Source organism: Plectropomus leopardus, chromosome 21 (genome assembly GCF_026936395.1).
Source record: "Plectropomus leopardus strain MGB_pleo_1.0 chromosome 21, ASM2693639v1, whole genome shotgun sequence".
Classification (NCBI taxonomy): Eukaryota; Metazoa; Chordata; class Actinopteri; order Perciformes; family Serranidae; genus Plectropomus; species Plectropomus leopardus.
In genome coordinates, this window is record NC_142196.1 from 1,189,363 (window position 1) to 1,261,451 (window position 72,089).

At 39.9% G+C, this 72,089-nt stretch overlaps 2 protein-coding genes and 1 pseudogene across 2 annotated transcripts; 2 read left to right on the top strand and 1 right to left on the bottom strand.

Annotated features, from left to right (window-relative positions):
* Positions 1 to 18,641: 18,641 nt before the first annotated feature.
* dtx3la (deltex E3 ubiquitin ligase 3L a) lies at positions 18,642 to 25,968 on the bottom strand. The gene is made up of 5 exons (XM_042510726.2): positions 25,814 to 25,968; positions 23,262 to 23,344; positions 23,012 to 23,163; positions 21,051 to 21,262; positions 18,642 to 19,149 (listed from the first exon to the last, which is right to left on the bottom strand). Exons 2-5 carry the CDS (start codon positions 23,341 to 23,343, stop codon positions 19,080 to 19,082), a joined length of 516 nt encoding a protein of 171 aa, XP_042366660.1. The 5' UTR covers position 23,344; positions 25,814 to 25,968; the 3' UTR covers positions 18,642 to 19,079.
* A 5,989-nt stretch (positions 25,969 to 31,957) lies between these two features.
* On the top strand, positions 31,958 to 34,624 carry LOC148185974 (uncharacterized). Its single transcript, XM_088072194.1, has 4 exons — positions 31,958 to 32,516; positions 32,748 to 32,900; positions 33,090 to 33,179; positions 34,036 to 34,624. Exons 1-4 carry the CDS (start codon positions 32,154 to 32,156, stop codon positions 34,342 to 34,344), a joined length of 915 nt encoding a protein of 304 aa, XP_087928320.1. The 5' UTR covers positions 31,958 to 32,153; the 3' UTR covers positions 34,345 to 34,624.
* Positions 34,625 to 41,589: 6,965 nt separating this feature from the next.
* On the top strand, positions 41,590 to 44,386 carry LOC148185975 (uncharacterized; annotated as a pseudogene).
* The last annotated feature ends 27,703 nt before the right edge of the window (positions 44,387 to 72,089 follow it).

Genomic DNA, 72,089 nt, shown 5'->3' on the forward strand with positions numbered 1-72,089 from the left:
GTGGGTCAATTTCCGCTTGTTTTATGCTATGGTAAGGTGTTGCCTCTCGCTAACATACCCATTTTGGGCTGTTTAGACTCAGGCAGTACGTCCTCAGTTATGTTGCAGGAGTTTTAAAAAGAGCCAGGTCCCTCAGGAAACCAGTAGAAATGTTTATATTGTAACATGACTTTCTGTTGAATCTCTTTTTCAGGGCCTTCTAGCATGATCCAGCCCCATCAACTCTCTCTACAAAGTCTGAAATGTCTTTTTTTGTCATTTTACAATCTGGAACAAAATGGAATTGAAATAACAGCAAAGTTAAATTTTAACTTGATTAGTGTACTTCATTTGATAATTAAGACATAGAAAATTGTTAAACTGCAGTGTCACCTTAAAACAGCATCATGCCATTATGGAGTCTCACAATTAGAGTTAGTGGTGGACGGTTTTGTGTATTTAGGTTTACATACTGTTCAGATGCGTAATTGTGACCATCATTTTCTTCCTGTCTTTGAAAAGTGTTACTTTTAAAAAGATCAATTGCACTGTATGGTAAAGTATAAAATTTCACTCACTTTGTGAGTCCTTTTCTGCAGAGCAGACTGTATGCATAAACACACACATCCATTTACAGAATGAATACAAAATTATTCTATGACTCTTAAAAAGCAAGAAGGTAAAATTAGTAGATGAATCACAATTTAAAAGTCTGGAAGATAACAAGCTGCTAGCAACCCAGCAACACAACAAATGGTGGTAACATTGTTACATTTCGAGTTTTGGCTGGACCCAAAGAAGCTGAGAGCCGGAGCCGGATTAGCCACACAAACAAAGCTATGAGGTGGAGCGGACACAAATGCCATGGAGGGGAAGCAAGGATCTTGAGTCCGGGAATGAGCCAGCAGGAACAGGTGGAGGTAGTGGAGTGGTGGAGATGACGATGAAGGAACAGCAGGGAGCACACAGGGAGGTATCTGGAGAAGCAGAGAAGCAATGGTGGGTCCAAGGCAAAAGAGTCACAAGGGGCAAAAAACACTAGAGTCAAAAACACTAAGCAAAAACACTAGGAATGCTGAGCGCTGTGGCTGGTGATTACCACTAGTGAGCGAAACAATCTGGCACTGGAGTAGTGGGAATCCCGGGTACATGAAGCAGCTGTGATTACAGTGAAATGCAGAACAGGTGTGCTCACATACACTTAGGCTACGTTCACATAGCGGGTTTTAATGCTCAATTCGGATTATTTGCTCAGATCCAATTTTTTTGTTTCGCTGTTCACATTATGTTTTAAATATGGCCTATATCATACTCCAGTGTGAACTGCTCACAGCCCTGAACTGACTTGCATACGCAGAAGACATAACAAAGAATAACAAAGATGTCATATGCAGCATCCTACAAACGGTCTCAAAGTTATTAAAACTTTTCTAAATTAGACAAATTTAAAACACCGGCGACTATGCCATGTTCTGTGGCCGTGCTCTGTCATTTCTCTCAAGATACTTTCAAACACGGACCGGTAATGGACGGTACAAACAATCTAGTTTGGCTAGGACAGAAGTGTCATTCCAAATGCTTATTAAGTCCAAAACCTTCCCGCCCTTCCACTGACTGCTCCCATCGCAGCTCTTTGCCATGTTTATGACGATTGTCACTCTAGAGTGATGTTAAAATCGCATGAAATGCGAACTGGCTGTTCAGACTGAGGACGCATTGGAAAACATTGGACCTGTATCCGATTTAGGACCACATATGAAAGAGGCCCAGGTCAGATTTGAAAAAATTGGATTCCATGTGATCTGTGCTGTTCACACTGTTATAAAAAAATCAGATCTGAGTCACATACAAGCGAAAAAAATTGGAATTGGGCCACTTATGCCTGCAGTCTGAACGTAGCCATAGAGAGCAGGGGACAAGGGGAGGGGAAAACACAGCATGCAGGAGCAATTAGGCAAAAACAAATAACTACGAAACGTCACGGCCAGGGCCGTGCAAAATATATACATTCTGTCAGAATAGAAACCAAGACACTGAAAACAGGCATTTATCTGTAATATAAATCATATAATATTATACAAATGTAGAACTGAAGTAAACACCAGACACGCATTTGTCCACAGCGGTGGACAAGCGCTTCTGCTCCTCAGCTGTTGTCTACTCACATTTGGAGCTGTTTTTTCATCATGGGTAAGTAAATAACCTCATAAAATTATAACGCCATGTTTTCTTGACAACTGTGCATGTTTGTCCACTTCTTAGTAATGAGAATTTATCCGTGAATGAATATCGTAGGCTATAGTACACATAAACACACACACACACACACACACACACAATGAGTGTATGTTACCACCGTTGTTTCTTTGTTTGACTTCCTGCCCGGCTTGACGCGATCGCTCACGGCTCGCACCAGCCACGGAGGTGCGCTTCTTGTGTGAACGACACAATCGGTTAACCCTCCTATTATCCTCAAATATTACTAACACATTTTACCCTTGGGGTCAATCTGACCCCAGGGATAATTGCCTCCAGAAAATGATTTACAGAAAATTGTCGACCAAGTTTTTGTGTCAGGCACTTTGTTTATTTGTTGAATACATAAATAACCCCTTGATAATGAAACCTTGACCTGTCCTCCACCATCAGGCCAAACTTTTCTATTAGAAATAATTTATCTTCAAAAGTTTTCATCCAAATCTTCTCAAATTTACTGACAGCATTAATGACCACAAGAGTATGAACCCTATTTACCCTGTTTTGGTGATGATATAATCTTTCCTGCAGCGCCACCAGAGTTAATGTATCTTGAATATCTTTTATCCAAATCTTTTCTAATTTGGGGTGCACATTCATGACTCTCACAGAATGAACCATATTGATTAATGTTGGTAACCCCCTTTCCTCTCATAAACATATTTATTTATTTATTTTTATCTCCTTTTTTGTAACATATTTGTGGTTAGTCACTACTCTCATTCTCATCAGATGAGAATGCCTCAAAATCAGGGTCCTCCTCAACACAATCCTCTGTCTCAAACACATTCTCCTATGTCACTTTCACTGTCAAAGAGCTATTCCAAAACATCAACAGTAAACCTTTTCCCAGAGAACATTTTCAAGAGAGACAGAGAGAGAGAGACGGAGAGCCTGCAGATTGCAGTATACACAGAGCACAGTGAGGAATGATTTGGATAGAGGGCTGCCGTCCAAGCTTTTATATGTTTGCGCCTCCCTTATTTTGCATGAACTGAAAATTCTCCTGGCTTTGTAATAATGCACTGTTGCCTCACAGCAAGAGGGTCCCTGGTTCAAATCTCGGTTGGAACGGGGTTCAGTTCGTGGGCAGGGGCCCTTCTGTGCGGAGTTTGCATGTTCTCCCCGTGTCTGCGTGGGTTCTCTCCGGGGTCTCCGGCTTCCTCCCACAGTCCAAAGACATGCAGCTCAGGTTGATTGGTGACTCTAAATTGCCCTTAGGTGTGACTGTGAGTGTGTATGGTTTTCTGTCTATATGTGTCGGCCCTGCGATGATCTGGCGAACTGTCCAGGGTGTACCCCGCCATCCGCCCGATGACAGCTGGGATTGGCTCCAGCCCCCCCCCCCCTTACGAGGACAAGCGGTTACAGAAAATGACTGACTGACACACTGAAAGTTCTTCTTGGGCTCCCCTTCACTCACTGTTAATTGGATGATAACCTCATAACTGGGCTAGATTAGGAAACCCACCTAAGAACATTGGATGTGGTTCTGCGAATGCCAGATAAGTACAGCCTGCATGACAAACAGAAGAAGTGTCTCTTTTTCTAGGGGTCATTTATTTTCTAGGAATCTATCACCTATGCTTCACTCAGGAAGGTAGAGCAAAACTATACCCAGATTGAGAGGGAGGCACTGGCGATAGTCTTACGAGTATGCACGGGTAAATCCATGGTAACAAGTTTGCACTGCTCACTGAATGAAAAATGAAATGAAACATTGGCCACTCCTGTCAGGACATGACACATTTCACTGAGTGCTGCAAGGCAATATCACACGCTAATGTAGATGTGTTTTCTCTGATAACACTTCCTCACAGCATTAGGAGCAGGACACTTTGGATTTGTTTGATGCATCCCAGCTGGACACACTAACAATCAACAGCACTAAGATCAGATGTGAAACCATGTCTGACCCCAGTTTGTCTCGTGTCCTTGTGATGGTCACTACTGGTTGGTTCCCAACTATGAAAGATTGGGGATGAGCCTCTGCCCTCCCAGTTTCAAGTTCTGAGTTTCTCAAAGCACACCCAGGTGTAGTGAGGATGAGAAGTTTGGCTCTGAGTTATGTCTGGTGGCCAGGTATTGACTCCTAGATTGAGCCTCAAGACAAGTCCTGACACTCCTGCACTCCAGTCCTGAGACTTTGAATTGACTAAGCTGTCTAAGGAGATATGTTCCAACATATCTTTTGTGTGGACATTATCAGATTCTCAGTGATGTGGACCCTAGGTACCTGAAATTGCTCACCTTCACCACAAGTGTTTGGTTGATTTTCTAGGGTGTGTAGTTCCTCTGCTGCTCCCTCCAAAAATCCAGTTGGAGCTGTTCTTGACCACACTCTTGTGTATGTCTAGGAAGCAGGAGGCTGGGTTTCCAATGTGGGGGGAAACCCTGTTGAAATTCAATTAATTTGGACTTAATGAGGACAGATAGATTAATCAAAAGATAGAATTAAGTTAGATCAATAGATTTACAGATAAATGTTTAATAATAGTTTTGGAAGCCTAAACTTGTGTTTCAAGTGTTTGACAGACCACTGGTCCTCTAGATTTTTTAGCTTGGGGGACACAGGTCCTTGCTGTGTAGCTTTGAGCTCTGATCTGCTTGCTACTAACTTTGTATCCACCTGAGGGTTGGTTCTCCACCTCGGCCTTGAACTTACGCCTCAGGGTCTGTGTGTGGTGTCTGGGTCTTGGTATAGATGGATGGGTGGTCATGCTCTGCCTCTAAACACCACTCCCCCGCCCTCCCATTCAGTGATTAATGGTCTTTTAGTTGACAAATCACCCCTGAGGCTCCGAGAGGGTGGAAGCTGGACAGACAATGGCTGCTAGACAGTCAATGCCACCAAGGTTTCTCTCTAGCCCCTTAGAGTCAGAGCTGTGGCAAGTTGTTTTGCTTTCATTCATTTTAAATATCTGACAGTTTTTTTATTGGGGGCTTATTTTTATACACATTACTACAACAAAAAAAAGACAATTGAAAAGTCACAAAAACATGCATGTGTTACCTCATTGTGACAAAGCACCACATAAACTGGAGAAGAATCACAGTTTGGAGAATAAATAATGTTTTAAAGCCAATATTGTGGTATAATCTTTGATGTTACTACACCTTTGACTATATCTTTTTATTTTGCCATTACTGACATTTGTATTTCTATGTTTTCAATTATGGAGTAAAACTTTTACACAGTGAATAACAGAACCGCATATTCTGTTTAAACACTTCACTGCAAGCTTACGCTGGAATAATTCAGATCAAAAGCTCCATGGTATGGCTTATTACATCAACTCCAAATATTTGTGATTTTTCCTGGGCAACATATATTCATGCCACATATAGCGGTTTAAATTTGGGGTTCATTAAATAATTACCAATTAATTTAAATCATTATTAATTAATAAATCAATACTAAAATACATAACTATAACTTATAATGCACAATTACAACTCAGAAACATTAAACATTAAGTTTACATTAAAAATTAGAGTTTAAAAACCTTGAAACACCACCCATTAAGATAGCAAGGTTGACGGCCCATTTTGCTTTATTAACTGATCTAGTCTCATAATTTGGGAAGGTTGCTACTAAGTCCTTTTTCCAGGTGTACAGGGACTCGGCATTATACACACACACATCACAAGATCAAGTGTCTTTATAAACGAAAGGTTTATTAAACTACTCACTACACAGCAAAACTACTTCTAAAAGACTACAAATGAATGACTTTACAAATAAGCAGAAACAAATGATGAAACAATGAAGACAGTAAAGACACCAAGTAAATAAATGACTGAATGAACAACAAACTAATAAATGAAGCCACAATACAAAGTGAAAAAAGTTCTAAAAGTTCTCTTTTTCAAGGTGGATTAACAGCAGCTCACAGCAGCTCAGGGCTGCAGCACAAGCAGGCGTGTCCCCCACCACCTCCCTTGAGGGGGGGCGGGGGGGGGGGTGCAAAAGCTCAGAAAGCCAAAAGCCAAAAAGCCCCAAAGAAAACAGCCAAGGTTCTTCAACTTTACAGGGGTTATAACTAACTGGCAAAAGGGTGTGGTGCTTGACCATCAAAGCAGGAAAAATACACTCCTATCTTTAATCACTTCTACTGTTTTAACTGTCTAGATCTAATTTCTTCTTAAAGTGTCGATAAGGTTCATACAAGCCTTCAAATCTTCAATATTTAAAACCATGACACTCTCCTCTGCTGACCAATACCAAACACTTATGAGAAAACCAAATAATTCTCTGGCAGATCATTAACTATGTAAAACAGTAGTAACCACGTTTAACAAACATAACGAATATGTAAGTAGGTGTAATACCACAGTGTCAAAATACTTTGATATAACTAAAGGTTACTGAAGATCCTATTTGAGTAAAGGTATACAAGTACTAGCATCAAAATATACCAAAGTATGAAAGTACTTAATATGACCAAAGGTCTATCAACAAAACCTATAATTAGAAAATCACAGTTCACATGTTAACAGAACAATATAGCATCTGCACACAACAGTGAAAAGGAAGGATAATTAAGATACAGATAAAGGAGATGTAGAAGAAGAAGTCTGTATTAAGAGTTTCTCCATTCAGTGTCTAGCACGCTGCTGGCAGATGGTTTCGAAAGCTCACACCCCTCCACACACACACAAACACACACAGGCACAGCATGTGAGTTTGGCCTCAAATTCGGCAAGTAAGAAAAGTTTCAGTTCTGCAGGTATGAGGTCACCACATAACATTTCAAAGGGCATTTTACTTTGAATACGAAAATCAGTCAGTGTTTTCCTCTCTTACTGTCTGGAGATGTGCAGATGTGTGTAACAAAAGCATCTTCTTATCAAGAGTTTTCCTCATCATCCACTACACACAGTTTAACGTTTTATCAAATTGTACAACTTTCAGCTACAAGAAGATATACTGATTGACTCAAGGGGGAGGGTAGGCCTTTAAGGAAATGATCACATGAACAAATGTGTGCTCAAGATCAGTTCCCCCTCAATAACTTAGAAGTTAATTCCTCACTTACCTTCACTGTAATTCAACAATGCAGGCAGTTTCAGTTTTATGAGCTCTGAAAATTGTCCCTGAAAATTCTGCTGCCACCCTGTTCAATAAAGGTAAAAAACAAACAAACAAACAAACATTTCATGTATTACACTGTGGCAGCATTCATGTAACAGCTAGCGAAATCACTTTAATAAAATATAAGAACGCAAAAAATAAGTCAATTGTCATGTGGGTAAATACAGACTTTCTCTGAAGCACAGAGTTGGAAATGAACCACTGTCTTTTTTCAATAAATTTAACATGATTACATTTAGGGGACACAGTATACATAAAGTAAATAAAGTGATATAAAAATAGTTTCATGTTAAAACTTGAAACAGAACAACTTAGGATGGGACGTCCAAAACATTTGATCCACTTGTGGGTGGCTGTGACTCAGGAAATACAGCAAGTCCACTAATTAGAAGGTCAGTGGTTTGAGCCGCAGCTTTTAGTCAACATGTTAAAGTATCGCTAAGCAAGATATTGAACCCCACATTGCTTTGATGGCTGTTCAATTGATGTGTGAGTGCATTTGAGTGTTTCAAAAACCTAAGTAGCAGGTGGCACCTTCTTTTTAAAGCCTCTGCCAACAATGTGTGAATGTGTGTGTGAATGGGTGAATGTGACTTGCAGTGTGAAAGTGCTTTAACTGTTTGAAATCTGGAATGATATCAGTGTTCTTGTGCTGCATTTAGATGCCTTTCACTTGCATTTAAACCTTTGAAACCTAAACAAATGGGTTTTATTTCTTTTGAAAACATGGTTAAAAAGAAAATGAGCAACTTGGCAAGAGATATCCCAAAAACTGCAAGAAATGTACCTGTTTTAAAAGCGAGAGAGAGAGAGAGAGAGAGAGAGAGAGAGAACTGTATTCTTGTTGTTATTGATGTTGATATAACATTCTGTCATTTTATTAAGTATTATTTCAACAAGATTTACTTTATACTCTTCTTTAATGTAACATTTTAATCACAGAAGATTATGGTATTTTACCTTTTATTTTACTTTTCAACTTCAATATTATCGAAGGTGAGATTATCATATACATTGTTTCACTTTGATGAATTTTTAAGAGAATTCTTCAGTTTTTTTTAATAAAAGCTAGATAACCATTTAAAAGATGACCATTTAAAAATACATAGCAACAGAAAAATCATAAATGATATTTGAAAAATCAGTTTTGAAAATGAAATGATCAATGGACACATCAAATATATAAATCAATTGATCTGACCCTTTGACTGCTGAATGTTTGCTGTTGTTGTTTTTTGTTGTTTTGTTGTTTGTTTATTCTTATTCCACTAAAATGCCTTTTAAAAACCCAAAAACTTGAGTACAACATCATCAACAACAACAACAAAAAGTTCATAGGTGGCACAACGGCAATTCTGTTACAAGTGTGGTGGTTGCTGCTTTTGGAGTGCTTGTGTGGCTGTGTTGTGTGCATGCTTGGTGTTTGTTGTCTGTGTCTTCTGTGTTGCAGGGGCTGGGCGTGGCTTCCAGGGTACTGGAGCTCAGAGCACACACCCTCACCTGCGCCTCATCAGTAATCACCTCCTTCACTGCATTTAAGCTTCAGCCTCACCCGACTTCGGTGTGAGATTGTTTCCACTCCTACCTGGTAGATTGACCATCTCTCTCATGAGATTATGTCTTGTTAATTTTTGCGATTCTTGTTATCTCTGGTGTTCATGCTCATTGTGTTTTTTGTGCCTTCCTGCTTCCAGTTTCTACCACCTCCGAGCTCCAGTGCCTCACTGCCCAGTCTAAACCTGGTCTTATCCGGAGGGATGGCATCCATTTCACTCTGGATGGAGCCGCTCTCCTCTCTAGGAATCTGGCCAAGTTTATTAGAGGCCCAAAGCCATGACAAACCAGAGTTGGGACCAGGGTGCAGAGTCACTGTCTTACGAGCTTCTCTGAGCTTCTAGCACAGTCACACACCCATAATGTAAATGTAAATGTTAAAAAAAACAGTGTCTGTCCCCCGACCACTTCATTTGTTTAAATCTAAAATAAACAGAAGGGGAGTTGTACAAGAAAATCTCATCATCAAACAGCATCATAAAAGGAGAATTAAATGTGGCCTCTTGAATGTTAGATCCCTATCAAACAAGGCCCTTTTAGTCACTAATATAGTATTTGATAACCATATTGATTTACTCTGCTTTACTGAGACCTGGCTTTGTCCTGATGAGTACGTTAGCCTGAATGAATCCACTCCTCCTGGTCATATAAATAGTCACGTTGCGCGGGACACTGGCCAAGGAGGGGGAGTCGCTGCTATTTTTGATTCAAGCTTAGCAATTCACATTAAGGCTAAGCTAAACTATATTTCATTTGAAAGCCTTTTTCTTAATCTTTCTCACCCATCCTGGAAAACTCAGCCTATTCTAACTGTTATAGTGTACTGCGCCCCGGCCCATACTCTGAATTTCTATCTGATTTCTCTGAGCTTATATCAAGTTTAGTGCTTAAATCAGACAAAATTATTATTGTAGGAGATTTTAACATTCACATGGATATTAATAATGATAGCCTTAGTTCTGCTTTCTCCACACTTTTGGATTCAATTGGCTTCAGTCAGTGTGTACATAAACCCACTCACCGCTACAACCACACCCTCGATCTAGTCCTAGCATACGGCATCGATATTGAAGATTTATTAATCTTCCCAGAGAATCCCGCTCTGTCAGACCGTTATTTAATAACTTTAAATTTGTTATTACTCAACTACATGCCTCTCAGGAAGAGTTACTATTTTAGATGTCTATCAGTTTCAGCAGTGGTTAAATTTAAGAAACTGATTCCTTCTGCATTGACCTCATTACCATGTCTCACAGTGACTGAAAATACTCTTACTAACTTAAGTTAAATTAACATTCCAAATTGATTGTCTCGTTGATAATGCTACTGGCTCACTGCGATCACCTCTCGATTCTGTTGCACCCTTCAAGAAGAAAATAATGAAACAAAGAAAATTAGCTCCATTGTTTAACCCCCTGATCCACAAATTGACAAAAACATTGCAAAAATTTTAAAAGAAATTGGCATTCAACCAACCTGGAAGAGTCCCGTTTAGTCTGGCTGGATAGTCCTAAAATGTATAAGAAGGCCCTCCACCATGCCAGGGCAAACTATTACTCATCATTAATTGAGGAAAATAAAAATAATCCCAGGTTTCTTTTCAACACTGTAGCCAGGCTGACTCAGAGTCACAGCTCCATAGAGCCTTGTATTCCTGCGGCCCTAAGCAGTGACAACTTTATGAGTTTCTTAAATGATAAAATTATAACTATTTGAGATAAAATCCATCACCTCTTGCCCTTAACTGACCTGACCCCGGAAACAGGTAGTCTGGATATGGCAGCAAGGCCTAAAATTTATTTGGACCGTTTCTCCCCCATTGAACTTTGCCGACTCTCCACTTTCATTTCTGCATCTAAGCCTTCAACATGCCTACTAGACCCCATCCCAACTAGGCTACCTAAGGTAGTTTTGCCCTTAGACATTAGACAACTCTTCATTGGATATAATCAATGCGTCTTTATTAACAGGCTATGTACCACAGTCCTTTAAAGTAACTGTCATTAAACCCCTTCTAAAAAAGCCCACTCTCGATCCTGAGATTTTAGCTAACTATAGACTGATATCTAATCTCCCCTTTATTTGTAAAATCCTTGAGAGAGTGGTAGCTCATCAACTCTTTGACTTTCTCCAAGATAATAGTTTATCCGAGGACTTTCAGTCAGGCTTCAGAGTTCATCATAGTTCAGAGACAGCACTAGAAAAAATTAATAACAAATTATTGATTGCTTCTGATACAGGTCTGGTCTCTGTTTTAATCCTATTAGATCTCAGTGCCGCATTCGACACCATTGACCATCAAATCTTACTGCACAGACTGGAAAACTTAATTGGCCTTAAAGGAATGTCACTAGCCTGGTTTAAATCATACTTATCAGATCGTTCCCAATTTGTTCACATCAATGATTAATCTTCCACGCATACTAAGGTCTGCTTTGGAGTGCCACAGGGTTCTGTGCTTGGACCAATCCTTTTCACTTTATATATGCTTCCTCTAGGCAACATAATTAGAAAACACTCTATAAATTTCCATTGTTATGCTGACGAAACGCAGTTATATCTATCTATGAAACCAGATGAAACTGATCAGCTATCTAGACTTCAAACATGTCTTAAGGACGTAAAAGCCTGGATGAGCAGTAATTTCTTGATGTTGAATTCAGATAAAACTGAAGTTATTGTTCTTGGCCCCAAACACCTCAGAAACTCCTTTTCTAACGATGTAATTTCTCTAGATGGCATTACCTTGGCCTCTAGCACAACTGTTAGGAACCTCAGAGTTTTATTTGATCAAGATTTATCTTTTGCCTCCCATATAAAACAAACTTCATGGAAGGCTTTCTTTCACTTGCGTAATATTGCAAAAATTAGACATATCCTGTCGTAAGCAGATGCTGAAAAATTAGTACATGCATTTGTCACCTCTAGGCTGGATTACTGTAACTCCCTATTATTCGGTTGCCCCAATAAATTCCTTAGGTCTCTCCAACTGGTGCAGAGCGCTGCTGCTCGTGTTCTAACGGTAACCAAGAAAAGGGATCATATTTCTCCTGTTTTAGCTTCTTTGCACTGGCTCCCTGTGAAATCCGGGATTGAATTTAAAATCCTCCTCCTTACTTACAAAGCTCTAAATGGTCAGGCTCCATCCTATCTGTCGCAGCTCATAGTTCCTTACCAACCCTCAAGATCACTGCGCTCTGAAAATGCAGGGTTACTTGTGGTTCCCAAAGTTTCCAAAAGTAGGATAGGAACCAGAGCCTTCAGCTACCACGCTCCTCTCCTATGGAACCATCTTCCAGTTTCAGTTGGGGAGGCAGACACCATTTCCACTTTTAAGGGTAGACTTAAGACCTTCCTCTTTGATAAAGCTTATAATTAGTGCTGGCTCAGGTTGCCTGGACCAGCCCATAGTTAGGCTGACATAGGTTTAATCTGCCGGGGGACTTCCTATGATACGCTGAGCTCCTTTTCCTTCTCTTACTCCCACCATCTGAAAATCATGCATGTCTGTTTGTACACTGTAAAGCCCTCTGAGGCAAACCATGTTTTGTGATAATGGGCTATATAAATAAAATTGACTTGACTTGACTTGACTTGACAATCTGACCAAGAATGGACCCAGCATCAAAAACGCCCTCTCAAGCCAAGGAGCTCTCATCGGTCATCACGACGCAATGTTTCTTGGAGTCAAGGAGTCCCTGCAAAGTTTGAGTGGTCACATCACCCACATTACTGCACAGCTTGACCAACTGACCCTCCACGCTGCAAATCCCACTGAATCCTACTCCGTGAGTAACCCCTATGATAAACCACAGCTTGCCTACGTAATGAATTTACTCTGGGGAAAATCCACCCAGTTGGCTCCTGCACTGTGGGAGAAGGATTCCTCGGCTTTGCTGTCTTTCTCTGAGTTCTCTACCGAGCTCCGCATGGTTTTTGACCACTCCATTGAGGGTAGGGAAGCCACCAGTCGTCTGTTTTCTTTATGCCAGGGGGATAATTCAGCAACAGCTTTTTCCATTGACTTTCGAATTTTGACCGCTGAGAGTGGGTGGGATGAGCCAGCTCTTATGGGGGTTTTTCTGAGGGGATTGTCAGAGGAATTGAAGGACGGGTTGGCTTCCAGTGATGAACCTACATCATTAGAAAATTTGATTCCCCTCGCCATCAAAATTGATAATCGCTGTAGGGAGAGAAACAGGGATAGAGTAGGGAGACCCCATAGGTCAGCCCCTTCCCTTAATGCTCACACTCCCCCCACTGTTCCCCGCCCCTCTCAGTCCTCATTCCAGCTTCCAGCGCCCCCTGTTGCACTGGAGGCGCCTATGCAGCTTGGCAGCACCCGACTTCTCCCTGCAGAGCGCCAATGCCGGTCTCTGAATGATCTTTGTATCTACTGTGGTCTTGCTGGACACTACATGGCTAACTGTTCCTCATTGCCAAAAGACCGAGCTCATCGGTAGAAGAGAGAGCATTGGTGAGACAAACAACCATTCCCCCTAGCTTTCCTTTCCGTATCTCCCTTCCTGCTAGTTTTACACATGGTAACGGCCCCATCCCTATACACGTTCTGATTGACTCTGGGGCCGATGATAATTTTGTTGATTGTACTATGGTTAAGAAATTCGATCTCCCCCTCGAGCCCTGAGCTACCCCTAAGAAGGTCTGTCATGGACCTGCTGTTTCTCCTCCTTACCTGCTGCCAGTACTTTTCCACTCACCCTCCCTCTGCTCTGCTCTACCGAACCACGCCCACTGCTGCAGCCTGCTCTCCCCTCAGCTGCAGCTCATCTCCAATCAGTGCAGTATTTAAGACACTCCAGTTCACTCACTCATTGCCAGATTGTTCCTCTGCACTATGCATGTCTTTCCAGCGTTTCTCTATCAGATCTCCCGTTGCCGACTCTGCCTGTTCCTGACCTGCTCTCCTCGCCTGACTCCCCGTGAACCTACCTGCTCTTCGTCCTCGACCACGTGTTCAGTTTCGGCGTTCCGGAAATCTGACGGCTCTACTGGTAAAGACTCCTTCGCTCGGCTAAGACGCTCCTTCTGCCTGATCCCTGTCGGTGCTGTTACATCCGCGGACGGACTTCCTGGTTACCGAACCCCTGCCTGTCCCAGACCATGCCCCTGCTCGATCCCAGTCGGCGTTCCAGCACGTGGAGACGGCTCGTGGAGCTACGGGGTTTCCTCCTCACCAGCCACTGTGGGTACAAGCTTCGTTTCTTCGCTTCGTGTGATACCCAGAGACTTTGCTAGGGCTTCCTGCCCGAAGAACGAACTCTTTGCCTATAAGCTGAGCATTAACTGTGTTGGTTTTAATAAAAGTTATTACCAACTGAACGAGCGTTTTGGTGTACTGCATCTGGGTCCTACAACCACCCGTTACAAGGTCACTGCCCTTGATGGTACATTAATTGCCTCTGTGACTCACCACACCTCTCCCATTTCCCTCAATATCTCCGGTAATCATCACGAGACCATCCAACTTATCAGGTATTCAGGATTCCCTGAATGCCGGTCCCCTCCTCCTCCCCCTTAGGTGCTGGATTTTTCTTTGTCACCAAGAAAGACTCCTCTCTGCACCCCTGTATTGATTTTCGCTGACTCAACAACATCACGGTAAAAAATAAGTAGCCCCTACCTCTCATAGAACCCTCCTTCGAGCCCCTCTGTCACGCCCAAATCTTCAGCAAACTGGATTTATGGAATGCCTACCATTTCATCCGCATAAAGAGGGAGACGAACGGAATACGGCCTTTAATTCATCATCATCATCATCATCATCATCATCATCATCATTTATATATTTAATCCCTCATTTTCATCAGTGCTGAAGTACATATAACAAACAATAATCAAAACAGAAAAATACAAGGCTTTCAAAATATATATGGGCAGAAATAAAAAACAAACAAGCAGAACATAAAAACACAAACAAATCTAAAAACAATGAGTCGCAATCAAGGAGATCCAGAATTAAACCTTGGAATTCCCTCGGTGTTATCAATGAGGACAGCTTACAATTTTGCTGAAGAGTATTCCAAGTATGAGGCATAGCAGGAAAAGGCTGTTCTTCCTAGCTCAGTGCGAATTTTTGACACTTGCAGGGTGAGCAACAACTGTGAACAGGTACAAAAGCTAGCACCACTTCATGATAACATGGTTGAAAGATATGAGGGGAGCTTTTGCAGAACAGCTTTGTAAATAAATAAAAATAAATGCTGGTCCCTCCTCACAGTAAGAGCAGGCAGGCCAGTTTTTTTTTTTTTTTATAAAGAAGACAGTGGTGTGTCCCATAGGTATCACCAGTGAAGAATCGTAAGGCTGAATGATAAACTGCCCATAAACAACATCACCAAAGTCCAAAGCAGAGAGGAAAACAGCTTCAACAATTATTTTTCTGGTGTATGATGGAAAGCAGGATTTGTTCCTAAAAAGAAAGCATAATTTTGCCCTCAACTGGAATGTCAACGTGGAATGTAAAAGTATGTTTCTCATCACTTAAAATGCCAAGATATGTATAATGTTGCACTCTTTCAATTATGGAATTGTCAGCAGAATGGATATCAATGTGTCCAATGTCAGTATTACTTGTGTTTGTAAACAGGATCCATTTGGTCTTTGTATAGTCCAGAACCAGTTTGGAGATGTGTTTGTAGGAGGTTAAATGACAGTTGCAGATTTAGGGTGGCCTCATGAATGGAATCTGCGCATGAATAAAGAACAGTATCATCTGCATAAAAACAGAATTTGCAATTGTGCAATGAAGAGGAAATATTGTTTATGTAAATGGTGAAAAGGGACGGTCCAAGGAAAGAACCCTGAGGGATAACCCTTGTTATAGGGAGAAAAGAGGACTGGTAATTACATATACTGACGCACTGCAGATAGATAATTCTTAAACCACAGAAAGCTGATATGGTCAAAACCTATAGAAGAGATTGTTTGTAACTGGAGAGTGTGGTCAACTGTGTCAAAGGCCTTCTTGAGATTAATGAATAGAGCTGCACCGTGTTTTTTGTTATCTAAAGCAGAAACTATATTGTTAATTACTAGAGTGGTCGCAGAAGTAGTATATGACTGGGCCTGAAACCAGACTGATATGGGGTTAGTATAGAGTAAATGGATAAAAATAATTTTAGCTGTTTGTTAACAAGTGTTTTTGCTAGACAAGATAGTTTTCATATTGGATGAGAATTGTTCAAATTGGATTTACTTCCACCCATATGGAGTGGAAGAAAATAAGCAGCAGCAGGTTATGGGAATGATATGTGAAATAATGGTAAGATTGAAGACATAAGCTATATATTCAGAAATTAAATGTGCCGATGATTTCAGAGCAGATGGTTTGTCAGTTTGTCATCACCTGTTGATTTCCATGTATCAATACTGTGTAAAGCATTAGCTACCTTTAAACTAGAGACTGGGGATAAAGGATTGAAGTTCCTCCCCACAACTGCTTGGGTTAAGTTCAAATAACTGAGAGGATGTAGCAAAATGGTTGTTAAATGCAGTGCAGATCTTATAGCTGTCAGTTATCTGAGAAGGACCAGTAAAAACATAGGTGGTTAGGGAATTGCAGGAAGTATGAGAGATACATTTGAAAATTTTCCAGAATTTACTTGGGTTAAAAGAGGAATTTGTGAATGTAGATGATAGTAAGTTTTGACTTTTCTGACTGCAGCAGTGCACTTATTCTTTAATTGCCAGAATATCAGTCAGTGACCAGAGTCTTTGGCACACCCAGCCAGGGTCCAAGCTTTGTTTCTGGCATAAAATAATGTAGTGACCTCAGCATTAAACCAAGGAGTAGAGCTAGACTTAGTTCTTGTCTTGGAGAAACAGAACACTCCATGGCTTAAAAAAACAGCTCTTCTGATTTTAGTGTTGAGCGTCAGATTGGATTTAGGAATGCAGCCAGAGTCAGAGGGCTGAAACAGATTAGGGCTGCACCCAACAATTATTTTTTTATCAGTTAATCTATTGATTATTTTTTCAATTAATCGGGTTAATCTATCAATTATTTTTTAAATTGATCTAACTGTTATTGTTTTATTACTCAATAAATATAACAACGGAATTACTGAAAGTAACATTTTGAAACTTGTCATACACTGTAGGGCCAACAAAAAATAGCCCAGTCTTAACTGGTAATCTGTGTTTTACAGTCTGATATAAAGTCTTTCCAAAATAAAATTAATGCAAGAGCTTGTTCCACTCAAGTAAAAGGAATGGAATGCAATCTACATTTAGCAATCCAACAGCAAAATAAATAAAACAATATAAAATTCAAGTCAATTAACACAACAGTAACTCTTTGTTACAGTTACAAACCTCAAATTGAGCAGTCCAACAAAACATCATAATTGTAACTAGTCCATTCTTTCTGCACCAAAATAGACCAGCCTTAAATGGGCCTTAAGGCATACGGCTGCCTGCTGATATAAGTGCTGTATTTTCATATTTATAAGCACATATTCAACTCATATATGAAGTGTAACAGTTGAAATTGTGGAATGTACCTTTAAGACGAATTGCTACGTTGCTAGAGGAATGACGCCATTAGGCAGCGCCTTGTTTTTTCCTTGAGTTAGTTTTGAGCGGCGCTCTCACCAAGAACGGATACCAGCAACCGAGCTCCAGTGTTATTTTTCGCCTCTCAACTCATCCGTAACGTTAGGGTTCGTGTGGACACTATTTTATTCATGTATGATTAAATAGTAGCCGTACAACCGGGCTTTGTAAGGTTGATGTGTGATTATTGTAATAAACGACGAGCATTGTGGAAACCTCAGACAAGTGTGATTGTGCACTTTTGGTCGTCTTCGTTGACTCCAACGCTCTCAAACACATCATTAAGCAAGCAGCACGGACCCAAACCGTTACAGAAGTTTATAGGTAAAACAAACATCTTTGTATTTCCTCATCTCTGTGACAAAGAGAGACTTTAAGCTACGGTATAAAGTGGAGTCAACAAACGTGAGCGTCATGCGTAAAAAAACGGCGAGCCACCATTTCTCTAGATGTGCTGCAGCTGACATGCAGCTCAGACATGCCTGACAAGTGCTGCTCGGGCAAGCAGTGTGCACACTCTAACTTGATACATGAGAGCGGAAACAAAAAACAACATGCCTGGCGTTGCTTACGCTGTCATTATGCGCACTGTGTGAAGCAGTGCGACGCGTCAACGCACATTGCGTGAATCGATGTATTCACCTAATCGATTATGTCGATTACGTCGACGCATCACCCCAGCCCTAAAACACATAGAGCTGTACCACGCTGACTGCTTTGCTCCATGGCTGTCGTCATGGAGATGAGAGACAGTTGACGAAGGTGGGATCCGAGGATGTGTCAATCAAAACGTAATCTGCCACGCCCACACTGTTTTTGAACTTGCTTTTTCTATAGTGGGAAACATTTATTTTCACTCAGATTTTTGTAGATATTGCATATAATATGTGCATATTTCAAGCCACGTTTCCAGTGGCTACCATTAGAGTACCTTCATCAATCTAGGAAACTTCACCTGCATCTGCTGTCTGTGTGGCTCTGTAGAGGACTGTGTGAAACTGTGAAACAATTCACTTTGTCTTCCATTATGGCAGTCCACAGACGCAAGGGAATCGACAGTGAAGTGAAGGGACAGTCGATGGGAGAGAAAGACACAGAGTGAGACAAATAAAAAAGCCTGTAAGTCCTAACAGCTGTTTTTGTGTGCCCCTCCCTGATGATTTTGACAGCGAATCATTCATAAGTTCAAAAAATAGTTTATTTTATGAAAAAACTGCCCCCTCACATGTTTTAACATTTTATACAGCATCCCCTTTCTTGGACTCAGGGTTCTATATAGTTCACACATTCATAGATATGGCCCATTTATATTACTGTATAAATACTACAAAATGGCTCATTCTGAGTTTAAAACATGTTTTTGTACTGATACAATAAAACAATGGCTCCTGCAAGGACATGCCATTTCACAAAACACAGGAAAAACTGGAGTTAATACATGTTATAATGCTAAAAGCAATATTGTAATAATATACAAGTTAACACACTGACAGCAACAGCCATCAGTAACAGTTTCAAAAAAGAGAATCATTTAGTGCACAGACTCTCAGGCCTCTCAAGGATAATCTGTAGTGTGAAGTCTCTGCCTTCACCTGTCCATCCAGCAGTGTGTTGTGTGTTATTCAATGCCTTTCTCTCTCAGCAGCTTTCTCACCGTCTTCAGGTAGTCAGGATCTGGGTAGCCACCGCTTAAAGAGCACAAATTACACACAGACCATGAATTTATTACAGTGAGTGCGATTGGTTCTCAGAATGTGTCTGTCATGCTGCCCTTTGGAAGCACAACAAATATTCATGCCCTGGGCCCACACATTTTAAATACAAATTCAAATACTGGTGAAATTATCAGCAATATCAAATAAAATTGTATTCATTAGATTAACAAAGTGTTATTTCAAAATAGTTTAGCTTTGCCCAGCATGCTAGAGTTAGAATGACCCAACGCATGATGTTCGGCTTGCGTCGGGTATGGCAGTTTGAGATGGTGCTTCAACTCTGTTTTTGTGAAAATATAGAAAAATAAAAAGAATGGAACTAGTGTCTTTGTAGTGCTAGTTCTTGTTCAGTGCTGGGCTTTACTATTAAAATGACAATGCATAAACACAACACAGGCTTTGTCAGGAGGTAAATATCCATGTAGCCTAACTAAAAATAGTGGACATCCAACTAATTTTGTTATTATAAAAGATCAAAACTGTGACAAACATGCAGGGAATTCAGGGCGATGGAAGCCTCTCCATGGTTCACACTGGACATGGAACACCTGAAAAAATGTGCAATTGTTTTGTGGAGCGCCAGCTGCTTCCTTTTGGGACCCATGTTGAGCTATCAGATTGCTCACACTGGAAATGCTGCGATTCCAACCACACAGAGGCTAATGATCATCATTTATAGTTTCATTATCTGGTCTATTTTTTCTGTGAGCAAATCTGGCAGAAAAATGCATTACTCTATAATGAATGATATTATTAGATCTGATATAAATTATCTGATTGTAATAAATTCTAAAATATGCCTGAGTGCTTCAACAATGCTTGTCAGTTGTGTATAAATAGATGAAAGACAGGCAGACATATAGATACGCACACACAGACCTCCAGACAGACACTGCAAAATGTTCTGTGATACTTTGTTGTCACGTGTTGATGCTTTGTCAGCGGATATCCACGTCTACATATTATGCTCTAAGTATCCTTCAGCATTTACTGTTGATGTTCTGGGATGCCGCTACCATGATGTCAACACAAGCACATGGCAACCAATGCTGGGAGGTCAACAAACCACATGCTGGCACAGATGGTTGGGATCAGGAGAAGAAGGCACATAGTAAAGTGTAGAAACATCAGGTTCAGACAGGAAGCCAACACACCTGCATGAAAGTCTGGGGTTTGTTGGATCCATTTACCACCCGTTCTGCCTGCCCTATAGGTGCCTTCACGGTTATTATGTTATGACATTATCGGCAGCATCTTGCTATATATTGCGCACGTGACGGGTTCTGTCTGACTGCATTGCTGACTCAAGTGATGCTGCCCATCTGCATATCCAGCTGCCGTGGCAGGTCCCATCCGGCCATCTATCGGCATAACACCACAACAGGTTCTGTCTGGCTACATTCTCAGCTGACGACATCCAGTGGCGTATCACGTGGATACGAAAGGTGGCTTTTGGTGATGGGATATCATGCAGAAAGCACAGCAAAAGCAGCATTATTGGACAACTTTGGAATAAGAACGGGCTGGACACATGGCATGATAAATGCGGGCTGGACACATGGCATGATAAATGCATTAATTGTAATAATATTTCAAAGTTGCAGATGAAAACAAACTTTAAATTTCAGCCTTTCTCAGTGTCCCTCCCATGTTGAGGCCCTGGGTGCTGCTGGGGACTGGGTGTTTCATTGACACGGACATTCTTTGCAGATCATTTCATTTAAAAAGAGACAGACTTATATTACTCACCTTCAATCTTCCAAAGTAGGCTACTCGTGTATAATTTTTAGAGTTGATATCATATGTTATTGAGTCAGTATTTGGCAGTTTTCAGTAGCTAACATGAGGAAACAGTGGTTGTAATATTAACTCACGCTCTGCTCCCTCCGTCTGTTTGTGTTTTTAGGGGGATGGAGGCTGCAGTAACCATATCTTCTCCATCTTTATTGGTGGAGACAGTGAACAGGAGCTGATGGTTAAAGGCCTTCTCCAGCAGCTTGACAACCTTCCAGCCCTCACGGTTTTCAGGCAGGTAAGCACAGAGCCGCAGCCCTGTGTAAGGCTGGCCAGAATGAGGGTGTTTGTCCTGCAGGAAGAGAGGTTAGCTTTTAGTGGCTCAGTGAACAGCAACGCCTCCTTCGCATTCTGTTTACATACCATTCATTTGCTCTGACTACATGAGGGAAACATAATTGCTGAGTCACAATGTTTCACTCCCACTATAGAGGTACAGCATGGATACTCAACCTGCTTTGCCCCCATACGTGTTTCTAGGGTTTTAGGACATTTCTAGGATTTTAGGTTTTTTTTTTTTTTTTTTTTTAATTTTAGGACATTTCTAGGATTTTACAGTGTATGTAGGATTTATGATGTTTCTACATTTTTCGGACAACTCATAGGATTTTAGAATATGTCTGGGATTTTAAAATATAATAGATTTTAGGACCTTTCCAGGATTTAAGGATGTTTCAGAGATTTTAGAACACTTCAGAGACTTTGGGAGCCTGTCTCCCCCCAAGGGACAGTTTGTTATTTTAAACATTATTTTGTAAAATAAAATAAATAAATAATAATACCGGTATAAAAGATAGAAAATTCCCCTCCGTTAATTATCATCAGCAGAGGATATATTTTGTAGCAGCAATAGTAGTAGCAATGCACAGAATACTGTGAATTTTAAATGAAATTAATATGTGCATGAATGTAAAAACTGATTGTATGTAAAATATTATGAGTAGTTTTAACACTTTCAGGTATTTCAGTCAGATCACCTCCCACAGAGTGAACTCTGTGTTGCTTCAGTGTTCAGCAGTTCCTCCAGTAGATAACCGGACTAACCAGATCATCAGCTTCTCTCGTGGAAGGAATGCTCGCTGTAAAAACCTGCACTCTACTCTGAGCTCCAGTGTCTGTCATCCAAATCAAAATGTACTCATAGTTAATATTTCTGCTCCTGTTGGAGGGGTTCTCACCTTTTACACAAATGCTTTTTAAGGTTGTTTTAAGTGTGTTTGTTTGTTTTGATGGTTCTAAAAATTATGAATTTATGCTTTTGAATACCAATGTTATTAGGACATACAGCACATGGTTTCTCAACATATCCCCTCCAGCAGGGTTTTTTGTGCCAGCCCTACTGTACCCATTATTTTTAGTTTAACCCTTTGAAACATAGGCAAATAGGCTTGATTTCTTTCAAAAACATGGGGAAAAGACCATGAGTAACTTTAGAAGAAATGACCCGGAAATTAGCAAGAAATTGGAAAACAAACAAGTAAAACAAATAAAAAAAGGAAATCACCTGAACAAATGTAAAATAATATAAAAATATTTTTAAATATCTAATTATGGTTGTTTTAAATACAACTCTCTAGATTTTTTTCCCCTATCCTTTATAAAATTATTTTTCAGCATTAACATTTTTTTTTTTGCAATTTGTGGAAGATTTCTTACCAAACAACTTACTGCCTTTTTCAAAATGTTTTTTGAAAGCCATCAAACCAATGTGCTCAGGGTTGTAAGATTGAACTACTTTTGAAAGGTGTCTAAAGGAAGCAAAACAGAAACATACGATATCAATCCAGGTTTAAACGGGATATAAATAAAGTCCCAAATACTTGGAATATTTTTTCTGTCATCCAAACAAGTTGTTGTGTACAAAACGGTTTTCTTTCCCACACTAATAATCTTAACCTCATTTGAGCAGTGATTTCCACTGAATTCCTGGGAATGTGCATATACAAACAAACCGGAAGCAAGTCATCAGCAGATATTAAGAGTGGATCCACTTCAAATTAGACTTTAAATAGATTAACAGTGTGGTTTTCACCAAGCTTACTGTCTGTATTCCATCTGGGAATACGAAGTTTATCTGCACGGTGTTCACATAAGGGAATCCTGGCAGGTCTCTGTGGAGGATCACCCAGGTCATCTTGCCCTCTGGCTGGCAGCCACTCTGTACTCTGTAGAGTCCGTTCACCTCTCCATTAGCTGCACAGACAACAGGACACTTTCACTCACATTCTTCAGATGTGACCATAAGATTATGGAAAGATTGACATAAGAGTGGAGTGCATGTGTGTAAGGACCTTGTTGTACCAGTGATGGAGGACCGTGGCCCCGCAGGTAGCGGTTACAGTGGAGTTTGTCACTGCTCTGAGCAGAGCCCATACTGGGAGACAGTAGACAAACACAGAGAGAGGGAAAAGTATCAAAATCACTGACTGATTACCAAGTACCCAATATCAAATCACTGAACAACCAGCCCACTCTCATTACGAAGTCATCAAATATCACCGTTTTGACAGACATTTTAGCGTAAGATACTGATGCCAAAAGCCACATTTGCGGCAGTACGATACACTGTTGGGTGCTGTCAGTTTGTAACATGGTCGAATGGAACCTTTCATGGTATTATGATACGCCACTGGTTGGCCAGACCAATGGCGTGGCTGTATGATAACGCATCTATCATCTATAAAAACAAATTGAATTGCCTATAGTTTAGAAGTTTTGATTTTAAACCTGACACCTTTTTGTTGCACAATGTGAAGCAGTAATCAGTTAAAGACTGTGGACTTGCTGAGTAACACATTAGACAAAGGGTTTAATTTGGTCACATGGCTGCTGAAGATTCACACCCTGATATGACACTTAGGTCAAAGGTCACAGGACAGAGAGTTGTTAAGAGTGTCATGACTGAAGGTGTGAATTGCTGTGAAACTACACAACATGGCAAAACGGCGAAAAACAGGTTATGGACTCCTTTCCCTGTGTACACAGCTCTGCAGCAGACGAGTATGCCTTTCTGTGTGTGCTGTCTGTGGGCTTTACTTTTGGTGCATCACAAAGGGGTAGTTTTAGTTTTGCAACCTTTCATGGTAAATGCCAATGAAGTTTCCTTAATTTTGTTACTTGCATGTTCTGCCCCTTTTAATTTACATTATTAATTTATCTTATTTCTGTCTTATTGCTGCCTTGTTATCTTCTGCTTTTCTGAAAAGCCATTATAACATTGTTAAGAAAGTGCTATTATTATTATTATTATTATCAACACATTATATACACAATATAAAGTGATATTAGGTAAAATGCTGAAAAGTCTAACAGAGAATTCAGATATACTCTCTTCTTCTCTCCTTCTGAAACACCTAAAGAGGATGTTTTCAAAACTGTTGCCACAAATGATAAAGATGGCTGATGACACCAATAAAATCCAAGGTGGTTTTTAGGGCCTGTTTCCATTTTTTTTGTTTATTTTTTTCTTAGCATCCTTTTTCAATGTTCTCTATATGAGGAGCTGGCGTATGTGGCTGCATGACAATAAAAAGCTAGTGCCCAGCCTCTGTCAACAGAGTTCTACGCCTTTTATTGTGATATGATTCTCATTGAAAATCTCTGATGTTTTCATAAAGGCACGGGTAATGTCACCGTCGCTCCTTTAGCTAGGCTACTGTCACACAACAGGCAGACAGGCTCTTTTTTTGGCAGCAGATCGGTAGGTGAACACTGGTTTTTGCTGGTGAGTGCTGTGCTTTTATCACTGTACCATTGTAAGCTGGTTGTTTCCTGTGTAGTCAACCATTTGAAACCTGAACAAATTAGCTAGCTTGATTTAAATTTCAAAAAAGCAACTAATGAAGAGATTAACAATAAATTAGTAAAAATAAAAAATAATAAAAAAAATAAGAAACTTGCATGAAAAGTAGTACAATAAATAAATTTAAAAAAAAAACAAATAAATAAATATATAAGAAGAAAAAAGGGAGGGAAAAATCAACAAAACAAACAAAGGAAGGAAAAAAAAGGAAAGGAAAGGAAAGGAAAGGAACAAGGAAATTACCTGAAAAGATGCTTAAAATTACAGTTAGAATTTTAAATCTAACTATATCATATTAAAAAATTATGAAGATAGTTCTGGACATGGTAGCTTAAATCTACTAATTTCTTGCAATTTCCAGGCCATTTCTCATCAAATGGCTCATTGCCTTTATCCACATGTTTTTGACAGAAATCAAACCAATCAGAGTACAAAGGTTGAAATACTTGTGAAAGTTGTGTGAATGCAGCACGAGAGAATTGATGCTGATTCTAAAGTAGTGTCATGTTAGCTTCCTAGCTGTTGTTAATGTTGAGATATCGCTGTCATAGAAACAAAGCCCACATACAGTGTGTCATTTAAAAACAAAAAAAAAGTGCTCTGGAAGCACTCTTTTTTGAAGTGCATGCCAGCACCATGCCACCACTTTTCTGTTGGAGAAAAACAATGTGCACACAGGCCCTTACTGGATTAAATTCATGTGACGGTTGAGACTGAAATGTTTGGAAATAATCTGGTCAGTCAGGTTGAACTCTTGAGTCCTGAAGACGCAAAGACTACACAAATCAGGAAAATCAAACAAATGTGCTTGTAAACATGATGCTGAAATCTTTTTTGTTTTTAAATTTGCTGCCAAACATTCTGCATGTCCTGTTCTAAAAGAGCAGCTCTGTCGTGGTTTGGAATGAAACCTTGTACTGAGCGCTCTGACTACACAACACGGGTTTGGCTGACACAACGCAGACAAACAACTTGTCTAAACAAGTCTAATCATTACAGTAAAGCTGATCAACAGTGTGCACTTGTTACTGTCATCAGTACCTGCTGAAATGCTCCTCTTCTCCACACGTTAGTAAGGTTTTCTGCTTTTCTTCTGTCTGCCTCACGTGCAGTCCCGCAGCTGAGATGTCTGCTCAGCTCATGATGACATCAGTGAGGTACAGAGACAGAGACAGAGGGAAGAGGGAGAGAGAGGGCGTGTTGAGTTGCAGGGTTGTGGTGCATTGCTGAGTGATCTGTGAACTGGTGTAACAGCTCTGACAGTGTGTGTGTGTGTGTGTGTGTGTGTGTGTGTGTGTGTGTGTGTGTGTGTGTGTGTGTGTGTGTGCGGGTGTGTGAGAGAGACAGAGAGACAGAAAGAAAGCATGAGAGTAGTATTTATGCAGCAGTTGTGAGTGAGATAGCACATTAACACAAGACAAGTACAGCAGCAGCAGCAAACATACACACACACACTTTTGTGTATTTGCTTATCAAACACACACAGGACTTTCACCAAGGAGACCGCATAACCACATAACATAGCTAATGACACATAACATACTCATCACATGACATACTTGTAAACCTACACTGAAAAAAAGGAGACTGGCCATCTCTTGGATTTATGTAAACATTTTGGTTGTATTTAACACAACTGCCTCATGTTCTACAGTTAAGCGTAAATGTATAGTGTAGAAACTACATGATATGCAGAGATTGTACATGAAATTGATCAGGTCACATTGAACTGAAGCGAGTCATTAATGTAGCAATGTTAAATATCGTGATACCGCACGCGATTTCATCTTGCGCGCTTTGCATTGTTGGTAGTGAACGGCACCCATCTCATTCAAATCCAACGGCTCGCGGTATGGTACGCCACTGTTTTGGTCGGTAAGTCTTGATTTTCTATTTATTTATTTCTTTTTTTGTTGAATACTGTCAAAATCTGAGCCAAATGTAGATTAATGTCTTGAGAGTCACCATGTAACGTTAACGTTAAACAAGTGCTGTGAGCTTATTTGCTCGCGCTGTTTCACCGCTGTGTTTTATTTGAATTTGTTTTTTGGGCGGGAGCCATTAATGTCAGATTTAACTCTGCGGCGCTCCTAGCATACCTTGGTCTTCTGATTGAATTGGTTTGCCAACTGACTGTTCAGTTACATTGTGTGTTAACTACACCATAGCGTTATTGAGATTTGGCCGTGAACAGCCTCTGCTAATGTCAACGGCGGCATTAAGTTAGCTACCCCGCTCCCCCTCTTCATCTCCCCCCTCTCCTTCTCCCCTCTCCCCTGTCCTCTCCCTCGCTCCCTTTCTTTCTGTTTTGCTGCAGATTGTCATCCAAACTCAAGTCTGCATTTCACCTGGAGTCAGCTGAGGGATCGTGGGCTCAAGTTTTTGTGGTGAGAATAGGACGTTGTATTTGCTCTTAAAGTTACCGTATTTATAATGCATTACAGATTGTATTGAATCGCTCAGCACATGCATACACACACTGGCCACCTCATTAATACATTTGTGAAATCTAAATTCTAATCTCTGCCATAGGCACGTTTACCTGTATATATTGTCAGACAGGTGATTAATGTAATTAGTTTAGCTGTGTGTTTCTGACATTTTGCCCCAATCATGTATGGGAACAAAATATCAGAAAAATGTGCAATAATGTTCACTCCATCACTCAAGCACTATTAAATATATGAACTCTGTATAGCTATCATTTATCTAACCCTGTGCACATAGTAATTGGTTTAACCCTGCCCCACATCTGGCTAGCCATGTTACACCTTGTGAATTCCTGGTCATAAGTTGTTGAAGGAATGCTCATTAGACTTAAAGGTTCACCCTGTTACTGTTGACTAGACCTTCACCTTGTTCTCTATGTGTAGTATTTCAAGAATGCATTTTTGAATCAAACACCATTTTGTCCTCACTCGACATTAATCCTTCTTTGTTTCCACTTTTACAGTGAATGGTGCTAGAAGTGATCCAGTGAGTGAATGTGGCAATGCAAGGCCTGCCCTTCAGTTTTTCCAAGTAGGTCCCATATTCTAAAGCATTATCGAGTGAGACATAGACATTATGGGAATAACTATCGTATTACATGTGTTTATGCAAGCTGCCCGTGCACGTTTAGAACATGGAATGCATTATTAATTCATTTGAATAGATGTCATGTTGTTAAAACTAATCGTCATCAGTCGGAGAGATGTACATTTAGCTGCCATTTGTGTCCTTGTAAGGATCTTGTGTCTGAGAGGGATTACTGGACTCATGTTAATGCACACTTGAAGAAAAATGAGGTTGTAACTTGTATGTTCTTAGATTGCAAATTTGAAACAAATATCTTAGGATCTTTTAAATCCCACAAGAGCAGGAAACACAGGTCTTATTCACCAAAAGATTTTAAACAAGGAATTGTAGTATCAGCCACCCTTGCTTCCCCAGAATCTACTCACAATACTTCTGAAGATGACATTAGTGAGGATGCTCAGCCAGGTAGCATTGCTGATGCTCTAAATGACCTCCCAGATGTAATTGAGCATAGTTTGGCAGCAGCTTTGTTAAAATTAGAACATTTTTCTAATGTACCAGCCAGAGCAATCAATGATTTTTTGGTTGAACTTCACCACTTAACTGGCTGTCTCTCAAAATCTCATGCTGAAGGTGTTCTGGTGGACATTTTTCAGAAGCACAAGCTCCAAGTTGACAGAGCTGTCATAGAGGAAATACTCTCCTCTGTGTGCTCGGCAAATCCTCTAAATAAGGCCATAGAGAAGGGTGGGCCTTTGAGTTCTGCATATCAACGTAAGAAATATTACAAGGCAAAATTTAATGTTGTTGCACAAATTGAATATATTTTGGATGTTAAAAAGAACAAAACATTACAGTACATCCCCATCCTAGAATCCCTGCAAGTGCTGCTGAGTAGGAAAGATATTGTGGACAAGATAGTTAGTAATCACGAAACACAAAGGGAGACAGATACTGGAAAAGAAATTTTGTACAGGTCTTATAAGGACAGTCTGCATTGTAAGGAAAATAGTTTTTTGTCAGGGGAAGATCTATGTTTATCCATAACTTTGTATGTTGATGACTTTGAGGTCTGTAACCCTTTGGGCACCTCCCGCAAAACCCACAAACTTTGTGCTGTGTATTGGGTACTGAATAACCTACCTCCGGCGTCTAATTCTAGTTTGTACTCAATTTTCCTGGCCATTTTGTGCAAAACGGACAATGTAAAGTCATTTGGTTATGACAAGGTTTTAGAGCCCCTTATACGCGACCTGAGGTCTTTGGAAGTTGATGGCATTTTTGTCCCACAACTGGACAAATCACTGAAGGGTACTGTGCAGACTGTTGCTGCTGACAATTTAGGAGCACATGGAATAGCAGGCTTTGTGGAGAACTTTAGAGGCCCTTTCTGTTGTCGTTTTTGTATAGCATCAACTTCAGACATTCAATCACATGAGGTTAGGTCAGGAACTTTCAGCCTCAGAACAAAAGAAATGCATGAAACTCATGTCAGAGCAGCCCTAGATAGTGGCAGTAGCTTTTTTGGAGTTAAAAGAGCCTGTCCTTTTACTGGAGCACTTTCTCATTTTCATGTTGTCAGTGGCTACCCTCCTGATGTTGCTCATGATCTTTTTGAAGGCATTGTGCCTGTAGAAATAGCACATTGCCTCTCATTACTGATATCAAAGAAGTATATCACCTTGGATGATATAAACAGTTCCATTCTGCATTTCCCATACAAGTGGACAGACAAAACCAATAAGCCTCATACTTTGCCACAAAATCTTTCAAGCAGGAAAACCATAGGGGGGAATGCCCATGAAAACTGGTGCTTGTTAAGATTTCTGCCATTTCTGATTGGCTCCAAGATTCCTGAACATGAGCCAGTGTGGCAGGTTTTGTTGGACCTAAAACAAATTGTTGAGTTAGTGGTTGCCCCAGTTCACAGTGAAGAGTCTATCGCTTACCTTGAGAGCAAAATTTCAGATCATCGACAAAGGTATCAAGAGGTGTTTCCTAAAAAAACATTGCTGCCCAAACACCACTACATAGAACATTACCCACAAATAATACAGCTTTTTGGGCCTCTCGTGGGACTTTGGACCATCAGGTTTGAGGCAAAGCATAGTTTCTTTAAAAAAGTTGTGAAACACACCAGTTGCTTTAAAAATGTGCCTCTGTCTTTGGCTGTGAAACATCAGTTTATGATTGGTTACCACTTGTCATCTCCAAATATTGATAAACCAGTGCTGGATGTGTCAGATGTATCCACTGTCCCATTAGATGTTTTGAAGGAAGAGCTAGCTCAAGCTTTTAAACAGAGAAATCCTTCTGTATCTGAAATAAACCTTGCAAAAAACGTGTGGAGCAAGGGAATACAGTACAGACCAGGTATGATAGTGGCATATGGTTCTGAGGGTGGCTTGCCTGAATTTGGGGAAATCCATCAAATATGCATTGTGCAGCAGAGACTATTTTTTGTGTTGAAACTGCTGTGTGGATGGTATTGTGAGCATTATGGAGCCTTTCAGTTGACTCCATCTCCGGCACGAGAACTTGCTCTTGTTGAAGTCTCTGAACTGGTTGATGAGTATCCACTGGCTGCCTATGTAGTTGGGGGTGTGCGGATGGTGAACTTGAAGAGATCAATCTGTGTCTTTAGGTAAGATAATGTAAAAATCATTGTGCCTACAGGTTCATACAGTCTTTAAAAGAAGGCCCAGGGTTCTCATAGACACACAATTCCAGCTAAAGCTACTAACTTCTCAAAAACAAGATTTCTAGATTTTGAAATGTTTTGGAATTATTATATATTTTTTAATATGCATGGCTATGGGCTCTTTGTCCTCTCCTTTTGCCACCTCTCTCTCCCTCCTTCTGTTCTGCTCTTCCCTTCTCATCTCCTCTCCTCTTTCCTAGTTATCTGTCCCCCTTTCTTTTTGCTTATCCCATATCTCGCTCCCTCCATCTCTTTCCTCCTCAGCTTCCTGTTGTCTTTTCTCTGTGTCTGTTCCCTCTGTTCTTGCCTCTTGCCCCCTCTTCATCTCTTTAATCCTCATCCTTTTGTCTTCTCTCTGCTCTCTCTTCTTATTTCCACTCCCTTCCTCTCATCTCTTTCCTCTTCCTGTTCTACTGCTCCAATAAGAACCTTAGTTTCGTTCTCTATGATCACTAGAAAGATCTGTTTGGAAACTGAATAAATATTGTGGAAAAGTAAAAAATTAATGTATAGAAACCCTGGAGAGCACTCTTTTTCAATTCTGTTTTGAGCCTGTAGAGCACTTCCTCTGGTATTGTCCCGTGCTTTCCTCAGCCTCTGAATATTATCACAGGGATATGTTTGTGGTACTTCCGTGTTTAACCTTGTTTCTGTGGGAAATGGTGATGGTATTGGCAGCATCATGCATGCATGACTGTGATGAAAGGAATGGAAGTACTGTGTTGAAAAAGTGTAAACAGTGTCAAAAAAAAAAAAAAACATTGCTGTCTCTACTGTCACGTACTAATATGCATGGGAAACCCTGGACACACTAACCGGTGTTTTTTGTTTTTGTTACTAACTTAATTTCTTTCTGTCAATGTTGGCATGTCTGTTTTTTTCAGAGTTAAGTTGTTAGATTCTTAAAAGTATTAGTGTTGTAACAGTAAAAGATAAGATTTGGTGATTAACAATACCTCTTGTTATAAAACTGATTTTAATTACATTTTCTTATTCTTTCCTAACAGACAGTGAAGTGAGACTATGACAGCTCAAGCTATTCTCAGAGTTATCCTTGGACCAGACAGTAGTCAGAGGGTCATGATTTCTGCTGGTCTGCCTTCAACTGTGGCTGAACTGGAGACTGAGATAAAGACTCAGTGTAAAATAATGCAACCCTTCCGACTGCAGTTCATGGACACACTTTTTGGCAACGAGTTTGTGAACTTAACTTCAATGGAAGAAATACAAAACAAAGCGACACTCAAAGTTGTATACACATTCTGCCAACCTCAAGACCAAGGTGAAGACACTTTCTCCTTTTCATCAACCAGTGTTCCTGATGATGCCTCATCCAGTTTTGGTGACAGCACCGTGATTCTTTCATCTCCAGAGTCTACATCATCACGGTCTTCATGGCCAGATTTGTTCTGTGTTCCCCGTTTCACATATGATGCGGAAATTAAGCTTGAGAAGGCCAATGAAGCTTTCAAAGAAAATGGGACGCTGCTGATCCCTGATCCAAAGCTGAAGTCCGATATATTGGAGGGGCTGATCCAGGAGGTAGTCAAGCACACAGTCTATCTCACAGACAGTAAGTTTGAGCAAGTTGCAGAGGCACTCATCCTGAAGCATCCATGTTTAAAAGAAAAATGCTCACCCAGTGGCTATGCAGGATGGAAAATGAGCCTCAAATACAAGTTGTCAAACTACCGCACCCATCTTCGGAAAGTAGGGTGTCCTGAAGTATGTGTGAATTCTTTGAAATATAAACCAGCTGAGAAATGTTCCCCTGCTTTTCACGTTAAGAGACCAAAGAGGGGTGAAGTGGATTACTGCCCCTCTTTTCCACTCGGAGAAAGTGAACAGTCCCTTGAGAAGATGAGGGTCGAACTCCTTTCAGATGTCCAGAAGTGCAACAACAGAGAGACAATTAGGGCTAAAATGAAGAGAACATTTGCATTAAGAAGACAAGAAGTCATTTGTGATGCTCCCATGATCAGCAGTGTACAAGAGAGATGGCCAGCTCTTTTTGATGCAATGGAGGTAATTTAAAAAAAGGTTCCCTGACTAGTTGTGTCATAGATAATGTGTTAATGTGTGAAAGTAATGCTTGACTGCATTAGGATGTTTCCAAATATTCTGTAGCAGAGCCCAGATGTTTAACCATGCTCAATGCAAGCCATGATATGGCGGGCAGGTGTAGTTTTGAGGTTTGAAATGTCTTCTAAAATCTGGGCTGTGCTGTTATTTAAAAATAATTTCATGTCATTTCAGATAAACGCAGAGTTCAAGCGCATCACAACCATGTCTCTACAGTCAAGGTTTCTGTCGCAGCTTGACCTTCTCTCTGAACGTCTGCTGAGAGTGTTTGCAAAGCGATCGGGGGAGCAGGGCAAAAAGCTGAAAGACATAGCTGCCATGATGACAGTAAGAACCTTTAAATTGTTTAGCTATAAAGTGTATATGCATTGCAATGGCACAGTAAAAGATTTATATGCATCCATTGCAAAGCTCAACTTCCTTTACCTGTGAGTCCTGATTCCACTGAAAGGAACCGTCATTTTTATCTTGCAGTTGAGTTCAAATATCTCTGTTTTCTTTGTTATAATTCTTAAGGATGACATTGATGCCCGAAGGGAGTCCCTCATCAAAGGACTCTGCATCTATCTGAATGAGAATCCTGATGTCTTGGTGCAGGAGTACGTGGTGAGTGTTTTATGAGTAGATTGTGGCTTTTCTACATTTCAAAACATATTCATTTAACCCTATGAACCTATTTGGACTGTTTAGGTCCATTTGCCCTATTTATTAATTTGGAAAAGTGATTCCAGTGCTGAGATTAAAACAAAAAGTTAAGCTTGTCACACATGATCCAGACAGTCCACTTTTTCTCCATAGCCCCTTAATTTGAAAATGAAAAACCACCCATTTTGACCCCTCTGCCTCAGAGCGAAAACATACTGTTTCTCTGACATTAGGGGTCACACCAGTGTGAAAACACTTCAAATTTGTGATTCTAGTGCAAGAAGGAAAATTCCACCATCTTCCCACACTTTACTGACAAGGGCAGAATCGGGACTGGGATACAGCCCTGGAGTATAGCAAGTCCAGGGTAATGATAAAAATCATCCAAGAACATAAAAACGACTTCCACAAAAAATGAGGAGAATTCAATCTTTACATTAGTTTTTTTTTTTTGAGAAATTGGCCCAACAGAAGCAGACTTGTGCTGCCTGGTGCCTTGTGCCTTGTGCCACCTGGTGATTCCAGATGCAGCCTGATTTTTCCTGTCAATCGTCTGAATGGCATAACCTGGCTTCTGGTGGATCAGTATCTTTCAAACAAAAACGAAGCCTTGATGGCACCTTGTCATTTGATCTAGAAGTTATGTCTGTTTTTTTTGCTCTCAATGAACCGTGAATGGTGGCATGGCAGGGAATGGCTACAGTAATTTACTATGCTGCTTACATGGGTTTAAATAAACTATAGCATTAGAAATGCTGCATTCAAAAGAGATCAGTTGAAAAAAGAAATCTTCAAGAAATGTTTTATCTTTAACCAGGACATGACTGAGGCCACTGCACTGAGTGCCATCGAGAAAACGACAGTGGGAATCTACGTCACCAGGGAGACACCAGGCAACGACTTTTCTGATGTTGGCATCATCATCAAGGGTGTGGTGGTTCTTCAGGATCTGGATAACGTGGCCCTTGCAACAGCCATGCTGTTTGGACTTTTTTACTCCTTGAACATGAGTTACCCGTCACAGCTCCGCTACACTTTCGAGGTGATTCAAAAGGTGGTAATGGAGTTGGATGCGACTCAACTCTCGAGAAAAGCCCAAACCTTAAAGACAAAACTGCTGCAGTAAGGAGAGCACACTGTTGTTGTGCAAGTGAGATGGTTAGCTCCAGGTAAGAGCACATTTAAAGCTCACACTTGCTCTCCTGCATTTTGGAGGTTGAATTTCCAGATGAACAATCAGTAACCCACAACAAACCACAGCGTTCATTGTTAAGTGTTTATTCTGTAACTGTTAATCTGTAACTGCGGTGTGGATGGGGCCAGGTTTTTTTCCCTCTTCCTCTCTGCTGCAAGTTCTCTGATGGGCAGCATTCTTCAATTTTAGTTTCTATGTGTCTTTACAAGTGAAGAGATAGAGAACTGTACTCAGCCTAAATAGCTCCATCAGGGTTGTGTGAAATGGGATGTTTAGTTTATTTCAGTAGGAGTAAAGAATTTTGAATACTTGTTCTGAGAATGCTCTTTTGAACCAAGATGTCACAATAAGGTCAGTGTTGGAATTTTTTGACACATACTTTGTCACTGTTTATCCTGTGGCTCTTGAATAAAGGTTTTGACATGCAACTGTTCATTTTTATTATTAATCGGGGTAAAAATGGGTAATGATAGTGATTAAGAAAGTTAATAGAGAGGTGTTTGCCATTTCAGCAATCATTTATTTTAATGTATATGGTAACTAATGTTTTTGCATTTCAAATCATTTCAATAGTTGCATCAAATTGTTTACAGTTACAGTAATTTAATCTTGACAATAGAGGCCTTAAACAGAATGTTTGTATTGTTCTCTTCCAAGATGGTTGCCTGTCACCTTTTTCAAAAGAAAAGGTTTAATTTCTATGCTGTGACTGAGTCAAAACACTGAAAAACTGACATTATCTCTGTTGATTTTTCAGTAGAGCAGTAATGTCAGTTCAATTTACCCTACTGTCACTGCAGTGAAATTAGACATTTTGTTTTGAAAAGTATTAGTGGTTACAGGCAACCATCTTGGAAGAGAACAATACAAACAATCTGTTTTAAGGCCTCCATTGGAGAATTTAGTATTTGACACTAGAATATAATACTAACACGTAATGTGAAAATAACATGTAGTATTCAAGTAACCAAATAGTACTGGAGTAAAGGTATTGAATAGTGCTGGAATGAAGTGATAAAATTGTGAAGGATTAAAATGTTCCAAGAGCTCAAATTACTTCATCACAACATGTTTTAATCACATTTTATCAACACAAAATACACAGGTTAATTGACTATGAATAATTTGTGTTAATTTAACTCAATTGCTAAAGTTGCTGCCAAAGCAAAACATCTGTGTGCAACCAATGTCCACTATTGAATCAAGTAAATCCAACATGTTCTTTTTTTCAGTGTACTGTTAAATAAAAACATTTTTTAACCCAAACCATGATATTTTCCTAAACCTCTCAACAAACCAAACGTGATTTTTTTGATTGACACGAATACTGACACATCAAAAACTGATGCCAGAGGGGTACTTAGAGTGTTGTAGTTGGAGCATAAGGCCTCGGCTCATGCTGCTGTATTTGACCAGTTGGGAGCGAGAACCGCTGATCAAAGTGAAGAATAAGTGACTTCTACTGTATCTGAACTGCTGTCTTAACACATTTCAGTGACTGAAAAGGGAAAGGTGAAATGGGAGTGGCAGTTCCTGATCATTCTACATTTTCAAGTTCTAAGATTTAAAAAAAAAGAATCAAATAAATTCAGGAACATCACACGAAAATAGTCTGACTTTGTGAGCATCAGAGCTCAAAGAAAAATCTGAGGCAGTGGAGTAGCTGCTAGAATTCATTGACCAGTCACAGTTTTAGCAGAAAGTTTGTCTCTTCTGTGTACTGTCCATGTCTTCTGTCTGATTAACCTCTTTCATTTTGCATTTTTACCACTGCTGACACTCCAGGCCAGTTGGGAATCCTCCCAGTGCTCCTGCTGGCCAGTGTGGGGCTGTCCATAGGGCAGTGGAGGGAACTGTTCCCATCTAATCTTCAAGCTATGGTCAAAACCAGCACTCCGGCATAACTATTGTCCTCTTCTGCCTCTAGGTGATTGGCTGCTCTGTCACTCCATATACTCTGTGGTCTCTTATCTCAGCCAGGGCTCCTCGTCTCAGCTTTGGTTCCAGCTTAAGAATGAACTACGCCACCACTGAAGTCAGCAGAGTCATTTTTCATGTCATCATTTACCCATCTGTTGGAAACACCTTCAGTGCTCCTCAACACTGTTGAAGAAAAACATTCTTTCAGATTCAGTTCTATGGCTGTTTCAGATGAGTTTTACTCACTGTACTGTGAAGACTGAGGTTCACAACATGAGTATGGAATTCTTTCTAAATATCAATATACAGAACAGGGTTTCATACTGTTACATAAAGGCCAGCCCTAACTGATGGGTTTCAGGCTGAGCTAATCAAGAGGTCTGAGTGATGTCACGGCTTCTGTCTCAGTGGTGCTTGGGAAGAGCTTGTACCTCACATCAGAGCTATCTTTGACCATCTTGCATGGACCAATCTCACTGTAAATTTGTCTAAATGAGAACAGCTGACACCTATTTGGGGGAAACAAATTTCCACCCTGGTGGACAATAGAGATATATTCTATTCAAATCTATTCTATTCTAAGTGGGCCAGACTCAGGTTTGCTGAGTTCCAGCTAAAGTTCTGCTACTGATTGGTTCCCACTTCTAATCACTAAGGAAGAACTTCAGCACTTTTTAGGCATGGTGGGATACTACCAAGTGTTTTGCAGAAATTTCTTCACAGTAGTTGCATCTCTTACAAAGCTGTTAAGTTCAAAGGTCAAGTTTGACTCATCCACGCAGTGTAAATGTGCTTTTAAAAATATTTTTTTAAAAAGTCTGATCTCATCTGTTCATGTTTTGGTGAACTGTTTTACTTGTAAGTAAATGGCAGCAGAGCAGCAATTTAAGAGCTGGAGCTGCACTCTTGCAGACTTCTTCTGATGATTAGTGACCCAGTCAGTTTCTTTTCCAAGAATTTAACTCTTACCTGATGAATCCTTCCAGTGTGGAGAAGGAGGCACTGGCTGTCATTTGGGCTTTTCACTTTGAGGTAGTATACTAATCACAACCCATTAACGCTTTAACATTCTTTACAAAATCCAAATCAGCGTCCCATGCGGTGGTGCCTTTTGTGCAGAGGTTTGGTTGACGTTGTTTCTAGGTATGATTATTTTAATAGATGTGATTAGTTGTCACATGGACACTCTTTTTTAAGCTTGTAAGGTATGGACACTCAGTTGAAATGAAATGAACTGCATCAAAATATGACAGTGTGAAAGCACTGTTTGTGTGATCACACTGCTGCACTGTAACATGTTTAGAGTTAATAAAATCATGGTGTTGTGATCACTTTATTTCTGCCGTAATGGTGAGTGGCTTATCGTCCACAAACATTCTCCCTGCACCAAGTTATTTGTAGCATGTGATTACCTCACTGTCATTCAGCGTTTGGAGAATGTTTCTCCTTCCTCTTTGCCTTTCTGCCATTTTCTCCTTGGCTTAAGAGAATTTTGAGGACCTTGAAAATCCTCCTCTCTTCTCCAAACAATTTTTAACTGTAGGAGCTCACATAAGGGCTGAGATGCTTTGTGAATAGCTTTTGACAGAATCTAGCTTTATATTCTAAGAAAATTCTTAGTAGTATTTTTTTTTTTTAATTTTGTCACTAGGAGTAACTCTTTGTACTAAGTTGGTAAGTGAATACAGCCCCAGTTGTTTAAAATAATTATTACAGCCCAGAATACAATAGTTTGGGAAGGAAAGATGACATTTGATGATTCTGAATATTTGGATGGGATTTGGATGTAGAAATGCAACAGAACATGTCAAACCACACCCATCAGTGGAGATGGTTGTGGTTGAGCTGTCCTTGAGAGCAGCTGAGTAGCAGCACAGGATCCGTCCAGCCATAGTACGGCTGAGTACTTCAAAGCATTTTGACAGTGTCAACCACCCATCAGTTAGAAGAAAAGTAAGTGCAGGTAGCTGTATTGATTCAAACTGAAGCACAACTGCCCCATTAGATCAGCATGGTAAGGATATCTTACAAACATGGCTAACACACAAGACAGACTGTTCTTGTTGAGCTTGTGATATTAAGATAACACATATTTAGCTTTCACCATCTTGATCCAGCTGTCTGAAAATATTGCTTTAGGAAATGTGTCTGTTTTAAAAAGTTTGTTATTTGTAGAAGTGATGAAAAGACTGAAAGCTGCAAAGTTACAGTACTGTGGTAAAGCCAGGTTAGCTGGGCAGGATGAAGAAAGGCTTTGCTCTTGGGATTTGTTCAGCTCAACATGTGGATCATTCAGAGCCAGAGGAGACGGCTAGTGACTTTTCTGAGTGCAGGAGAGAGATTTTGTGTTTGGGCCTGTCTTATCTGTGCTTCTTTATTTATATTTTCCTTTCTATCTTGATCCTGTTGACTTAATCTGTTTGATATTTTGGTGTTTGGAAGACAATGTTGTCAGAAGGTTCTCAACAGCTCAGCTCAATTTTTCCCTTTTCACTCTCAAGTAAGTTTAGTTTTCTATGGTTGCACCTTAAAGTAAGACTTTTACTGGGCTCTCCGTCTCTTAGGCCCCTTTTACACTGTCTGTTCAAGGCTGGAAGATCGCACTGTTATGCCACCTCGCTGTTCTGTATAAAAGGTGTGATCACAGAATGGGGAGACAAAGTTGTCTCACCTGTAAGCCGCTACAGGAGGAAGTAATAGTGCCAACACAGTGTCTGCATTGAACAGGAAAGTCAGCAGGAGGGGTGTGATGTTTTAACACTGTATTTTGTGTGTGATCCACACAGGAGATTTAAAAAGCAGCTAGCAGCAATTAATGGGTAACTCAAAGAAGACAAACAGTGGCTGTAAATGTCTGCCTATTGGGAAAACATTTAAATTCAGGAGCTCCTTATGAGCAGAAGATGAGATCAGTCACCATACTACAGGGACAGGAAATGGTTTTGATTGGTAGGTTATACCATTGTTATTGTTTATAAAGTGCTGCCAATGCATGTTTTATGTCACACTTTATGCAAGTGCTGTTGTGTTAAACGTCATGCCTCTTTTGATTCAGCAATCGTGTCTATAATCACACACTGGAGTGGCATGATGCTGTCATTGTTTAATTCTTTTTAGAAATGCAAAGGTGGCATTACGAAAGAAATTCGTAGCGGCTCTATAGTGTAAAAAAGGACTTCAGAAGGCATACTGGAGAGGATGTTGTGAGTACTGTTGAAAGTGAAAATGAGTTTTCTGAAATAGGGATCTGGTTTACTGCCAAGTTGGTTTTCCCATACAAGAAATTTGCTTTAGTGTTTTGGAGCATATGAGAAACATGTAGATATAATAGAATACATAGAATATATATATATATATATATATATATGTTTCCAACAGACAGTGGTGGAATGTAACGGAGTACAAATACTTCGTTACAGTACTTAAGTACATTTTTCACGTATCTGTACTTTACTTAAGTAAAAAATATAGAGTATACTTTGACTTTTACTCCACTACATTTTACAGCTATTTTCTGTACTTTCTACTCCACTACATTTCCAAAATGCACCACGTTACATTTGATGGTTGATCAGTCACCAAAATGCTGTCTTCACAAAAAATATTGGTTGCGTTTCGGCCTCGGAAGTTTAAACCAATCAGGTGCTGCTATGCCGCCTCCAATGACAGCAGAGCGCGGCGTGCATTTAGAAGCGGCAGTGTGATTTGGACAACAGTCGATATGGACTCGGAGACTGAGACCCCTGAGCCGAGCCATCCTTGGCCATATTTAAAAGAGATGTTCATGTTTACGGGCTCCAGGAATGAATCATTTAAATTCCAGTGTCTCAACTGTCTTCCTCAAAAAAAGGAATTACTGGCTTTCAAGAATTCCCCGTCAAATCTGAAGAAACACATTGAGGTAAGCAGAGCTCTTGCTACGCTAAGTTATTTTCTCGGGCTTATCATGTTAGCCAAGGTTATATTATTTTTGTTTACTGACATCATGTTATAAATGCTCTAATCTAGCAGAGTACACGTTAATTTACAGAAATCGCCAGAAAAGAGTACAACGGTGTTTTCATTATTTAGCTAACCTACATAGGAACGTAAGGTGGTAAGCTAGGTTAGCTTGTAGCACATGCTAGCTCGACGTCATTTACAATGTAATATAGGGTCTTGTTGGGAAATTTGAATGAATGGACAAGTTTGCAATTACACATAGTAACAAATTGAACCTGTCGGTTGTAAAACAAACACTTTAGTGAAAGTAATTTGTCACAGGCACAAGCTCGTTTGTTTTACTTTTAGCCGTTTAGCGGTGTGATTTTACAACGCTCACGTTTAATATGGTCCGTTCGGTTCCAAGAGTGTTGGTGGGGCTGTGAGTTTGCGGACCAACACTGTCTGTCAGTCAATTAATGTAAAACAATGCTGTGCATTTTCTTTTTTTCTGAGTCTGAGCCCACAACTTTTAGCACCACTCCGCTCCGCCATTGGTTTTCCAGACAGACTAAAAGCCACAGCGCCATCTACAGTCTGTATCGGAGCATATAACATCGGCACTAACGGGGCACTTGGAATGAGATGCACAGCTCCAACAATAAAAGTTATTATGTGGCAGAGAGCGTTTATAAATGAATCTATGTGTATGTTTTAAGAAATATATATTTTCTCTTCGTTATAGGATATGTTCTACTATATTGTTGATAGAAGTGAAAAGGGGTAGAATCATATTTTCAGTGGAGTATTCCTGTAGTACAGGTACTACAGTCACAAAATAATTATACAATGATATATACAATGATATAAATCTTAGATAATATCGCCCAGCCCTAGAATTAAGATTAATTAATTAATTATCATTATTGTTGTTTTATTTTCAGAGAAGGCACAGATCACATCTCCAGCGTTACATGGACCTGACGGCAACGACTACTAAAAGGAAGGGAAGCTTGTCTGTTGGCGAAGGTCCTTCAACTAGTAAGCAGCAGAAACTGGTGGTGGCAGACACAAAGGCTTCTCAGAAGACCACAGATGTTGCAGTAATGAACTTTTGTTGTTCAGGGTTTGCACCCTTTTGGAGTAGTGGAGCAACCTGGATTCATATCTTTAATGCAGCATATTCACCCAATTACATACAGTGATGTCACGGACAACTTTAAGGGAAAGGATAAAAAAAAAACAGTGCAAATGAAAGCAAAAGTGAAGAATGCTATGCAGAACATTAAATACATCTCAACAACCACAGATTGTTGGACGCCCATCGTCCAAAGCTTCATAGGTGTTACTGCCCACTGGATCGAGCCAGAAAGCCTGGAGAGATGTTCTGTTGCTCTGGCATGTCGAAGAATGAAAGGATCACATACCTATGATGTACTAGCTGAAGCCCTGAATGACATCCACATGGAATACAATATTCGGGAAAAGATTGTCAGAACTACAACTGACAATGCCTCCAATTTCATCAAGGCTTTTAGGGTTTATGGGTGTGATGAAGAAAGTGCTGCTGATGGGGGGTGTGAAGATGTGAATGATAGTGAGAAGGAAGAAGAAGCTCCAGAAGAAGATCCTGAAGTGGAGACAGAGGCTGTTGAAGTGGAAGCTTTAATGAATGAAGAAGATGACGAGTGTGCCGAATATCAGCTTCCAAAGCATCACCGTTGTGCTTGTCATCTCCTTAACTTGATCTCAACAGTTGATGCCCAAAATGCCAACTCCAACGACATCTACAAGAAAATAAGTCGCAGCATTTGCTAAGTGCTCATCACTTTGGAATAGGGACCTCTCGCCCTCTACAGCTGCAGAGGTCATTGAGAGGGAATGCAAGCTGCAACTCATTCGACCAGTTGACACTTTTCGGTGGAATTCTTTCTTTCTTTCTGTTGAACGGATACTGCGAATAATTAGAGAGAGTGGAGAAGGAGCCATCAGAGCAGTGACCACTGCACTTAAAATCCCCATGTAAGTGTGGCTGGGAGCAGATACACATGTACCGGGTTGAGTAATATTGTAGAAGTTGACTTACCATCTACCCCTAGTTTCAGGGGCTGCTGTTAAAGTAACTATTATTAACTGCATTGAGATAATTTGGAACATTATCATCTTATCAACCATCTGTTTCATGTTTCTAGAACTAGATCTTAATTTGAGATAGTAGCATTTTCATAAGTATAAGTATATTGCACAGCCAAACACATACTCTTGTAAAAACATGATTGGTGACATTAATGTTGTTTTCAGATTTATGCTTATAGACTACATGTTGAAATGTTCAATATAGACTACTTTCTGATATCAAAAATGCCAAATCATAATTTCTGCAATATCAACTTGAGAATATTCTAATATACTTAGATTTTTTCAACTATTTTGATCTTTTATTGATATTCTACATTCTGGTGTTTCATCCATGTCTTACAGGTGCAGCCCTGCAGAACTTGCTTTCTTGACTGAATATGTTGCAACCATGGGCCCAATCTCCAAGGCACTGAACATATTGCAGGCAGAGAAGGATGTCCACATGGGATGGCTAGTGCCAACTATAACCCTCCTAAATGTGAAGCTTGACCGCCTGAAGACCTCATCTAGGTTCTGCCAGCCACTGATCACTGCCCTTCAAGAAGGAATACAGCCACATTTGGAGACATGCTTTCTGACCCTGAACTTGTTGCTGCTGCCATTTTGCTTCCAAAGTTTCGCACCTCATGGACAAGCAATGCAGACTTGCTGAAATCGGGTAAGTCACTGAGATGGTTCCTCAATTGCTGTTGTACAGGGAGGGTATTATTCATGTATTAAACCTTGTAAAAGGCAGATCCTGATCATAGTAAGATATAACACTGGATCAGAAAATGTGTTAATAGTCACTAAGGAGGAACAGCACAATGACCTAGTTATCATGATAGGCTGTTCTGTATAGTCTATGGTTATATAGTCCATGTTTATTGGTTTCACACATTTCCTTTATTCTGTCTGGAAATTGTTTTTTATAGGCATGGACTACATCAAGGCCCACTTGGATCTAGAGTCAGTCCCATCACCAGGCAGCCATTCAGGGTCAGAGGAGGAGGACTTCTTTGGTCTTATGAAGGGAAACGTTCAAGAAACCACAAGGCAGCTGGACACCTATCTGGCCAGTTCAACGACCTCCATGAATGTCCTCAAGTCAGTGCCCAATGTTCTCAACTTGTCCCTCAAAGTCAACACTCCGCTGCCTGCCTCCGCAGCATGTGAAAGACTTTTTAGCTCAGCCGGGCAGATTTTTTCTTCAAAAAGAGGCAGACTAGGCTCAAAAAACTTTGAAAACCAACTCTTGTTGAAACTGAACAAAAAGTTCTGGTAATGCAAATGACAATGAAACTGCCATTTTAAAACTGTTGTGCAGAGAAAAAAAAACATGTTTATAGATGAGCCTTGCCAGCATTAAGACTTGTTGAGTTCTCATGTTCATGACATGTCAGAAGTTAAAGAAAAGAAAGGTTTAAAAGAAAATTTCACAGTTGAATTGTTGTGTTGATCAGATGTTGATTAGAATAATTGTTGGCTGCATTATAGGACAAAAAATCTGATCAAATAGGCTAACTTATCGAAAGATTATTCAGAGTCTGTTTTGCTTTGAATAGATTTATAATAAAATAAATGATTTTAATATATAACCGTCTTCTTTATTGGTTTTACCTAATGACATTAGAAAATGCAGATGTTACTACTAGTAATTCTTATACCTCTGCAGATGCCATTAGTAATATTTACAAGCAACAACTTTTGTTTATTGTAAAGGTTAGCGTACTTGTGCTTACCCTCTGTGATTCATTTCACACTCTATTTTATAATTCTGTTGTTTATTGTTATCTAACAGGGTAATACAGCTCCATACTATGTTTTTATTGAAATATAGGCCTGAACATTAAGAGACAAAACATTGTGTAAGTACTTTTACTTTTAATACTTAAAGTACATTTAAAAGTAAGTACTTACTTACTTTTACTTAAGTAGGATTGTTATGTAGTACTTGTACTTTTACTTGAGTATATATTTTGCTGGTTATCTGTACTTTTACTTAAGTACTGAGTTTCAGTACTTCCTCCACCACTGCCAACAGATGGATATATATATATATAATTCAAAATGTAGCTTTAAAATGACAGATATTGAGAATAAAACGAATATATACAATGCAAAGAGATACTCCAAACAATTATGGGTGTCAGTGGGGGTCTCACCCTTGTTGATGAGGCCAGCTGCAGATGGGAAGAAATTATTTTTTTGGCATGATGTTTTGGTCCTGAGGGAGTGATATGAGCAGTCTATCTCTCTCTGTCTCTGTTTTTGTGTCTTTGGTGCTCTGTAAAAGTGTTAAGTTTGCTTTGTTGTGGTCAGCCTGACCGCAGGCAGCAGCGACAAACTGATACACCGACATGTTATTAAACTTCCTCTGGCTGTCAGCTGTTCAGTGGAGTGGAGTTTAGGATGGGTGGAGTTGTTGAATATAAAGTATTAAATCTGCTGCCATTGTGATCTTTCTGAACAGTGCTGAAAAAATGATTGAATTGCTTGACAGCAGAGTGGTGATTCAGTGTACTATCTCTCCTACTGTTAATCCTGCTAAAAAAAAAGTCAGAATTAAGTAATTATGACTTACGGGGGGACGCCAGTACTGGCGTTCCCCCCCGTAAGAAATGAGATGTTGAAAAAGTGACCAGCGAGACACAGTTGATGACTCTGATTACAGTGTTTCTGGTGTGGAACAGGGAGACAAATGATCCGTTCCTGTGCCCAGACTGAGGAGGTGAGAGCTGGTCAGCTGCATCTGCAGCGAAGCGGGCACCTGTCAGGGGCGACAGCAGGCCTGCATCACTGAAGGAGACACAGAGTGACACACAGGCGGACAGAGACACACAGAAAACAACAGCTGGAAGTGAAGAAAATTAACAACACATACAACTAAGAGATAGTGTTGAGAGGTAGCTGAGTCAGCAGGATGAGCTGGCAGATTGGTAAGACAGTGACCAGTCACCAGTCTGTTGCAGACAATGAGGAAGACAATATGATTGACAATGACATGTCAAAGTTATCACTAGGCGGATTTGCGCAAAACTTAAGCAATATTTTTTGGAATGTTGCAAGATTTCTGCATTTCCACTGAGTGATGTTGTGTGACTTCTCCTCTAGCGATAACATTCCAAGAAGAATGGTGATGGAGCATGGAGCCACCGTACTAGTCGTTATTATTTCCAATCTAAGACTGGGGATGTGCATAAAGATAAATGTTCGCAGCATGACCGGCTGGTGGCACACAATGCTAAACCATCAAAGACCAGCAAGAACTGGGTCAGGAGCATCTAAGATCATTTTCAACCAGCTGGGTTTTAGCTGCTCGGTGGCTGCATTCAAAAGCTGATTACATCAGTCTTACATCAGCCGTCCCAATTTGAAGGCTCCTTCAATTGCAGCCAGCAAATGCATCCTTTTTTTCCCTCTTTTTGGAGGATACACGACATGCAGCAAAGGGCCTCGAGCGGGAGTCAAACCCGAGGCCGCTGCAACAAGGACACTGCCTTTATTCATGGGGTGCCTGCTTTATCCACTCAGCCACCGATGTCGATAGGCTGCGTCCTCTGAAGAATGCAGACCCTGAATTAGGACAATGCTATTGTATACCTAGTTAACCAGAAAGAAGCACAGGAGTAGCACAATGTCAGAAGGCTGTGATAAATTGATATAATGTTGGTCCAGAATTGCAATGTAGAATGGCTGATCCAGGAACATGTCCCACTTGGCTAAATCACATAGTGCATGCTCTGTGCTGTCAAGACTCATCTGGGTTAAGGTCATGTTTTTGTTATTGCACATTTTTGTCTTCCAGTTTTATTTTGTGTGTGCTTACCTTCTCATCTTTCAGGTGTCTTGACTTCCTGCCCTCTTGTTCTCCTCTGTGTGCTGATTACAGCTGCCCTGCCCTGATTGTTTTTACCTGTCTCTTTGTCTCCCCTTCCCTTGTGTATTTAAGTCTTGTGCTTAGTGTTAGTCTTTGCCAGTTCGTCTTGTGCTTCACGTCAAGACCATTTTCCCTTGTGAGTTAATGTCCTAGTGGTGTTTGATCCTAGCCTGATTTTTGACTTGCCTTTGCCTAAGCCCTTCTGGTACCTTTGCTACTGTGACTGTCACCCTGGTATTTTGACCCTGGCCTGCCTGACTCTGAGTTTGGACTGTTATAATAAATATTTGTTGTTTTTGGAACTTCACTCTGAGCTGAGTCGTGCATCCGAGTCCTTTGTTTCTGAGTCATGACAGGTCGATATGGAGAGTGGGTACTGCTTTATTAGGATCACAACATTTCTATAGGAAACAAAGTGAATGGGATTGGTTAAAGTTTAACATTTTTTTCCAGATTTTAATCAGTTTCATGACTGATTCATTCAGGGCCCATAAATGTGGAAAGCCAACTTTCATTGATCAAGAGAAAACAAGAAAATGATTCAAAAGGTTAGAGTACAAATTGCTGTCAGTCTTTTTTTTTTGTATTCCTTTATCTATTTTTTACTTTTAGGTGGAGCTTTATCCAATATGTGTATGACTTAAGGCCAGCTTTTTTAAACAGAAATAGTGCATGAGATGATGTGGAAAAAGACCCTTCTTTGTAGTTAGATTAAATAAAATGAAATGGTAAAATTCTTCAGGACACTTGTAGTACCGCTGACTCCAACTATAGCCACAGAGAGACTGGATATCTTGGATGCGTTGAATAATATCATTAATAACTGCAGCAGTGCGGAGCAATGTTTCTCTGTGCTGACTTTAACTGTAGAGAAAGTCTTGCTTTAGACAGAATTATTTGTAACCACATGTGGCTTTTGGGATACTTTTATCAAATTCAGTGACAATATAGGTTTTGCTTGTTGTTTCAAACACCAGTGTAATGTGTTAAAAGCAAGCTTGATACACCCAGTTAGCATATCAGGTCATTTTCCTGCACAGTGTTTCAAGAGTGAAATCACTGTGAAAATGTGCGCTGCTCCATGCCAACTTCATGGCTGGCGTATACACGGTTCTACTGCTTTTGATCCGTTGGTGACACTTAGAGGTGATGCTGGGAAACTGTTAATAATGTCAAAACAATTACTCCGAGTGATGTGACATCAGAGACACACTGATTAACTTTTAACACATCCATCTGCCGGCAATTAGATGAGTGGATATAAAAACATGCGCAAAATGGTGCAGAAAACAACAATGGCAGCTTTAGCATTATTAGAAGACATTGCAAGTGGCGCAGTGCGAAGAGAATGCATATTTAGAGACCGAAAGGGTTTCATGGGCACACGATGACGACTGGCTCATCAGCTGCTTTAGGTTTCCAAAGGAAATCCTCTTGGAACTGTGCGCGGACCTGCGGCGCGATGGGTGGCTTCTTGGTGAACAATTTATTTGTGTAATTGTCCTAATATTGATCCCTCTGGCGCACACTGAGTATGTGTGCCCCCAAATATCGTCCTGTCTTTACAGCATAATTACTTGTCAGTGGTTCAAGTTAGTTTGTTTTTTGCTGGTTAAACTACAGATTGCGAGCTTTCCAACAAGCCCCTGTTTGTTTCTGTGTGTAAAGTTATTATGTCAGCGAACACGTGTATAAAGTTTGAAATGACTTGATCAGCCTCACCTTTTCCCCAGCGCACTGCTGCGTTCATTTATAACAAAAGTGTGTGATCCATGTAAGTGGTGTGTAAAATTAACAAATGGAAACTGTAAATCCGTTTTGCACATAAAATATACCTTGAGGAGCGTCTCCAATTTGCATTCTGAAAAAATTCTTCATTCTTCTTCTTCTCGGTTTTACTTATCGCTTATGTTTGTGTTATCTGCTGTACAGAGGGGAATCCTAGGTGCAGGGCCTATTTAAATTAATCTACATATTAAAACGGGCGCGTGGAGAGGGATGAGTCTGGTCCTCCCATAGGTGTGCTCAATTCCATGTTGATTGGGATGTACAAAGGAAATGTGCTTGGATTCATGCATGCGCACAGTTTCATACATCTGGATTTTTTGTGTGTGTACAACGTTTTCTGGATTTAAGCGTATGCCATGTTTCAGTAGGAAATCTATGCAAGTCTTTTAACATGAGGCCCCCAGGTCTCTGGAATCTACAGTTACACCACTTCTATTTGCAGTTTTGTCAGAGGAAACAAAGCAAGAAATTGGTTTTCTTTTAGTTCCCACAATGTTCTTACTGCGACGTTCTCTGAAAACATCCAAAAATTTTGTGATAACCTTTAAAAAATGTTTTTGATAACATAATGCTTTTATATTCTTAAAGGTCTTCAGTGGCAGGATTTTTAATGTTAACAGAATGTAATTTTAGAGCACCCAGCAATCTTTGGTTCCAAAAACAGTCCAAGAATGGTATAATGCAAGCAATGCAATGTTTAGTAATGTTTTCAGCGGCAAGTTTTCTTTTAGGTCCCAGAATGTTCTTTTTAATTCGGGTAACATTCTCAATAAACATCAAAAAAGTTTTTCAGTGTCAACATTAAAAAATATTTTCATTAAAAACAGTCTGTAATCTAAGTCCTCAACATGTTCAGAATGTTGCTTTGAAAATATTCTCCCTTTGTTCTCATCTAACGTTGTGGGAACGTTTTTAAAAAAGAACATTCTATGATCTGTCACCTCTCACAACACCAAGACATCCTCACAATGTTGCACATAACATTACGTCTTAGTCAGTATTTAACCTTACAAGAGCATTATTTAAACTGACAAAAATCCTTAAAATGTTCTTAACATTTGATTAAAATATTTTCTTTAAAACATTATTGCAACTTGTAGATAACATTTGCCAGTGTTGTGGGAACATTCCCTGCTAGCTGGGAAGAAAGGCTATTGGGAGTCCTCAATTGCAAAAAAAAAAAAAAACAAAGAAAAACAAAACAAAAAATGTCTGCTTTATCTGACTTACTAGGTTTTTATATGCCGTCTATTCAGTGCTTTAAAAAAAAGAGGGGCTGCAGTCTATCTATGAGGACCTGCCTAACTAATGCAGAGCTGGAGGCTCAGACCTGTGCTGACGAAATGCACTCTGCACTGCTGAGCCTGGAAAGTGGTAAGGCTCTGGGCAACAATAATTTAGCTGCACAAGTCTGTCTGGCCAGTGATTGGTGAAGACTTGTTAAATGTTCTCAAAGAAGGAAAAAGTGGGAATCTGCAGGATTTCAGGAGCTGGTGAGCACACAGCTCTGCTCTGCACTGCTTACAAGCTTCTCTCAAAGGTGTTAGCAACAAGACTAAGGAGAGGAAGCAGGTCATTCATGTTGACCAAACCTATTGTTAACCTGGTGACTGATCATTGATTTGTGATCTTTTGGTTCTCTTAGCTCCTTTGGGTTGTGGAGTTAGTCTGATCTATTGATCAAGAAAAGGCTCTTCACTGAATTGAACATCAATATTTGAGGGAAATGAAGGTTTTGGTTTCAGCTCTGGTCTTATAGCGAGGATCCAGGTCCTGTACAGATACATAGAGACAGACATGGTTGTTCCTTGTGTGGCATGTCATACCCTCTGGCCATAGAGTCACTCCTGCAGAGGCTTAGGACTTTCTGGTATGCAGCTTCCTGTCTTTAAATGTTCTGCCTTTGCTGATGATGGCGCATAAAGAGGGTGTGCTGCATACGTGGTCTGTCTGTTGTGCAAGGTAATGCACTAACTGCAGCCGTTGTTGAGTAAAACCTGAAACAATCTTGTTATGAACTTGTGACCAGTGTTGCAAACTTGGAGACTTTGTCGCTATATCTAGCGACTTTCCAACCCCACTTGACGAGCTTATTACCAATCACAGATGATGATTTTGTACGGTTACAGCAGAGACAATCCGTTTTTTAAAAAATATTAATTCTTTTAGTTTCACACCCCAGAACTCACTCACACAGTTCTGTCTGTCTCACTCACACACTCAGTCAGTTTCTTGTCCCTCTCCTCCTCCAGCCAAATATAAGCTACAAGTCCACGTTTTTGTTTTGCTCTGAATTCATTTGGTCACTAAAAAAAGCAACTTGACAAGAAATGTCCCACAAATTGCATGAAATCAATAAAAAGTAACATGAATAAAAAGTAATAGAAAAAAGAATATTATTAGATATTTATAATTAGATATTTAAGATCATGTTGTAGGAAAAAAACTTTGAGGTAATTTTCTTGCAATTTTAAATTTAATTTTAATTTTAAAGTTCTCATTGCCTTCTGCTTATGTTCACGAAGACATCAGACCAGTTTGCTCAGGTTTCAGAGGGTCAATCTTGCATGTCCAGTTGTGTCAGACTACATATTGAAATCATAATGAAGCCTTTGTAACTTGTTTAGACTTGTCTTTGAGAATTGTCCAGACTTTCCTTATGTATATAATCACTTCAGTCTTTATGTAATCACTTGAACTTCATTTGAACTTGAGCTTATAAAAATATATATACTGTTAACCGCTTAACAGACATTGTAATGGCACAGTAGACATCAAATTGCTTCACTAAAAAAAAGAATAAATAAATAAAAAATGTTTCTTACAAATGTTCATATACAATGCATTTTATTGTTTTGATTATACTGTAATTATATTCAGTTCTATTTCTATTATATTTAACTGACTATTTGTTTTTTATACCGTATATTTGTGTTGTTTTTTATACTAAATATGTATTATATGTATTTATTTTGATATTTATTTATTTTGTTTATTTGTTTATTTTATTGTCAGATTTTTATTTTATGACATTGCCAATTATTTGTAACCATTTTTTTTTTCACTGGATTTATTTTTATTTTCATCTATTCATTTTTTCTTATTTATTATTATGTGTTTATTGTATGACATTACTTTTCCCCCCAGATTTCTATTATATTATACTGACTTTTGCACTTTATACAATGTATTATACAGGAATGTTTCTTAGTAAATTTATGAATTTCTGCATTATTCTAGTCCCTTGAATGCCAGCTTGAACCACATACCGGTAACACTTTATAATGACTACACACTGTTAAGCATTAGTTAAGCATGAATAAATACTGAATTAATCATTTATAAAGCATTGTTCCTACTTGAAAACTCCTTTGTATGATATTAACAAACACAGTTATGTTTCACTCTTCAGTGATAAGCACATTAGTTAAGCATGAATAAATACTGAATTCATCATTTATAAAGCTTTGCTCACACAGTTATAATCAATAGTATGTTGTTTATAAACACAGTTAAAAATGTTTTACTCCTGATTAAGCTCATCTATTAAGCTCATCTACAACATGCGTAATGATTGCATTTTCATAATCAATAAATGATGGATTCAGCATTTCTAAATAAAGTACTATATTATATAAAAAATCATTTCTTAGGGAATTTTCAGTTGTTTATAAGAACGTTTAGAAAGTTGGAGTCAATAATTAACAAGCTATCTGGATATACATCTATGCATGCATTTACAAATACCATATTTAGACATGTACTAATGGTTAGTGAGTGTGTTTAGATGTTTTATAAAAACGCATATGTTTCTTTTTCAATACTTGTCCTATAAACACTTTCTAATACAGGAATTCATAAACTACGATGAATACGATGAATGCCAGTGTCATTGATTTGCTTAATATTGATTGTTTTCGCCAAAACCTAAATCTTACAAGGTCGCATTGAAGACATCATGAGAACTTGACTCTCGCTTAGTGCTCATTTTAATTGAATGGAGCTTGAAGGTATCATTAAGTAACTCAGTTTAACCTCCGTCAGTCTTCGTCACCGGCTCTTGATGCATTGCAGTTGTTTTTCGGCTAATGGCCGGATGTAAACAGGTCCTCCGACGTCCACTGCGTATCCGTCCACGATGACTGATGTGTTTGTTTGTTTGTTTCTTTGCCACCCACCCACCCGCTTGGTTCTCTGGTCTCCACAAGGTCAGCCTGGCGCAGTCTCAGTCAGTTTCGCGTTTGCGCTGCGGGCTCGGACAAGCCAGAAGCGTCCGAGCCCTACGCGAAACAGCTGGCCCGCAACATGTAGCATGAAGCAAGGCGCTGCCAGCGGCTGGGCCCCGGGCATCAGAGCAGTCCAGCAACACTCCCTCCAGAGACTGGAGGGAACGATGATCTGAACGCAGACCAGGGGTTCTATTCATAAACTCTCAGAAACAAATGGTGACATCATTTGGTGATGTCACAAGACATAATCCCTGCCAGTGAACCTTGACTGGTGACATCATTCGTGATGTCACGGCACATAAGTCTTGCCTGTGAACCTGGACTGGTGACATCATTCGTGATGTCACGGCACATAAGTCTTGCCTGTGAACCTGGACTGGTGACATCATTCGTGATGTCACGGCACATCAGCCCTGCCCATTAACCTGGACTGGAGCTTTTAGATTTTGTTGTTATAATCCTACTCTAATTGTTTTCAGTTCTACTTTTTCATGCTGAACTTACTATTTGGTTTTTTATACCATATATTATTATTGTTTTTGATATTCAGTACTTTAATGAATTTGTTTGATAGGTTGTTTGTTTTGTTGTTAATTGCTTTACTCGATTGAGTGAATTGTATTTTCCGATTTTTATTATATAATATTGCAAATTTTTTGTTTTCGTCACAGATTTTTTCCACTGGATTCAATTTTATTTGCATCTACTTATTTTTTCTTATTTACTGTTAGATGTTTATTATATGATGTTACTTTTCACCCACAGAATTCTGTTACATTACACTCACTTTTGCACTTGTAGAAAACATATTAAACACGGAAAATGTTTGTTTTCTTCTGAATAAATGGATGCGTTTTGTTAACATACTCTACGGTCTATAATGTCATACCATTTGTTGAAATAGCATTTCTTAGTGTGACTGTTCCAAAAGTCCCATTTCAAATGATACATTGGATTTATCTTGTAAACCAGACGCTCCCAAAATTCACAGATGACACTGATGAAAAATCTGTTTTGTAATTATGAAAATGAAATGATTTGCCACTTATACGATGAATGCCAGTGTCATTGATTTGTTTATTATTGATTGTTTTCGCCAAAACCTAAATCTTACAAGGTCGCATTGAAGACATCATGAGAACTTGACTCTCGCTTAGTGCTCATTTTAATTGAATGGAGCTTGAAGGTATCATTAAGTAACTCAGTTTAACCTCCGTCAGTCTTCGTCACGGCTCTTGATGCATTGCAGTTGTTTTTCGGCTAATGGCCGGATGTAAACAGGTCCTCCGACGTCCACTGCGTATCCGTCCACGATGACTGATGTGTTTGTTTGTTTGTTTCTTTGCCACCCACCCACCCGCTTGGTTCTCTGGTCTCCACAAGGTCAGCCTGGCGCAGTCTCAGTCAGTTTCGCGTTTGCGCTGCGGGCTCGGACAAGCCAGAAGCGTCCGAGCCCTACGCGAAACAGCTGGCCTGCAACATGTAGCATGAAGCAAAGGCGCTGCCAGCGGCTGGGCCCCGGCATCAGAGCAGTCCAGCAACACTCCCTCCAGAGACTGGAGGAACGATGATCTGAACGCAGACCAGGGGTTCTATTCATAAACTCTCAGAAACAAATGGTGACATCATTTGGTGATGTCACAAGACATAATCCCTGCCAGTGAACCTTGACTGGTGACATCATTCGTGATGTCACGGCACATAAGTCTTGCCTGTGAACCTGGACTGGTGACATCATTCGTGATGTCACGGCACATAAGTCTTGCCTGTGAACCTGGACTGGTGACATCATTCGTGATGTCACGGCACATCAGCCCTGCCCATTAACCTGGACTGGAGCTTTTAGATTTTGTTGTTATAATCCTACTCTAATTGTTTTCAGTTCTACTTTTTCATGCTGAACTTACTATTTGTTTTTTTTTTATACCATATATTATTATTGTTTTTGATACTCAGTACTTTAATGAATTTGTTTTATAGGTTTTTTGTTTGGTTGTTCATTTGTTTACTCGATTGAGTGAATTGTATTTTCCGATTTTTATTATATAATATTGCAAATTTTTGTTGTTATACGTCACAGATTTTTTCCACTGGATTCAATTTTATTTGCATCTACTTATTTTTTCTTATTTACTGTTAGATGTTTATTATATGATGTTACTTTTCACCCACAGAATTCTGTTACATTACACTCACTTTTGCACTTGTAGAAAACATATTAAACACGGAAAATGTTTGTTTTCTTCTGAATAAATGGATGCGTTTTGTTAACATACTCTACGGTCTATAATGTCATACCATTTGTTGAAATAGCATTTCTTAGTGTGACTGTTCCAAAAGTCCCATTTCAAATGATACATTGGATTTATCTTGTAAACCAGACGCTCCCAAAATTCACAGATGACACTGATGAAAAATCTGTTTTGTAATTATGAAAATGAAATGATTTGCCACTTATACGATGAATGCCAGTGTCATTGATTTGTTTATTATTGATTGTTTTCGCCAAAACCTAAATCTTACAAGGTCGCATTGAAGACATCATGAGAACTTGACTCTCGCTTAGTGCTCATTTTAATTGAATGGAGCTTGAAGGTATCATTAAGTAACTCAGTTTAACCTCCGTCAGTCTTCGTCACCGGCTCTTGATGCATTGCAGTTGTTTTTCGGCTAATGGCCGGATGTAAACAGGTCCTCCGACGTCCACTGCGTATCCGTCCACGATGACTGATGTGTTTGTTTGTTTGTTTCTTTGCCACCCACCCACCCGCTTGGTTCTCTGGTCTCCACAAGGTCAGCCTGGCGCAGTCTCAGTCAGTTTCGCGTTTGCGCTGCGGGCTCGGACAAGCCAGAAGCGTCCGAGCCCTACGCCAAAACAGCTGGCCCGCAACATGTAGCATGAAGCAAAGGCGCTGCCAGGCTTGGGCCCCGGCATCAGAGCAGTCCAGCAACACTCCCTCCAGAGACTGGAGGAACGATGATCTGAACGCAGACCAGGGGTTCTATTCATAAACTCTCAGAAACAAATGGTGACATCATTTGGTGATGTCACAAGACATAATCCCTGCCAGTGAACCTTGACTGGTGACATCATTCGTGATGTCACGGCACATAAGTCTTGCCTGTGAACCTGGACTGGTGACATCATTCGTGATGTCACGGCACATAAGTCTTGCCTGTGAACCTGGACTGGTGACATCATTCGTGATGTCACGGCACATCAGCCCTGCCCATTAACCTGGACTGGAGCTTTTAGATTTTGTTGTTATAATCCTACTCTAATTGTTTTCAGTTCTACTTTTTCATGCTGAACTTACTATTTGTTTTTTTTTATACCATATATTATTATTGTTTTTGATACTCAGTACTTTAATGAATTTGTTTTATAGGTTTTTTGTTTGGTTGTTCATTTGTTTACTCGATTGAGTGAATTGTATTTTCCGATTTTTATTATATAATATTGCAAATTTTTTGTTATACGTCACAGATTTTTTCCACTGGATTCAATTTTATTTGCATCTACTTATTTTTCTTATTTACTGTTAGATGTTTATTATATGATGTTACTTTTCACCCACAGAATTCTGTTACATTACACTCACTTTTGCACTTGTAGAAAACATATTAAACACGGAAAATGTTTGTTTTCTTCTGAATAAATGGATGCGTTTTGTTAACATACTCTACGGTCTATAATGTCATACCATTTGTTGAAATAGCATTTCTTAGTGTGACTGTTCCAAAAGTCCCATTTCAAATGATACATTGGATTTATCTTGTAAACCAGACGCTCCCAAAATTCACAGATGACACTGATGAAAAATCTGTTTTGTAATTATGAAAATGAAATGATTTGCCACTTATACGATGAATGCCAGTGTCATTGATTTGTTTATTATTGATTGTTTTCGCCAAAACCTAAATCTTACAAGGTCGCATTGAAGACATCATGAGAACTTGACTCTCGCTTAGTGCTCATTTTAATTGAATGGAGCTTGAAGGTATCATTAAGTAACTCAGTTTAACCTCCGTCAGTCTTCGTCACCGGCTCTTGATGCATTGCAGTTGTTTTTCGGCTAATGGCGGATGTAAACAGGTCCTCCGGCGTCCACTGCGTATCCGTCCCACGATGACTGATGTGTTTGTTTGTTTGTTTCTTTGCCACCCACCCACCCGCTTGGTTCTCTGGTCTCCACAAGGTCAGCCTGGCGCAGTCTCCAGTCAGTTTCGCGTTTGCGCTGCGGGCTCGGACAAGCCAGAAGCGTCCGAGCCCTACGCGAAACAGCTGGCCCGCAACATGTAGCATGAAGCAAAGGCGCTGCCAGCGGCTGGGCCCCGGGCATCAGAGCAGTCCAGCAACACTCCCTCCAGAGACTGGAGGAACGATGATCTGAACGCAGACCAGGGGTTCTATTCATAAACTCTCAGAAACAAATGGTGACATCATTTGGTGATGTCACAAGACATAATCCCTGCCAGTGAACCTTGACTGGTGACATCATTCGTGATGTCACGGCACATAAGTCTTGCCTGTGAACCTGGACTGGTGACATCATTCGTGATGTCACGGCACATAAGTCTTGCCTGTGAACCTGGACTGGTGACATCATTCGTGATGTCACGGCACATCAGCCCTGCCCATTAACCTGGACTGGAGCTTTTAGATTTTGTTGTTATAATCCTACTCTAATTGTTTTCAGTTCTACTTTTCATGCTGAACTTACTATTTGTTTTTTTTATACCATATATTATTATTGTTTTTGATACTCAGTACTTTAATGAATTTGTTTTATAGGTTTTTGTTTGGTTGTTCATTTGTTTACTCGATTGAGTGAATTGTATTTTCCGATTTTTATTATATAATATTGCAAATTTTTTGTTATCGTCACAGATTTTTTCCACTGGATTCAATTTTATTTGCATCTACTTATTTTTCTTATTTACTGTTAGATGTTTATTATATGATGTTACTTTTCACCCACAGAATTCTGTTACATTACACTCACTTTTGCACTTGTAGAAAACATATTAAACACGGAAAATGTTTGTTTTCTTCTGAATAAATGGATGCGTTTTGTTAACATACTCTACGGTCTATAATGTCATACCATTTGTTGAAATAGCATTTCTTAGTGTGACTGTTCCAAAAGTCCCATTTCAAATGATACATTGGATTTATCTTGTAAACCAGACGCTCCCAAAATTCACAGATGACACTGATGAAAAATCTGTTTTGTAATTATGAAAATGAAATGATTTGCCACTTATACGATGAATGCCAGTGTCATTGATTTGTTTATTATTGATTGTTTTCGCCAAAACCTAAATCTTACAAGGTCGCATTGAAGACATCATGAGAACTTGACTCTCGCTTAGTGCTCATTTTAATTGAATGGAGCTTGAAGGTATCATTAAGTAACTCAGTTTAACCTCCGTCAGTCTTCGTCACCGGCTCTTGATGCATTGCAGTTGTTTTTCGCTAATGGCGGATGTAAACAGGTCCTCCGGCGTCCACTGCGTATCCGTCCACGATGACTGATGTGTTTGTTTGTTTGTTTCTTTGCCACCCACCCACCCGCTTGGTTCTCTGGTCTCCACAAGGTCAGCCTGGCGCAGTCTCCAGTCAGTTTGGCGTTTGCGCTGCGGGCTCGGACAAGCCAGAAGCGTCCGAGCCCTACGCGAAACAGCTGGCCCGCAACATGTAGCATGAAGCAAAGGCGCTGCCAGCTGCTGGGCCCCGGGCATCAGAGCAGTCCAGCAACACTCCCTCCAGAGACTGGAGGAGCGATGATCTGAACGCAGACCAGGGGTTCTATTCATAAACTCTCAGAAACAAATGGTGACATCATTTGGTGATGTCACAAGACATAATCCCTGCCAGTGAACCTTGACTGGTGACATCATTCGTGATGTCACGGCACATAAGTCTTGCCTGTGAACCTGGACTGGTGACATCATTCGTGATGTCACGGCACATAAGTCTTGCCTGTGAACCTGGACTGGTGACATCATTCGTGATGTCACGGCACATCAGCCCTGCCCATTAACCTGGACTGGAGCTTTTAGATTTTGTTGTTATAATCCTACTCTAATTGTTTTCAGTTCTACTTTTCATGCTGAACTTACTATTTGTTTTTTTTATACCATATATTATTATTGTTTTTGATACTCAGTACTTTAATGAATTTGTTTTATAGGTTTTTTGTTTGGTTGTTCATTTGTTTACTCGATTGAGTGAATTGTATTTTCCGATTTTTATTATATAATATTGCAAATTTTTTGTTATCGTCACAGATTTTTCCACTGGATTCAATTTTATTTGCATCTACTTATTTTTCTTATTTACTGTTAGATGTTTATTATATGATGTTACTTTTCACCCACAGAATTCTGTTACATTACACTCACTTTTGCACTTGTAGAAAACATATTAAACACGGAAAATGTTTGTTTTCTTCTGAATAAATGGATGCGTTTTGTTAACATACTCTACGGTCTATAATGTCATACCATTTGTTGAAATAGCATTTCTTAGTGTGACTGTTCCAAAAGTCCCATTTCAAATGATACATTGGATTTATCTTGTAAACCAGACGCTCCCAAAATTCACAGATGACACTGATGAAAAATCTGTTTTGTAATTATGAAAATGAAATGATTTGCCACTTATACGATGAATGCCAGTGTCATTGATTTGTTTATTATTGATTGTTTTCGCCAAAACCTAAATCTTACAAGGTCGCATTGAAGACATCATGAGAACTTGACTCTCGCTTAGTGCTCATTTTAATTGAATGGAGCTTGAAGGTATCATTAAGTAACTCAGTTTAACCTCCGTCAGTCTTCGTCACCGGCTCTTGATGCATTGCAGTTGTTTTTCGCTAATGGCGGATGTAAACAGGTCCTCCGACGTCCACTGCGTATCCGTCCACGATGACTGATGTGTTTGTTTGTTTGTTTCTTTGCCACCCACCCACCCGCTTGGTTCTCTGGTCTCCACAAGGTCAGCCTGGCGCAGTCCCAGTCAGTTTGGCGTTTGCGCTGCGGGCTCGGACAAGCCAGAAGCGTCCGAGCCCTACGCGAAACAGCTGGCCCGCAACATGTAGCATGAAGCAAGGCGCTGCCAGCGGCTGGGCCCCGGGCATCAGAGCAGTCCAGCAACACTCCCTCCAGAGACTGGAGGGAACGATGATCTGAACGCAGACCAGGGGTTCTATTCATAAACTCTCAGAAACAAATGGTGACATCATTTGGTGATGTCACAAGACATAATCCCTGCCAGTGAACCTGGACTGGTGACATCATTCGTGATGTCACGGCACATAAGTCTTGCCTGTGAACCTGGACTGGTGACATCATTCGTGATGTCACGGCACATAAGTCTTGCCTGTGAACCTGGACTGGTGACATCATTACGTGATGTCACGGCACATCAACCCTGCCCATTAACCTGGACTGGAGCTTTTAGATTTTGTTGTTATAATCCTACTCTAATTGTTTTCAGTTCTACTTTTCATGCTGAACTTACTATTTGTTTTTTTTTATACCATATATTATTATTGTTTTGATACTCAGTACTTTAATGAATTTGTTTTATAGGTTTTTGTTTGGTTGTTCATTTGTTTACTCGTTTGTGTGTATTGTTTTTTCCGATTTTTATTATATATTATTGCAACTTTTTTGTTATACGTCACAGATTTTTTCCACTGGATTCAATTTTATTTGCATCTACTTATTTTTCTTATTTACTGTTAGATGTTTATTATATGATGTTACTTTTCACCCACAGAATTCTGTTACATTACACTCACTTTTGCACTTGTAGAAAACATATTAAACACGGAAAATGTTTGTTTTCTTCTGAATAAATGGATGCGTTTTGTTAACATACTCTACGGTCTATAATGTCATACCATTTGTTGAAATAGCATTTCTTAGTGTGACTGTTCCAAAAGTCCCATTTCAAATGATACATTGGATTTATCTTGTAAACCAGACGCTCCCAAAATTCACAGATGACACTGATGAAAAATCTGTTTTGTAATTATGAAAATGAAATGATTTGCCACTTATACGATGAATGCCAGTGTCATTGATTTGTTTATTATTGATTGTTTTCGCCAAAACCTAAATCTTACAAGGTCGCATTGAAGACATCATGAGAACTTGACTCTCGCTTAGTGCTCATTTTAATTGAATGGAGCTTGAAGGTATCATTAAGTAACTCAGTTTAACCTCCGTCAGTCTTCGTCACCGGCTCTTGATGCATTGCAGTTGTTTTTCGGCTAATGGCCCGGATGTAAACAGGTCCTCCGACGTCCACTGCGTATCCGTCCCACGATGACTGATGTGTTTGTTTGTTTGTTTCTTTGCCACCCACCCACCCGCTTGGTTCTCTGGTCTCCACAAGGTCAGCCTGGCGCAGTCTCCAGTCAGTTTGGCGTTTGCGCTGCGGGCTCGGACAAGCCAGAAGCGTCCGAGCCCTACGCCGAAACAGCTGGCCCGCAACATGTAGCATGAAGCAAAGGCGCTGCCAGCGCTGGGCCCCGGGCATCAGAGCAGTCCAGCAACACTCCCTCCAGAGACTGGAGGAACGATGATCTGAACGCAGACCAGGGGTTCTATTCATAAACTCTCAGAAACAAATGGTGACATCATTTGGTGATGTCACAAGACATAATCCCTGCCAGTGAACCTTGACTGGTGACATCATTCGTGATGTCACGGCACATAAGTCTTGCCTGTGAACCTGGACTGGTGACATCATTCGTGATGTCACGGCACATAAGTCTTGCCTGTGAACCTGGACTGGTGACATCATTACGTGATGTCACGGCACATCAACCCTGCCCATTAACCTGGACTGGAGCTTTTAGATTTTGTTGTTATAATCCTACTCTAATTGTTTTCAGTTCTACTTTTTCATGCTGAACTTACTATTTGATTTTTTTTATACCATATATTATTATTGTTTTTGATACTCAGTACTTTAATGAATTTGTTTTATAGGTTTTTTGTTTGGTTGTTCATTTGTTTACTCGATTGAGTGAATTGTATTTTCCGATTTTTATTATATAATATTGCAAATTTTTTGTTATACGTCACAGATTTTTTCCACTGGATTCAATTTTATTTGCATCTACTTATTTTTTCTTATTTACTGTTAGATGTTTATTATATGATGTTACTTTTCACCCACAGAATTCTGTTACATTACACTCACTTTTGCACTTGTAGAAAACATATTAAACACGGAAAATGTTTGTTTTCTTCTGAATAAATGGATGCGTTTTGTTAACATACTCTACGGTCTATAATGTCATACCATTTGTTGAAATAGCATTTCTTAGTGTGACTGTTCCAAAAGTCCCATTTCAAATGATACATTGGATTTATCTTGTAAACCAGACGCTCCCAAAATTCACAGATGACACTGATGAAAAATCTGTTTTGTAATTATGAAAATGAAATGATTTGCCACTTATACGATGAATGCCAGTGTCATTGATTTGTTTATTATTGATTGTTTTCGCCAAAACCTAAATCTTACAAGGTCGCATTGAAGACATCATGAGAACTTGACTCTCGCTTAGTGCTCATTTTAATTGAATGGAGCTTGAAGGTATCATTAAGTAACTCAGTTTAACCTCCGTCAGTCTTCGTCACCGGCTCTTGATGCATTGCAGTTGTTTTTCGGCTAATGGCCGGATGTAAACAGGTCCTCCGACGTCCACTGCGTATCCGTCCACGATGACTGATGTGTTTGTTTGTTTGTTTCTTTGCCACCCACCCACCCGCTTGGTTCTCTGGTCTCCACAAGGTCAGCCTGGCGCAGTCTCCAGTCAGTTTCGGCGTTTGCGCTGCGGGCTCGGACAAGCCAGAAGCGTCCGAGCCCTACGCGAAACAGCTGGCCCGCAACATGTAGCATGAAGCAAGGCGCTGCCAGCAGCTGGGCCCCGGGCATCAGAGCAGTCCAGCAACACTCCCTCCAGAGACTGGAGGAACGATGATCTGAACGCAGACCAGGGGTTCTATTCATAAACTCTCAGAAACAAATGGTGACATCATTTGGTGATGTCACAAGACATAATCCCTGCCAGTGAACCTGGACTGGTGACATCATTCGTGATGTCACGGCACATAAGTCTTGCCTGTGAACCTGGACTGGTGACATCATTCGTGATGTCACGGCACATAAGTCTTGCCTGTGAACCTGGACTGGTGACATCATTCGTGATGTCACGGCACATCAGCCCTGCCCATTAACCTGGACTGGAGCTTTTAGATTTTGTTGTTATAATCCTACTCTAATTGTTTTCAGTTCTATTTTCTCATGCTGAACTTACTATTTGTTTTTTTTTTATACCATATATTATTATTGTTTTTGATACTCAGTACTTTAATGAATTTGTTTTATAGGTTTTTTGTTTGGTTGTTCATTTGTTTACTCGATTGAGTGAATTGTATTTTCCGATTTTTATTATATAATATTGCAAATTTTTTGTTTTCGTCACAGATTTTTTCCACTGGATTCAATTTTATTTGCATCTACTTATTTTTCTTATTTACTGTTAGATGTTTATTATATGATGTTACTTTTCACCCACAGAATTCTGTTACATTACACTCACTTTTGCACTTGTAGAAAACATATTAAACACGGAAAATGTTTGTTTTCTTCTGAATAAATGGATGCGTTTTGTTAACATACTCTACGGTCTATAATGTCATACCATTTGTTGAAATAGCATTTCTTAGTGTGACTGTTCCAAAAGTCCCATTTCAAATGATACATTGGATTTATCTTGTAAACCAGACGCTCCCAAAATTCACAGATGACACTGATGAAAAATCTGTTTTGTAATTATGAAAATGAAATGATTTGCCACTTATACGATGAATGCCAGTGTCATTGATTTGTTTATTATTGATTGTTTTCGCCAAAACCTAAATCTTACAAGGTCGCATTGAAGACATCATGAGAACTTGACTCTCGCTTAGTGCTCATTTTAATTGAATGGAGCTTGAAGGTATCATTAAGTAACTCAGTTTAACCTCCGTCAGTCTTCGTCACCGGCTCTTGATGCATTGCAGTTGTTTTTCGGCTAATGGCCGGATGTAAACAGGTCCTCCGACGTCCACTGCGTATCCGTCCACGATGACTGATGTGTTTGTTTGTTTGTTTCTTTGCCACCCACCCACCCGCTTGGTTCTCTGGTCTCCACAAGGTCAGCCTGGCGCAGTCTCCAGTCAGTTTGGCGTTTGCGCTGCGGGCTCGGACAAGCCAGAAGCGTCCGAGCCCTACGCCGAAACAGCTGGCCCGCAACATGTAGCATGAAGCAAGGCGCTGCCAGCGGCTGGGCCCCGGGCATCAGAGCAGTCCAGCAACACTCCCTCCAGAGACTGGAGGGAACGATGATCTGAACGCAGACCAGGGGTTCTATTCATAAACTCTCAGAAACAAATGGTGACATCATTTGGTGATGTCACAAGACATAATCCCTGCCAGTGAACCTTGACTGGTGACATCATTCGTGATGTCACGGCACATAAGTCTTGCCTGTGAACCTGGACTGGTGACATCATTACGTGATGTCACGGCACATCAGCCCTGCCCATTAACCTGGACTGGAGCTTTTAGATTTTGTTGTTATAATCCTACTCTAATTGTTTTCAGTTCTACTTTTTCATGCTGAACTTACTATTTGATTTTTTATACCATATATTATTATTGTTTTTGATACTCAGTACTTTAATGAATTTGTTTTATAGGTTTTTTGTTTGGTTGTTCATTTGTTTACTCGATTGAGTGAATTGTATTTTCCGATTTTTATTATATAATATTGCAAATTTTTTGTTATACGTCACAGATTTTTTCCACTGGATTCAATTTTATTTGCATCTACTTATTTTTTCTTATTTACTGTTAGATGTTTATTATATGATGTTACTTTTCACCCACAGAATTCTGTTACATTACACTCACTTTTGCACTTGTAGAAAACATATTAAACACGGAAAATGTTTGTTTTCTTCTGAATAAATGGATGCGTTTTGTTAACATACTCTACGGTCTATAATGTCATACCATTTGTTGAAATAGCATTTCTGAGTGTGACTGTTCCAAAAGTCCCATTTCAAATGATACATTGGATTTATCTTGTAAACCAGAGGCTCCCAAAATTCACAGATGACACTGATGAAAAATCTGTTTTGTAATTATGAAAATGAAATGATTTGCCACTTATACGATGAATGCCAGTGTCATTGATTTGTTTATTATTGATTGTTTTCGCCAAAACCTAAATCTTACAAGGTCGCATTGAAGACATCATGAGAACTTGACTCTCGCTTAGTGCTCATTTTAATTGAATGGAGCTTGAAGGTATCATTAAGTAACTCAGTTTAACCTCCGTCAGTCTTCGTCACCGGCTCTTGATGCATTGCAGTTGTTTTTCGCTAATGGCGGATGTAAACAGGTCCTCCGGCGTCCACTGCGTATCCGTCCACGATGACTGATGTGTTTGTTTGTTTGTTTCTTTGCCACCCACCCACCCGCTTGGTTCTCTGGTCTCCACAAGGTCAGCCTGGCGCAGTCTCAGTCAGTTTCGCGTTTGCGCTGCGGGCTCGGACAAGCCAGAAGCGTCCGAGCCCTACGCGAAACAGCTGGCCCGCAACATGTAGCATGAAGCAAAGGCGCTGCCAGCGGCTGGGCCCCGGCATCAGAGCAGTCCAGCAACACTCCCTCCAGAGACTGGAGGAACGATGATCTGAACGCAGACCAGGGGTTCTATTCATAAACTCTCAGAAACAAATGGTGACATCATTTGGTGATGTCACAAGACATAATCCCTGCCAGTGAACCTGGACTGGTGACATCATTCGTGATGTCACGGCACATAAGTCTTGCCTGTGAACCTGGACTGGTGACATCATTCGTGATGTCACGGCACATAAGTCTTGCCTGTGAACCTGGACTGGTGACATCATTCGTGATGTCACGGCACATCAGCCCTGCCCATTAACCTGGACTGGAGCTTTTAGATTTTGTTGTTATAATCCTACTCTAATTGTTTTCAGTTCTACTTTTCATGCTGAACTTACTATTTGTTTTTTTATACCATATATTATTATTGTTTTTGATACTCAGTACTTTAATGAATTTGTTTTATAGGTTTTTTGTTTGGTTGTTCATTTGTTTACTCGATTGAGTGAATTGTATTTTCCGATTTTTATTATATAATATTGCAAATTTTTGTTATCGTCACAGATTTTTTCCACTGGATTCAATTTTATTTGCATCTACTTATTTTTCTTATTTACTGTTAGATGTTTATTATATGATGTTACTTTTCACCCACAGAATTCTGTTACATTACACTCACTTTTGCACTTGTAGAAAACATATTAAACACGGAAAATGTTTGTTTTCTTCTGAATAAATGGATGCGTTTTGTTAACATACTCTACGGTCTATAATGTCATACCATTTGTTGAAATAGCATTTCTTAGTGTGACTGTTCCAAAAGTCCCATTTCAAATGATACATTGGATTTATCTTGTAAACCAGACGCTCCCAAAATTCACAGATGACACTGATGAAAAATCTGTTTTGTAATTATGAAAATGAAATGATTTGCCACTTATACGATGAATGCCAGTGTCATTGATTTGTTTATTATTGATTGTTTTCGCCAAAACCTAAATCTTACAAGGTCGCATTGAAGACATCATGAGAACTTGACTCTCGCTTAGTGCTCATTTTAATTGAATGGAGCTTGAAGGTATCATTAAGTAACTCAGTTTAACCTCCGTCAGTCTTCGTCACCGGCTCTTGATGCATTGCAGTTGTTTTTCGGCTAATGGCCGGATGTAAACAGGTCCTCCGACGTCCACTGCGTATCCGTCCACGATGACTGATGTGTTTGTTTGTTTGTTTCTTTGCCACCCACCCACCCGCTTGGTTCTCTGGTCTCCACAAGGTCAGCCTGGCGCAGTCTCAGTCAGTTTCGCGTTTGCGCTGCGGGCTCGGACAAGCCAGAAGCGTCCGAGCCCTACGCGAAACAGCTGGCCCGCAACATGTAGCATGAAGCAAGGCGCTGCCAGCGGCTGGGCCCCGGGCATCAGAGCAGTCCAGCAACACTCCCTCCAGAGACTGGAGGAGCGATGATCTGAACGCAGACCAGGGGTTCTATTCATAAACTCTCAGAAACAAATGGTGACATCATTTGGTGATGTCACAAGACATAATCCCTGCCAGTGAACCTTGACTGGTGACATCATTCGTGATGTCACGGCACATAAGTCTTGCCTGTGAACCTGGACTGGTGACATCATTCGTGATGTCACGGCACATCAGCCCTGCCCATTAACCTGGACTGGAGCTTTTAGATTTTGTTGTTATAATCCTACTCTAATTGTTTTCAGTTCTACTTTTTCATGCTGAACTTACTATTTGTTTTTTTTTACCATATATTATTATTGTTTTTGATACTCAGTACTTTAATGAATTTGTTTTATAGGTTTTTTGTTTGGTTGTTCATTTGTTTACTCGATTGAGTGAATTGTATTTTCCGATTTTTATTATATAATATTGCAAATTTTTGTTATACGTCACAGATTTTTTCCACTGGATTCAATTTTATTTGCATCTACTTATTTTTTCTTATTTACTGTTAGATGTTTATTATATGATGTTACTTTTCACCCACAGAATTCTGTTACATTACACTCACTTTTGCACTTGTAGAAAACATATTAAACACGGAAAATGTTTGTTTTCTTCTGAATAAATGGATGCGTTTTGTTAACATACTCTACGGTCTATAATGTCATACCATTTGTTGAAATAGCATTTCTTAGTGTGACTGTTCCAAAAGTCCCATTTCAAATGATACATTGGATTTATCTTGTAAACCAGACGCTCCCAAAATTCACAGATGACACTGATGAAAAATCTGTTTTGTAATTATGAAAATGAAATGATTTGCCACTTATACGATGAATGCCAGTGTCATTGATTTGTTTATTATTGATTGTTTTCGCCAAAACCTAAATCTTACAAGGTCGCATTGAAGACATCATGAGAACTTGACTCTCGCTTAGTGCTCATTTTAATTGAATGGAGCTTGAAGGTATCATTAAGTAACTCAGTTTAACCTCCGTCAGTCTTCGTCACCGGCTCTTGATGCATTGCAGTTGTTTTTCGGCTAATGGCCGGATGTAAACAGGTCCTCCGACGTCCACTGCGTATCCGTCCCACGATGACTGATGTGTTTGTTTGTTTGTTTCTTTGCCACCCACCCACCCGCTTGGTTCTCTGGTCTCCACAAGGTCAGCCTGGCGCAGTCTCAGTCAGTTTCGCGTTTGCGCTGCGGGCTCGGACAAGCCAGAAGCGTCCGAGCCCTACGCGAAACAGCTGGCCCGCAACATGTAGCATGAAGCAAGGCGCTGCCAGCGGCTGGGCCCCGGGCATCAGAGCAGTCCAGCAACACTCCCTCCAGAGACTGGAGGGAACGATGATCTGAACGCAGACCAAGGGTTCTATTCATAAACTCTCAGAAACAAATGGTGACATCATTTGGTGATGTCACAAGACATAATCCCTGCCAGTGAACCTGGACTGGTGACATCATTCGTGATGTCACGGCACATAAGTCTTGCCTGTGAACCTGGACTGGTGACATCATTCGTGATGTCACGGCACATAAGTCTTGCCTGTGAACCTGGACTGGTGACATCATTCGTGATGTCACGGCACATCAGCCCTGCCCATTAACCTGGACTGGAGCTTTTAGATTTTGTTGTTATAATCCTACTCTAATTGTTTTCAGTTCTACTTTTTCATGCTGAACTTACTATTTGTTTTTTTTATACCATATATTATTATTGTTTTTGATACTCAGTACTTTAATGAATTTGTTTTATAGGTTTTTTGTTTGGTTGTTCATTTGTTTACTCGATTGAGTGAATTGTATTTTCCGATTTTTATTATATAATATTGCAAATTTTTTGTTATACGTCACAGATTTTTTCCACTGGATTCAATTTTATTTGCATCTACTTATTTTTTCTTATTTACTGTTAGATGTTTATTATATGATGTTACTTTTCACCCACAGAATTCTGTTACATTACACTCACTTTTGCACTTGTAGAAAACATATTAAACACGGAAAATGTTTGTTTTCTTCTGAATAAATGGATGCGTTTTGTTAACATACTCTACGGTCTATAATGTCATACCATTTGTTGAAATAGCATTTCTTAGTGTGACTGTTCCAAAAGTCCCATTTCAAATGATACATTGGATTTATCTTGTAAACCAGAGGCTCCCAAAATTCACAGATGACACTGATGAAAAATCTGTTTTGTAATTATGAAAATGAAATGATTTGCCACTTATACGATGAATGCCAGTGTCATTGATTTGTTTATTATTGATTGTTTTCGCCAAAACCTAAATCTTACAAGGTCGCATTGAAGACATCATGAGAACTTGACTCTCGCTTAGTGCTCATTTTAATTGAATGGAGCTTGAAGGTATCATTAAGTAACTCAGTTTAACCTCCGTCAGTCTTCGTCACCGGCTCTTGATGCATTGCAGTTGTTTTTCGGCTAATGGCGGATGTAAACAGGTCCTCCGGCGTCCACTGCGTATCCGTCCCACGATGACTGATGTGTTTGTTTGTTTGTTTCTTTGCCACCCACCCACCCGCTTGGTTCTCTGGTCTCCACAAGGTCAGCCTGGCGCAGTCTCCAGTCAGTTTGGCGTTTGCGCTGCGGGCTCGGACAAGCCAGAAGCGTCCGAGCCCTACGCGAAACAGCTGGCCCGCAACATGTAGCATGAAGCAAGGCGCTGCCAGCGGCTGGGCCCCGGGCATCAGAGCAGTCCAGCAACACTCCCTCCAGAGACTGGAGGAACGATGATCTGAACGCAGACCAGGGGTTCTATTCATAAACTCTCAGAAACAAATGGTGACATCATTTGGTGATGTCACAAGACATAATCCCTGCCAGTGAACCTTGACTGGTGACATCATTCGTGATGTCACGGCACATAAGTCTTGCCTGTGAACCTGGACTGGTGACATCATTCGTGATGTCACGGCACATAAGTCTTGCCTGTGAACCTGGACTGGTGACATCATTACGTGATGTCACGGCACATCAGCCCTGCCCATTAACCTGGACTGGAGCTTTTAGATTTTGTTGTTATAATCCTACTCTAATTGTTTTCAGTTCTATTTTTTCATGCTGAACTTACTATTTGTTTTTTTTTTTTATACCATATATTATTATTGTTTTTGATACTCAGTACTTTAATGAATTTGTTTTATAGGTTTTTTGTTTGGTTGTTCATTTGTTTACTCGATTGAGTGAATTGTATTTTCCGATTTTTATTATATAATATTGCAAATTTTTTGTTATACGTCACAGATTTTTTCCACTGGATTCAATTTTATTTGCATCTACTTATTTTTTCTTATTTACTGTTAGATGTTTATTATATGATGTTACTTTTCACCCACAGAATTCTGTTACATTACACTCACTTTTGCACTTGTAGAAAACATATTAAACACGGAAAATGTTTGTTTTCTTCTGAATAAATGGATGCGTTTTGTTAACATACTCTACGGTCTATAATGTCATACCATTTGTTGAAATAGCATTTCTTAGTGTGACTGTTCCAAAAGTCCCATTTCAAATGATACATTGGATTTATCTTGTAAACCAGACGCTCCCAAAATTCACAGATGACACTGATGAAAAATCTGTTTTGTAATTATGAAAATGAAATGATTTGCCACTTATACGATGAATGCCAGTGTCATTGATTTGTTTATTATTGATTGTTTTCGCCAAAACCTAAATCTTACAAGGTCGCATTGAAGACATCATGAGAACTTGACTCTCGCTTAGTGCTCATTTTAATTGAATGGAGCTTGAAGGTATCATTAAGTAACTCAGTTTAACCTCCGTCAGTCTTCGTCACCGGCTCTTGATGCATTGCAGTTGTTTTTCGCTAATGGCGGATGTAAACAGGTCCTCCGACGTCCACTGCGTATCCGTCCACGATGACTGATGTGTTTGTTTGTTTGTTTCTTTGCCACCCACCCACCCGCTTGGTTCTCTGGTCTCCACAAGGTCAGCCTGGCGCAGTCTCAGTCAGTTTCGCGTTTGCGCTGCGGGCTCGGACAAGCCAGAAGCGTCCGAGCCCTACGCGAAACAGCTGGCCCGCAACATGTAGCATGAAGCAAAGGCGCTGCCAGCGGCTGGGCCCCGGGCATCAGAGCAGTCCAGCAACACTCCCTCCAGAGACTGGAGGAACGATGATCTGAACGCAGACCAGGGGTTCTATTCATAAACTCTCAGAAACAAATGGTGACATCATTTGGTGATGTCACAAGACATAATCCCTGCCAGTGAACCTGGACTGGTGACATCATTCGTGATGTCACGGCACATAAGTCTTGCCTGTGAACCTGGACTGGTGACATCATTCGTGATGTCACGGCACATAAGTCTTGCCTGTGAACCTGGACTGGTGACATCATTCGTGATGTCACGGCACATCAGCCCTGCCCATTAACCTGGACTGGAGCTTTTAGATTTTGTTGTTATAATCCTACTCTAATTGTTTTCAGTTCTACTTTTTCATGCTGAACTTACTATTTGTTTTTTTTATACCATATATTATTATTGTTTTTGATACTCAGTACTTTAATGAATTTGTTTTATAGGTTTTTTGTTTGGTTGTTCATTTGTTTACTTGATTGAGTGAATTGTATTTTCCGATTTTTATTATATAATATTGCAAATTTTTTGTTATACGTCACAGATTTTTCCACTGGATTCAATTTTATTTGCATCTACTTATTTTTCTTATTTACTGTTAGATGTTTATTATATGATGTTACTTTTCACCCACAGAATTCTGTTACATTACACTCACTTTTGCACTTGTAGAAAACATATTAAACACGGAAAATGTTTGTTTTCTTCTGAATAAATGGATGCGTTTTGTTAACATACTCTACGGTCTATAATGTCATACCATTTGTTGAAATAGCATTTCTTAGTGTGACTGTTCCAAAAGTCCCATTTCAAATGATACATTGGATTTATCTTGTAAACCAGACGCTCCCAAAATTCACAGATGACACTGATGAAAAATCTGTTTTGTAATTATGAAAATGAAATGATTTGCCACTTATACGATGAATGCCAGTGTCATTGATTTGTTTATTATTGATTGTTTTCGCCAAAACCTAAATCTTACAAGGTCGCATTGAAGACATCATGAGAACTTGACTCTCGCTTAGTGCTCATTTTAATTGAATGGAGCTTGAAGGTATCATTAAGTAACTCAGTTTAACCTCCGTCAGTCTTCGTCACCGGCTCTTGATGCATTGCAGTTGTTTTTCGGCTAATGGCCGGATGTAAACAGGTCCTCCGACGTCCACTGCGTATCCGTCCACGATGACTGATGTGTTTGTTTGTTTGTTTCTTTGCCACCCACCCACCCGCTTGGTTCTCTGGTCTCCACAAGGTCAGCCTGGCGCAGTCTCAGTCAGTTTCGCGTTTGCGCTGCGGGCTCGGACAAGCCAGAAGCGTCCGAGCCCTACGCGAAACAGCTGGCCCGCAACATGTAGCATGAAGCAAGGCGCTGCCAGCGGCTGGGCCCCGGGCATCAGAGCAGTCCAGCAACACTCCCTCCAGAGACTGGAGGGAACAATGATCTGAACGCAGACCAGGGGTTCTATTCATAAACTCTCAGAAACAAATGGTGACATCATTTGGTGATGTCACAAGAC

Coding starts and splice junctions, on each gene's coding strand:
- dtx3la (XM_042510726.2), bottom strand. CDS start 23,343: ATGGGCTCTGCTCAGAGCAGTGACAAACTCCACTGTAACCGCTACCTG. Junction 23,164..23,261: donor TCCATCACTGGTACAACAAG/GTCCTTACACAC, acceptor TTGTCTGTGCAG/CTAATGGAGAGGTGAACGGA. Junction 21,263..23,011: donor TCCCAGATGGAATACAGACA/GTAAGCTTGGTG, acceptor CTCTTCCTGCAG/GACAAACACCCTCATTCTGG.
- LOC148185974 (XM_088072194.1), top strand. CDS start 32,154: ATGAGCCTCAAATACAAGTTGTCAAACTACCGCACCCATCTTCGGAAA. Junction 32,517..32,747: donor CTCTTTTTGATGCAATGGAG/GTAATTTAAAAA, acceptor ATGTCATTTCAG/ATAAACGCAGAGTTCAAGCG. Junction 32,901..33,089: donor ACATAGCTGCCATGATGACA/GTAAGAACCTTT, acceptor ATAATTCTTAAG/GATGACATTGATGCCCGAAG.